Genomic DNA, 62346 nt, shown 5'->3' with positions numbered 1-62346 from the left:
AAGAAGCCACTGCTCCAAAACCGCCATAAAAAGCCAGACTACGGTTTGCAACTGCACATGGGGACAAAGATTGTACTTTTTGGAGAAATGTCCTCTGGTCTGATGAAACAAAAATAGAACTGTTTGGCCATAATGACCATCGTTACGTTTAGAGGAAAAAGGGGGTGACTTTCAAGCCGAAGAACACCATCCCAACCGTGCACGGGGGTGGCAGCATCATGCTGTGGGGGTGCTTTGCTGCAGGAGGGTCTTGTGCACTTCACAAAATAGATTTTTATGTGGATATATTGAAGCAACATCTCAAGACATCAGTATGGAAGTTAAAGCTTGGTCGCAAATGGGTCTTCCAAATGGACAATGACCCCAAGCATACTTCCAAAGTTGTGGCAAAATGGCTTAAGGACAACAAAGTCAAGGTATTGGAGTGGCCATCACAAAGCCCTGACCTCAATCCTATAGAAAATGTGTGGGCAGAACTGAAAAAGCGTGTGCGAACAAGGAGGCCTACAAACCTGACTCAGTTATACAAGCTCTGTAGGAGGAATGGGCCGAAATTCACCCAACTTATTGTGGGAAGCTTGTGGAAGGCTACCCGAAACGTTTGACCCAAGTTAAACAATTTAAAGGCAATGCTACTAAATACTAATTGAGTGTATGTAAATTTCTGACCCACTGGGAATGTGATGAAATAAATAAAAGCTGAAATAAATAATTCTCTCTACTATTATTCTGACATTATTATTATGGTTAAAAATGTTCATGTTTTACTGTGACTTGTAGTAGGCTCCTAAGTGGACCATAAGGTTAAAAACCAAACTTAAGAAAACTAAAATAAAAATAAAATAAAGAACTAAGTAACTCCGCCAGAGTGTCTCTTTTGGGTCACTTTTGCCGGTCCCAAGCCCGGATAAAGGAGGAGGGTTGAAATTGAAACGAATCCTTACTTGTGATGTGTTTAACCACAGTGGATAGAGAGTGGTCCGGCCACAGCTTCGGGGTCTTGTTTACTACACCAATGGGATAATCCCCTCTTACTGAAACGGGGCACTAACTGGCTTGAGATGAGGAGTCGTGCTTCGCCTCACGTCTCTGGTGCTATTCCTGTTGCGTGAAAGGTGCAGCAGCGGTGACATTTCTGAGTGCTACCTCACACTAACATCACACTAGAACCATGACAGACGTATGTAGCGCCAAATCATGTCAAAGACACAGCTGCAGCCACATACCTGCAGACTTTTATAATAGAGCTGGTAGTCTGGGGAAATGAAAAAATAGATTTTCCAGAAATAGGTACTCCTCAGGAGTACTAAACTCTGATCCATAATCTGTATGTAGAAGCACTGGAAGACCAGACCATTTATTTTTTCAACAATTGAACAGACCAGGAATCTGGATTAGCGTAGCAGTGCCCTTTGTTAACACACACAATATAATTAGAGTAATCTGTAGCGACTAAGAAAGAGGCTGCGTCTTACAGAGGTCAATTGGGAGAGGTTAGTTTGCACCAATTAGGTCATCCACACCAGCTCTCTTCTCCCACTTGGCAATGCCCACGTCACAACCAACGCATCCTGTCCAAGATACTGAGCCTTGTCCTCAAGCACAAAACTGTAGAGCACGATCTTCTTTCCAGTAACATTTGCACTCTTCATTTCTCCAAATCAAATTGTAATCAATGAAGTTTAGCATGGGTGGGCTATTACAGTCTGGTCATACAGAAAGGCGGCTTAACACCAGAAGAAATAGAACAAGGGGAAAACATTCAAGTCACTTGTCCACTCTTCCTATGCTAAATGGACAGCAATAGCCTAATGGAACATAACTTTTCCTGATAAAACTATAAGAGGAGATTACAAGGGAACAGCGTCTCCTGTCCAAAGGCGCTCTGAAATCACTTCCTGTGCCCTTCACATTTAGCCTACTGCTGACTTCGCAACCTGTACTGAGTGTCCCTGCCTCTCTCGCTCTCTCCTTAACACACAGGCACAATTAAGCCAGCTGCCTCACCTCAGAGGGGATTGGACTAACTTTCCATTAGCACATCACACACTGCAGAAGAAAAGGGGTTGGTTGGATTAGATCATGTCCAGATAACACAACAAGTACCAGTGTCTCCCGGTCAGGGAGAGGAACACAGAAAGCTGGACATTACCTCTGTAGGGAGGATAGGGCTACAATGTGAATGACAAAACGTGTAAGAGTGTGTGTGTTTGTGTGTGCGACCACACTTGAGAGATTCAGACATGGTCTGAGACAGAAAGAATGGGTCAACTGACTGGGTCAACACTAATTTGTGACAAAACATGAACTTGAGACCCAGTTTTGTGTGTTGCACAAAGGAATGCAAATGTATGGGATGCATGGACCTTTACAGTTTACATGGAGTGAATTGAAACTAATTTTCACCACTAGGGGGACCCTGGCACACCACATCTGGTTACTGCAGCTAAGGCCCTACTTCTCAGGCTGTAAGAACGTCTCATTGACAGTGCCAACCCTAGCAATTCAGCCAGTTCGCACAATTGCAATACGTTTTTGTCAATGGCATTTCTACCAATGCTTTGAGCATACAAATGAATAGAGGATCTCTATGGCTTTCTCAAGCCATGTGTAATGGTGATATGGAGGCAGGGCAGAGGCAGTTAAGTCCTTACCGTTTACCCTCCAGACAGGGTCACGTCCAGTCCAGTAATCTCCCTATCCAAAGCTCCTCCAGTAACCGAGCTAAGCTCAGTGGCTGCCAAGGGTATAGCTGAGATGTTAATGCTCTTTCTCTCACCAGCTTTCCTATAAAACACCTGACCAGCTCAATGGAGATCAGCAGTGGCAGTTGTGTGAGCTGAAAAGGGGTGTGTGTGTGTGTACATGCGCTCCTATGTGTGAGCCTGTGTGTGTACCTCAGCTCTGTAGGGGAGGAAGAGGGCGCTGGCCAGGTTGCCGGTGATGCCAGAGAGGACGTAAATGATGGAGATGCGGACCCAGCCAGCCAGCTTCTCCAGGTCTCTCATGATGGTCATCTGGAACACTACGGACACCAGGCAGTGGAGGAGGCTTCATAGGGAAAGGGAAGAAATTTTGAAAATGACGATAAGGCCCTATTAGTGTAAGCACTGCTTGAAAAGACCGCCTGAAATTTCAGCCTGTTTTGGTAGGATGGAGTTTTGGAATGTCTGGTGACATCACCAGGCGGTAAATGAGTTAATAGACCAATAAGAAAGAGAGTTCCAAAGCACTGTGCCAATAACAGAACATTTTCAGTTTTCCCCTCCCCACTCAGACCACTCCCAGACAGTACTTGCTAAATTCTTGCTTGAGAAACTGCCCTTTGCTAAGAAGCTATTTTTGTTTCCTTTTGACCATTTTAATTGAAAACCATCACAGTAAGGTACTTAATTGTTACCAAGAAATGATTTGATATTGAGATCAAAACGGCTGCATTGGACCTTTAACAGAGTATAACAGAGATGTTCCTGGCCAGGTCAAGTGGTCAGCAAAAACCCATGACTCTACCTATGGTGTTTGGATTTGCACTAAGTATTGATGTGACTACAGTGAGATGACCTGGGGTCTACATACTCATACTGTAAAGCACTTTAGGCTAAAAACAAGATCATGTATAAAAAGTACTATAGAAATACAGTGTATGATTACCCTGCGTGTAGGAACAAGGAGAGCCACAGCCTGTAGACCTGGTCAGGGACGTCAGGGTTGAGGAAGGGCAGGAGGCCACACACATCATCCAGACAGTGGATCTGTTAACAAAGAGAGACCACAGGATCAGATAGGGAGTTGGCTGTCATTCAACGAACCCTGTAAACAACATCCACATAGGACAGACGGACGGACAGACGGACACACACCCACCTACCTGGGAGCAGAGGGTGGCCTCCTCGTGGAAGTAACCGTGCATGAAGGAGCAGTACTCTCTCGTTGTGATCTCACACCGGCCCTTAGTTTCTATGCAGCAGGGTCGTCCCTTGATGTTACAGTCCATGTGTCTGTAGCCTGTCAGGTTCGTCTTGCGGGGGGAGGTGCAGATCTGGGATCAGATGGAGGGAGGGTGAGAAGAAGCTAGTGTTGGTTTCCACTGATCCAAGACCTGAGGTTATGATGGATCTGTAACCTCTCATCCACTGCTGTATTTTAATACCAGGGGCTTATACTGTACAGTGGGGTACAACATTCTGAATGTATACAGTGGGGGAAAAAAGTATTTAGTCAGCCACCAATTGTGCAAGTTCTCCCACTTAAAAAGATGAGAGAGGCCTGTAATTTTCATCATAGGTACACGTCAACTATGACAGACAAATTGAGAAAAAAATATCCAGAAAATCACATTGTGGGATTTTTAATGAATTTATTTGCAAATGATGGTGGAAAATAAGTATTTGGTCACCTACAAACAAGCAAGATTTCTGGCTCTCACAGACCTGTAACTTCTTCTTTAAGAGGCTCCTCTGTCCTCCACTCGTTACCTGTATTAATGGCACCTGTTTGAACTTGTTATCAGTATAAAAGACACCTGTCCACAACCTCAAACAGTCACACTCCAAAACTCCACTATGGCTAAGACCAAAGAGCTGTCAAAGGACACCAGAAACAAAATTGTAGACCTGCACCAGGCTGGGAAGACTGAATCTGCAATAGGTAAGCAGCTTGGTTTGAAGAAATCAACTGTGGGAGCAATTATTAGGAAATGGAAGACATACAAGACCACTGATAATCTCCCTCGATCTGGGGCTCCACGCAAGATCTCACCCCGTGGGGTCAAAATGATCACAAGAACGGTGAGCAAAAATCCCAGAACCACACGGGGGGACCTAGTGAATAACCTGCAGAGAGCTGGGACCAAAGTAACAAAGCCTACCATCAGTAACACACTACGCCGCCAGGGACTTAAATCCTGCAGTGCCAGACGTGTCCCCCTGCTTAAGCCAGTACATGTCCAGGCCCGTCTGAAGTTTGCTAGAGTGCATTTGGATGATCCAGAAGAGGATTGGGAGAATGTCATATGGTCAGATGAAACCAAAATAGAACTTTTTGGTAAAAACTAAACTCGTCGTGTTTGGAGGACAAAGAATGCTGAGTTGCATCCAAAGAACACCATACCTACTGTGACGCATGGGGGTGGAAACATCATGCTTTGGGGCTGTTTTTCTGCAAAGGGACCAGGACGACTGATCCGTGTAAAGGAAAGAATGAATGGGGCCATGTATCGTGAGATTTTGAGTGAAAACCTCCTTCCATCAGCAAGGGCATTGAAGATGAAACGTGGCTGGGTCTTTCAGCATGACAATGATCCCGAACACACCGCCCGGGCAACGAAGGAGTGGCTTCGTAAGAAGCATTTCAAGGTCCTGGAGTGGCCTAGTCAGTCTCCAGATCTCAACCCCATAGAAAATCTTTGGAGGGAGTTGAAAGTCTGTGTTGCCCAGTGACAGCCCCAAAACATCACTGCTCTAGAGGAGATCTGCATGGAGGTATGGGCCAAAATACCAGCAACAGTGTGTGAAAACCTTGTGAAGACTTACAGAAAACGTTTGACCTGTGTCATTGCCAACAAAGGGTATATAACAAAGTATTGAGAAACTTTTGTTATTGACCAAATACTTATTTTCCACCATAATTTGCAAATAAATTCATAAAAAATCCTACAATGTGATTTTCTGGATTTTATTTCTCATTTTGTCTGTCATAGTTGACGTGTACCTATGATGAAAATTACAGGCCTCTCTCATCTTAAGTGCGAGAACTTGCACAATTGGTGGCTGACTAAATACTTTTTTCCTCCACTGTAAATGTCATGTATAATGATGTCTGGTCACACAATACATATTAGCAGGGCTGTCAGACGAAGCATAACATTGGAAGATCCTCCTGTCACTCACCGGCCAATGTGTGATGTCATCGGGCCAGATGTGAGGCTCTGCGGAGGCAGGCTCTTCACAGGTCCTGTTTCCAGCATGCGTCAGGAAAACAGATAGCAGGAAGACACTTTATGATACCCTCAAGTTACAGTTTTACCTTAACAGGTCAGCACTCCAGTGTGAGTGTGTCTGTGTGTGTGTGTGTGTTAGCACTGTATTCAGTATAGTAGAACAGTATCAAAGACAGTACCTGGGGTCCTGGTGACACACAGAGCCTGATGACCTCAGAATGTCCACATCTTCATCCTTCCATTTCATGAAGGTGGCCAATGACTCCTACACACAGACCAGAATAAACACAGCCAGACAAAAAAGTTGATCATCTTGTTTCAAGTTTACAACCGGTAATCTCTAGGTGGCAGGAGAGCGTGTGTGAGTGTGACACACAGAGAGAGAGAGCGTAAATGGGAGTACAATAGGTGGTTGTGTGTGTGTGCACGTGCATTGGTCTACTACAGTATTTGTGTGGGCCTACAATAATACATATGCATGTCCTGCGTACGTGTGTGTTTGCGTACCGAGCAGTCGTTGCTGAGGGTCTGGACACAGCCTGAGTTGTCGTTCTGTACACAGCAGCCTGACTCTCTCTCCTGGTCCTTGGCTTTCTGGATGAGACTGACTATCTGGCTGTCCTTGCGGATACACGGGGAGAACTTGGCCCCAAGGTGGATTAGGTCCTCCTGAGAGGGGGGATAGAACACAGGAATACATTCTTAATCTGGCAACCAGACACATTTTTGATCTAGCAACCAAAAATAGTTGGGAATCCAATAAAGTTAACCTAACCGGGCAACTCAGAACCAGGGCCAAAAAAGAGTTAGGCTTACTGGCCTAGCCTTTGTTTTAGCTGGCCGTTAGACCTCTTTTCTGAACTTTAAGTAGTCAAGAGATCATATTTTGATAGTCAACCATGCAAAGGTAGTAGCTAAAGCATCACAGTCCAGAACAGACAAAGACACAGTTAGCCACCAAACCCACAGCTCCAGTTATTTGAGCTATAGCCACCCACTAGACTAGTCGTGTGGGACCCTTTACTCTGTTCATATTGTGGCCTATGTGGGATGCTGTGGTGGAGCCATCGTCTTACTTTTCACACCCACTTTTTCACTTGACACCCTACATAGAACACAAACTGTAACATGGGTTACTGACTGTCAGCCCACCACATTCTCTGAAATGAACATTCTGTATCACTGTCGAAGTGGATCTGAACCTGACAAGCGTGAAGTTTCTCAAGGCAAAATGAAGTCAGTAAGTGTAAACGAGTCAGTAAGTACTTTAGTACAGTCAGTAAGTACTTTAGTACAGTCAGTAAGTACCTTAGTACAGTCAGAAGGCACACTAGTAAGTACACTACACTACAGTAAGTGAGTAAATAACCAGTTAATAAGTACTAGTGAGTGAGTCCAGAACCTCTTTAGCGTGTCCTGTTGAAGGCTAAGTTCGCCTCCCACCTAGCACCTACCAACACCACTGCAGATGTAGACCATCAAAACTAAAAGACCCCAAATGTAAGACTGAAAAGACATACAGCATGTATGACACGTGAGATAGAAGAGCAGTGACTCACAGAGCCAGGGCCGATCCAGAAGTTCTCCTGCTGGATGAACTTGACACTCTCATAGATGCCCTTGTTCTTCAACACCTATGGAGGGAGACCAAGAAAACACAGGAGAAACAGCTCAATAGATCACTAAGGTAGCCATTGTGGATCAAAAGAGCTATGCCAGAAGCCATCACAGAAACCATTGGATCACAGAAGCCATTTTGGATCCAATTAGGCTGTGCAGTTGCCTAGGCCCTATGGGACTCCTCACCAGTTCAGAGGTAGAGTGTTGGGCGAACCCCACAGGGGCAAAGCCATAGGTAGCACAGGCCAGGATGGTGATGACCACGTGGACAAAGGTGATCCAGTAGGTGAAGTACGGTCTGAGGGAGACGACACAGCAGGGTTGTTTTACTTATCTGGATTGGATTATTTGAAAATGTTTCCTTTGTGGTTCTCACGGATGAATGAATGCCCACTAAATGTGTACTAAGTGTGGATTGTGTGTGTGTGTTTGTCTGTACGTGTTCTTATGCATGCGTTTCCCTTCCCGCCTCACCTGTGGCTGCTGAAGTCGTCCAGCTGTTTCTGCACCTGGCTGCTGATGCTGTGGCGGTAGTGGCGGTTGAGCCACTTGCCCACCACGCCCATGCCGAACTGCCGCTTGGGCTTGTCAAAGGCAAAGTGCTTGACCTGGGAGGCGATACGACGTCCCCGCTGCTGTGGCCCGGCCTTCTCAATATGCACGGTGGGGGTTTTAGACACATCCCTACTGGGGGTGAGAGACAGAGACACACAGAGACAGACACACACAGCGAGAGAGGGACACACAGGGAGAGAGAGACAGAGACACAGAGAGAGAGAGACACAGAGAGGGAGAAAGCCAACGAGACTTTATCAATCTACGTCTTTTAATCGCTCTCCCCCATCCCTCTAATGTAGGCTACTTACAGGCTCTGGTAGGGCTCATGGTGGTCTCCGTAGGAAGCCGACATAGGGGGAGACTCGAACACATCATCAGCCATGGAGTACAACTCCTCATGGGCATCCACCTGAGAGAGAGTTGACGTGGGGAGTATGTTATTGAGAGGCCCACAGAAAACAAATCTATTTTCAACTTTCTAATGTAGAAAATGCCATCCACCATTCCGCACTCATCATTCCATCTACTATCCTCCCCTACACACCATCATCCCCCTCTACCTGTCCATATATATCACTACATACTCCATCACAATACTCATCAATCTCCCGAGTGGCACAGTGGTCTAAGGCACTGCGTTGCAGTGCTAGCTGTGCCACTAGAGATCCTGGTTCGAATCCAGGCTCTGTCGTAGCTGGCCGTGACCGGGAGACCCATGGGGCGGCGCACAATTGGCCCAGCGTCGTCCAGGGTAGGGGAGGGAATGGCCAGCAGGGATGTAGCTCAGTTGGTAGAGCATGGCGTTTGCAACGCCAGGGTTGTGGGTTCGATTCCCACGGGGGGCCAGTATGAAAAAATAAAATAATGTATGCACTAACTGTAAGTCGCTCTGGATAAGAGCGTCTGCTAAATGACTAAAATGTAAATGTAAATGTAATCACATATGTCTCACTCCAACAGTACAGTATCTGGCTTTCTTAACTTCCAAGAAAATCTCAAGACAACTTCTAGTCACCCTCATCACTCCACTAACTGTAGCACCTACTATTATTCCCAACCCTCATCCCACACAGCCCTCAACACCCCATACATCTCTCCAGACTACATCCCTCCATCTCTCTCACTCCAACGGTACATTACTTTGGGGGCTGGACTGTGATTAATCTGGTAGCACATACAGACTGCTGGAAGAGAGAGGAGACCCAAAATAGCCACCTGACATTTTGTGTTAATTATCTAAATCTGTGTGAGCTAGCACGGTAGCTAGGCTGAGACTGGCTGATTTCACCTGGAACACAGAGCACAGACAGAGACATATAGAAGAGACAGACAGAGATATATACAGTGAGGGAAACAATTATTTGATCCCCTGCTGATTTTGTACATTTTCCCACTGACAAAGAAATGATCAGTCTATAATTTTAATGGTAGGTTTATTTGAACAGTGAGAGACAGAATAACAACCAAAAAATCCAGAAAAAAACGCATGTCAAAAATGTTATAAATTGATTTGCATTTTAATGAGATAAATAAGTATTTGACCCCTCTGCAAAACATGACTTAGTACTTGGTGGCAAAACCCTTGTTGGCAATCACAGAGGTCAGACGTTTCTTGTAGTTGGCCACCAGGTTTGCACACATCTCAGGAGGGATTTTGTCCCACTCCTCTTTGCAGATCTTCTCCAAGTCATTAAGGTTTTGAGGCTGACGTTTGGCAACTCGAAACTTCAGCTCCCTCCACAAATGTTCTATGGGATTAAGGTCTGAAGACTGGCTAGGCCACTCCAGGACCTTAATGTGCTTCTTCTTGAGCCACTCCTTTGTTGCCTTGGCCGTGTGTTTTGGGTCATTGTCATGCTGGAATACCCATCCACGACCCATTTTCAATGCCCTGGCTGAGGGAAGGAGGTTCTCACCCAAGATTTGACGGTACATGGCCCCGTCCATCGTCCCTTCGATGCGGTGAAGTTGTCCTGTCCCCTTAGCAGAAAAACACCCCCAAAGCATAATGTTTCCACCTCCATGTTTGACGATGGGGATGGTGTTCTTGGGGTCATAGGCAGCATTCCTCCTCCTCCAAACACGGCGAGTTGAGTTGATGCCAAAGAGCTCAATTTTGGTCTCATCTGACCACAACACTTTCACCCAGTTCTCCTCTGAATCATTCAGATGTTGGCAAACTTCAGACGGGCCTGTATATGTGCTTTCTTGAGCAGGGGGACCTTGCGGGCGCTGCAGGATTTCAGTCCTTCACGGCGTAGTGTGTTACCAATTGTTTTCTTGGTGACTATGGTCCCAGCTGCCTTGAGATCATTGACAAGATCCTCCCGTGTAGTTCTGGGCTGATTCCTCACCGTTCTCATGATCATTGCAACTCCACAAGGTGAGATCTTGCATGGAGCCCCAGGCCGAGGGAGATTGACAGGTCTTTTGTGTTTCTTCCATTTGCGAATAATCGCACCAACCGTTGTCACCTTCTCACCAAGCTGTTTGGCGATGGTCTTGTAGCCCATTCCAGCCTTGTGTAGGTCTACAATATTGTCCCTGACATCCTTGGAGAGCTCTTTGGTCTTGGCCATGGTGGAGAGTTTGGAATCTGATTGATTGATTGCTTCTGTGGACAGGTGTCTTTTATACAGGCAACAAGCTGAGATTAGGAGCACTCCCTTTAAGAGTGTGCTCCTAATCTCAGCTTGTTACCTGTATAAAAGACACCTGGGAGCCAGAAATCTGTCTGATTGAGAGGGGGTCAAATACTTATTTCCCTCATTAAAATGCAAATCAATTTATAACATTTTTGACATGCGTTTTTCTGGATTTTTTTGTTGTTATTCTGTCTCTCACTGTTCAAATAAACCTACCATTAAAATTATAGATGATCATTTCTTTGTCAGTGGGCAAACGTACAAAATCAGCAGGGGATCAAATACTTTTATCCCTCACTGTAGAAGAGACAGAGAGAAATATAGAAGAGACAGACAGAGGTATATAAACTCAGCAAAAAAAAAAACGTCCCTTTATCAGGACCCTTTCAAAGATAATTAGTAAAAATCAAAATAACTTCACAGATCTTCATTGTAAAGGGTTTAAACACTGTTTCCCATGCTTGTTCAATTAACCATAAACAATGAATGAACATGCACTTGTGGAACGGTCGTTAAGACACTAACAGCTTACAGACGGTAGGCAATTAAGGTCACAGTTATGAAAACTTAGGACACTAAAAGAGCCCTTTCTACTGACTCTGAAAAACACCAAAAGAAAGATGCCCAGGGTCCCTGCTCATCTGCATGAACGTGCCTTCGGCATGCTGCAAGGAGGCATGAGGACTGCAGATGTGGCCAGGGCAATAAATTACAAAGTCCATACTGTGAGACGCCTAAGACAGCGCTACAGGGAGACAGGACGGGCAGCTGTCGTCCTCGCAGTGGCAGACCACGTGTAACAACACCTGCACAGGATCGGTACATCCGAACATCACACCTGCGGGACAGGTACAGGATGGCAACAACAACTGCCCAAGTTACACCAGGAACGACAACAATCCCTCCATCAGTGCTCAGACAGTCCGCAATAGGCTGAGAGAGGATGGACTGAGGGCTTGTAGGCCTGTTGTACGGCAGGTCCTCACCAGACATCACCGGCAACAACGTTGCCTATGGGCACAAACACACCGTCGCTGGACCAGACAGGACTGGCAAAAAGTGCTCTTCACTGACGAGTCGCGGTTTTGTCTCACCAGGGGTGATGGTCGGATTCGCGTTTATCGTCAAAGGAATGAGCGTTACACTGAGGCCTGTACTCTGGAGCGGGAACGATTTGGAGATGGAGGGTCCGTCATGGTCTGGGGCGGTGTGTAACAGCATCATCGGACTGAGCTTGTTGTCATTGCAGGCAATCTCAATGCTGTGCGTTACAGGGAAGACATCCTCCTCCGTCATGTGGTACCCTTCCTGCAGGCTCATCCTGACATGACCCTCCAGCATGACAATGCCACCAGCCATACTGCTCGTTCTGTGCTTGATTCCCTGCAAGACAGGAATGTCAGTGTTCTGCCATGGCCAGCGAAGAGCCCGGATCTCAATCCCATTGAGCACGTCTGGGACCTGTTGGATCGGAGGGTGAGGGCTAGCCCCCCAGAAATATCTGGGAACTTGCAGATGCCTTGGTGGAAGAGTGGGGTAACATCTCACAGCAAGAACTGGCAAATCTGGTGCAGTCCATGAGGAGGAAATGCACTGCAGTACTTAATGCAGCTGGTGGCCACACCAGATACTAACTGTTACTTTTGATTTTGACCCTTTTGATCTTTGTTCAGGGACACATTATTCCATTTATGTTAGTCACATGTCTGTGGAACTTGTTCAGTTTATGTCTCAGTTGTTGAATCTTGTTATGTTCATACAAATACTTACACATGTTAAGTTTGCTGAAAATAAACGCAGTTGAGAGTGAGAGGATGTTTCTTTTTTTGCAGGACAGAGATATATAGAAGAGACAGACAGAGACATATAGAAGAGACAGACATATAGAAGATACAGACATATAGAAGAGACAGAAAGAGACATATAGAAGAGACAAAGAGAGACATATACAGTGGGGAGAACAAATATTTGATACACTGCCGATTTTGCAGGTTTTAATACTTACAAAGCATGTAGAGGTCTGTAATTTTTATCATAGGTACACTTCAACTGTGAGAGACGGAATCTAAAACAAAAATCCAGAAAATCACATTGTATGATTTTTAAGTAATTAATTTGCATTTTATTGCATGACATAAGTATTTGATCACCTACCAACCAGTAAGAATTCCGGCTCTCACAGACCTGTTAGTTTTTCTTTAAGAAGCCCTCCTGTTCTCCACTCATTACCTGTATTAACTGCACCTGTTTGAACTCGTTACCTATATAAAAGACACCTGTCCACACACTCAATCAAACAAACAGACTCCAACCTCTCCACAATGGCCAAGACCAGAGAGCTGTGTAAGAACATCAGGGATAAAATTGTAGACCTGCACAAGGCTGGGATGGGCTACAGGACAATAGGCAAGCAGCTTGGTGAGAAGGCAACAACTGTTGGCGCAATTATTAGAAAATGGAAGAAGTTCAAGATGACGGTCAATCACCCTCGGTCTGGGGCTCCATGCAAGATCTCACCTCGTGGGGCATCAATGATCATGAGGAAGGTGAGGGATCAGCCCAGAACTACACGGCAGGACCTGGTCAATGACCTGAAGAGAGCTGGGACCACAGTCTCAAAGAAAACCATTAGTAACACACTACGCCGTCATGGATTAAAATCCTGCAGCGCACGCAAGGTCCCCCTGCTCAAGCCAGCGCATGTCCAGGCCCATCTGAAGTTTGCCAATGACCATCTGGATGATCCAGAGGAGGAATGGGAGAAGGTCATGTGGTCTGATGAGACAAAAATAGAGCTTTTTGGTCTAAACTCCACTCGCCGTGTTTGGAGGAAGAAGAAGGATGAGTACAACCCCAAGAACACCATCCCAACCGTGAAGCATGGAGGTGGAAACATCATTCTTTGGGGATGCTTTTCTGCAAAGGGGACAGGACGACTGCACCGTATTGAGGGGAGGATGGATGGGGCCATGTATCGCGAGATCTTGGCCAACAACCTCCTTCCCTCAGTAAGAGCATTGAAGATGGGTCGTGGCTGGGTCTTCCAGCATGACAACGACCCGAAACACACAGCCAGGGCAACTAAGGAGTGGCTCCGTAAGAAGCATCTCAAGGTCCTGGAGTGGCCTAGCCAGTCTCCAGACCTGAAACCAATAGAAAATCTTTGGAGGGAGCTGAAAGTCCGTTTTGCCCAGCGACAGCCCCGAAACCTGAAGGATCTGGAGAAGGTCTGTATGGAGGAGTGGACCAAAATCCCTGCTGCAGTGTGTGCAAACCTGGTCAAGACCTACAGGAAACGTATGATCTCTGTAATTGCAAACAAAGGTTTCTGTACCAAATATTAAGTTCTGCTTTTCTGATGTATCAAATACTTATGTCATGCAATTTAAAAATCATACAATGTGATTTTCTGGATTTTTGTTTTAGATTCCGTCTCTCACAGTTGAAGTGTACCTATGATAAAAATTACAGACCTCTACATGCTTTGTAAGTAGGAAAACCTGCAAAACCGGCAGTGTATCAAATACTTGTTCTCCCCACTGTAGAAGAGACAGACAGAGACATATAGAAGAGACAGACAGAGACATATAGAAGAGACAGACAGAGACATATAGAAGAGACAGACAGAGACATATAGAATAGACAGACAGAGACAGAGAACTAATACAAACAAAAACATGCAGACGGAGGCAGCAAAAGAGGAGAGAGAGAAAGGAGACCGACTGAGGCACACGGAGAGATAGAAAAAACAAAAAGAGAGACTGAGAAAGCAAGAGAAGGACAGAGACATGGAGAGACATAAAAGCAAGAGAAGGACAGAGACATGGAGAGACATAAAAGCAAGAGAAGGAGATAGAGTATCATTACCTTGCTGAAGAACATGGACCCGTGAGTGTCTGCTGAGTCCACAGTGTCCTCCTCCAGCCAGCTGGGTCGGGCGAAGCTCCGCCGGGGGAAACTACGACCTGTCTGGGAGCCCACTAGACCTGAACGACCCTGAACCAGACACACAACCAGGACGTTAGTGGGACAACGTCAAAGACTAGCATGTGAGGAGAGACAACTCAAATATGACTGTGATGTACAGTACAACATACACAGATCAACATATCAGTCTTTTAAGCGCAAAATCTGTATTTATGTCAGGCACGTAGATACACGTACGCAAAACCATCAAATATTCATCTGTACAGCTGTTCCTTATAAATGCAAGTCAAAAGTGCTTAACAGCAACACACATGCACACACTCAAACGTAATCTAGTTTCCACTAACGATCCCCAGTGATGATCAGGTTGGAGGTGGCACAGATGCAACCCCATCCACACACATCCATGCACACACTTCACCTAACGTTCCCCAGTGCCCACTCACCCTGAGTAGGTTGGATGCTGCTCGTATACTCATGCGGGCAACAGACTCCCTCTTGCGTCGGGGCAGGTGGGCGTAGTTCCCGGAGCGCTGGGAGGTGAAGGAGGAAAGGGAGGTGAACCCCGGGGTGACGGGTCCCGTGTGGGGGGTACGGGGAGGACGGTCCGTCTCATCCGGGTAGCGGAACGCTCGCCCCCGCGCTAGGGGGTCCACAATCTGGGGGGAAGCGAATAAGAGGAGGATTAAATGTTGATTAAACAGAAATAAACAATAAAATAATTAACTGTCACATCATTAGCTTCATCACAAAAAAGCTACATTGTAATGCTAAAATCCTCAAATGGTGACATTTCTGCTAGCTGGAGGAAACTAAAGCAGGAAAACATTGCATTCTACAAGAGTTGACACAGAATTACATTGACAGCTCTACATAAAAGCGTTACTGATGTCACAATGACATTCACACATCAATAATCCATCTACTAGGAGTGTTCGGAGTTTGCACGTCTGTGTGTGTGTGTGTGTGTTTGCATCTGTGTGTGTAGAGGTGTCAGTCAGCGCGAGTGTGTCAGAGAGAATGTAGACGCTTGTTCTGAAGTCTTACCCGAGTCTTCATAGGAGCTGACAGAGAGCAAAATAGAAAGATGAACAACAAGATTGGGGGAGAAAGAGAGAGAGAGAGAGAGAGAGAGAGAGAAAGAGAGAGAGAGAGAGAGAGAAATAAGGGGGCATAGAGTGACAGACAAAAAGAGAGAGAAAGAGAGAGAGTCGTGGAGACGAATAAGCACCCAGGAGTGAGTGGGTGTGTCAGAGTCGGTGGAGGAGAGCGGAGTGTGTGGGGGCTAACAGACACACTGGCTGAGGCTCAGATGTAGGCTACCTCCTGCCATCATGGTGCCACACTCTGCATTATTTATGCCAGGCAGAGGGTGCACTTCCCCCTGAGTGGCACTACCGCCGCCCTTCCTCCACCTGCTCTCTATGATTTCTCCATTCTGAGTAGAGGTCCAAAGTGGAGTCTAATCTGATGTCTGACACCGAGACAAATGATGGTTGTTGATGATAGCGTCTTGTTAGGTAAAGTTGATTTGATGGTGCAACAAATACAGTGGCCCCGTCTAGAAACAATCCCGATCCCTCACTCCCTGGGCACTTCATGTAGATCAAAAAAAGATGCATATAGTAGTATCTTTACTTGCCTCTTACTTCATTGCTTATACATATAAGTGTATATATACAGTGCATTCATAAAGTATTCAGACCCGTCTACTTTTTCCACATTTTGTTACGTTACAGCCTTTTTCTAAAATGGATTCAATTAATTTTTTTCCTCGTCAATTTACACACAATACCCCATAATGACAAAGTCAAAACAGGTTTTTTGACATTTTTGCAAATGTATTAAAAATGTAAAACTGAAATATCTTATTTACATAAGTATTCAGACACATTTGCTATGAGACTCAAAATTGAGCTCAGGTGCATCCTGTTTCCATTGATCATCCTTGAGTGGTTTCCTCAACTTGATTGGAGTCCACCTGTGGTAAATTCAGTTGGATTGGACAAGATTTGGAAAGGCACACACCTGTCTATATAAGGTCCCACAGTTGACAGTGCATGTCAGAGAAATAAAACAAGCCATGAGGTCGAAGGAATTGTCCGTACAGCTCCGAGACAGGATTGTGTCGAGGCACAGATCTGGGGAAGGGTACCAAAAAATGTCTGCAACATTGAAGGTCCCTAAGAACACAGTGGCCTCCATCATTCTTAAAAATGGAAGAAGTTTGGAATCACTGTGGGGATCTATTCTCTTACAACTAGATGTGATGCCTAGCTTAGAAATAATACATTAATGATTAAACATAATAGGTTTGTGCTGTACTGATATAGATTGTTTAGCATAACAAGCTGTGATTAATGTGAGGAACCGTTAGGGGGTAGGCTGAGATAGACTTGTGACTCACACACACACACTGCCTCTTTGTTAAACTGCTCAAGGACATGTGTACTGCTACAATGAAGAAGTGCTGACTTTCTAGACAAGTTGCAGAAACAACTAATGCCCGGCAACAGGGATGCGCCAAGGGGCTGGGACCAGCCTGAGCGCCAACGATAGGTTGGGTAAGTTTAAACCACACCCAGCCTCTACTCTGACAGGCCCAGCCTGGAGCAGGAACTATCACTGTCAGAGTATTAAAGAAGAACCTTGGGTTGAAAAAGTTAGTTCTCTGTCTGCCCTGCGTGGTGTTTCAGTGAGCCCGTATATACGAACATCATATTTACCATTCAAGTGTTTGCATTAATTAAAATACTAGTATATCTTAAAAGACGTGTGTTCACCTCTTTTGTTCCTATACCAGATTCGAATTGACGCAACTTGACACCACCAAGATTCTTCCTAGAGCTGGCCGCCCGGCCAAACTGAGCAATCGGGGGGGGGGGGGCCTTGGTCAAGGAGGTGACCAAGAACCCGATGGTCACTCTGACAAAGCTCTAGAATTCCTCTGTGGAGATGAGAGAACCTTCCAGAAGGACAACCATCTCTGCAGCTCTCCACCAATCAGGCCTTTATGGTAGAGTGGCCAGACGGAAGCCACTCCTCAGTAAAAGGCACATGATAGCCCGCTTGGAGTTTGCCAAAAGGCACCTAAAAGGACTCAGACCTTGAGAAACAAGATTCTCTGGTCTGATGAAACCAAGATTGAACTCTTTGGCCTGAATGCCAAGCGTCACGTCTGGACGAAACCTGGCACCATCCCTAAGTTGAAGCATGGTGGTGGCAGCATCATGCTGTGGGGATGTTTTGCAGCGGCAGAGTCTAGGAGACTAGTCAGGATCGAGGGAAAGATGAACGAAGCAAAGTACAGAGAGCTCCTTGATGAAAACCTGCTCCAGAGTGCTCAGGACCTCAGACTGGGGCGAAGGTTCACCTTCCAACAGGACAACAACCCTAAGCACACAGCCAAGACAACGCAGGAGTGGCTTCGGGACAAGTCTCTGAATGTCCTTGAGTGGCCCAGCCAGAGCCCGGACTTGAACTCGATCGAACATCTCTGGAGAGACCTGAAAATGGCTGTGCAGCGACGCTCCCCATCCAACCTGACAGAGCTTGAGAAGATCTGCAGAGAAGAGTGGGAGAAACTCCCCAAATACAGGTTTGCCGAGCTTGTAGCTTCATACCCAAGAAGACTCGAGGCTGTAATCGCTTCCAAAGGTGCTTCAACAAAGTACTGAGTAAAGGGTCTGAATACTTATGTAAATGTAATATTTAAGTTGATTATTTTGTATAAATGTGCAAAAATGTATAAAGAAACAGTTTTTGCTTTGTCATTATGGTGTATTGTGTGTAGATTGATGAGGGAAAAACGTTATTTAATCCATTTTAGAATAAGGCTGTAACGTAACAAAATGTGGAAAAAGTCAAGGGGTCCGAATACTTTCCGAATGCACTGTACCTATCCAGTTCTGTCAGACCTAGGGGCTAGGAGTGGTCTCCATATGTATGTGTGTGTTCGGTAGCCTACCTTGGGCATCTTGTTTGCGGCGGGTGAGTCCAGGCCCTGGTCCATGCTGACGGGGAGCTCTGGCTCTCTGTACTGGGCCTTGAGCTTGCCGTAGCGCTGGCTGCAGTGGCGCAGACTCTTCTTCTGCCATAGCTGCTGCTTGGTCTCACAGTTCTCACCCACCCCGAACCAACCTGCTGCTTGGGCTGTAGCTTGGGCTGTACCCCTAGAGGACGGGGAGGGAGAGAGAGGGTATTGGAAGAGGGAGAGGGGGTGAGGGAGAGAGAGAGGGAAGGGGGAAAGAGGAGAGAAAGGAGGGAGAGAGGAAGGAAGGGGGAAACGAAAGAGAGGGAGGGAGGGAGGGAGGGAGGGAGGGAGGGAGGGAGGGAGGGAGGGAGGGAGGGAGGGAGGGAGGGAGGGAGGGAAGAATACCGAAGAGAGAGGGAGAGAGACAGCGAGGGGTAAAAGAGAGAGGGAGGGGGGAGGAGAGAATACAACTTGTTTATGTCCAACATTCCAAACAGTCATAAAAGGAAATCCCCCGCTGTATGCCACCACCACCCCCCAATTCTCAAAACCCATTGGATGAGAAAGCCAGAGGTCCCTCCCCTCTGACCTTCTTCTCCAATGGGGTTTGAGAAAGAGGCCAGGAGAGAGGATGTGAGGAGTATGCAATATTGATTCTCCCACTGTCTTTTCTCTTTCTCTTCCGTTTCTCTCTCTGCTACCATCTGTTAATCTACAGTCTCTTTCCACCACCCCAACCCCTTTTAATCTTATCATACAGTACCTTCCCTGTCTTTTCACCCTCTTCCCTCTTCCCTCTTTCTCCTCCTTTCTCACCCACTACCCCTAAAATCCTCCTATGCCCCCTATCAGATTTTCTTCTGCCCTCCATTAGTTTCTTCATCCCTTCCCTTATATCTTCCCTCTCTCTTTCCACTCCCCCCCACCCCACTTACTTGCGTATGCTCTGAGACAGGGAGGTCTGTCTGTAGAAGGCTGCCCTCCTGTCCCCAGCAGAGTGACCTCCACCCCCATCAGTACCACTGTCAGACAGAGGACTGGCCTGCTGCAGGCTCTCACTCTTCTTCAGGGATGAACGCAGGGGCTGGACAGGGGAGAGAGCAGAGGGACTACTGAGCATAATCCTAGCTCAGAGAGTCAGTATACTGTAGGCCATGAAATTAAAGGGCACTTGAAATGGATTGGCTGAATTTAAATGGAATTCACGCCATCACTGGTATACTACTGGGCTAAATCTTCACTTGGGGTGTGTGAAAAATTTGAAAATCGCGTAAATCATGCATTGTTGTCAATAGAACATTTGGAACACTCGGCATACATTATTCCCCCCCCCCCGTGGGAATCGAACCCACAACCCTGGCGTTGCAAACGCCATGCTCTACCAACTGAGCTACATCCCTGCCAGCCATTCCCTTCCCTACCCTGGGCGACGCTGGGCCAATTGTGCGCCTTCCATTTGGAACACTCGGCCTCCCGAGTGGCGCAGTGGTCTAAGGCTGTGCCACTAGAGATCCTGGTTCGAATCCAGGCTCTGTCGTAGCCAGCCGCGACCGGGAGACCCATGGGGAGGCGCACAATTGGCCCAGCATCTTCCAGGGTAGGGGAGGGAATGGCTGGCAGGGATGTAGCTCAGTTGGTAGAGCATGCCGTTTGCAACGCCAGGGTTGTGGGTTCGATTCCCACGGGGGAATAATGTATGCACTCACTAACTGTAAGTCGCTCTGGATAAGAGCGTCTGCTAAATGACTAAAATGTAAATGTCATTTGGAAGGGAATGCGTGTTAAGAGCATTATTTATTTTGTATGATTCAGCCCACAACGTTCCATTGACTTTAGTGAGGGGTTACAGCTATCTGGTTTAGCTCAGATCAATCAACTTATTCCAAAACAGAAGTGTAAGAAAGGCAAAGTAAGGAGTTTTATTTTTCTGAGACTGCAGCAAAATGCATAAATCATTTTTTCACTTTGTTAGAAAACAAAGAAGTGATACTAAGGAACCACCAAATCATCCTGAAGCTTAGTATTTTTCCATTAGACTAATGTCTTATACTTCAAAAGTGGAGACTTGGGCATTTGTTTTTGTAATGTTTTTTCATTTTGTATGGCATGTTCTTTCAAAACCCCATTCACGTCTTTAACGGCGACTTGGCTAACGACTTGTCGAGTCACTGTGGCGTTAATTGAGTATTGTGAGAGCCATATGTGCTGCCTGTGTGTGAACCAGCAGGGGGTGTGCTTAGCTAGCCAGCCAGCCACCAGAGGCTCTTTGTTGGGGAAACCCCTGTGTAGTGACAGTGCTCACACACATACACACACGTAGATGCACACACACACACACAAATTAATGAGCACACGCACACACTTGTGTTCTCACACATGCACTCTCCCTCACACACACACACACACTCTCTGCGGGCATACCCCTAACACTGATGACTTTTGACAAGTAACGGTGCAGGGAGTGCTTAATGCTTGATGGAGCAGATCATTTGGGGCAAAATAACCACTTAATCTGAAGGAGTCCCCCAGGGTGTGCCAGACCAGCCAGACAGTGAAGACAAGAGAAATGAGTTAAACAGGAAAATGGATACATGGACCCAAAAACTGGCTAATGTGACTACATTAGATTAGATTAGCTTTCAAATGACCGATGACGAGTCTTATACGGAAAACATTTCTGGATTTTGGGGCAATTTTGTCCAAATTAGAAAAAACAACCTGCCCCTATTTATAAAACCCAAAATGTAAAGACAGGAATGTTAACAGGGCCTATCTCAGCTTTGCTATAAAGTAGCTAGTCGTGACTGACCGTGCAACACTAGCATGAGTGGACTGGGGGGGGGGGCTGGTTGGGATATGGATGCCCGTAGACACCAGCAGATGTCCCAAATGCCATACTTCCCCCCAATGAAATGACATACTGTATATGAAGGAAAGGGAGACAGCATGCTCCTCTATAGTAAAAAGGTTTTCAGTTGGGGGCTGAAACTCTGGCTATACTACCAGCTGTAAAAGTTTGCATGCCAATTCTTCCCTTTCCTATTGAAATGGCCTTCATCAGAGCCTCAACTGCCATTTTCCAAGTAGAGACCATGTTAGCATAACAGGGGTCAAAATGGAAAAAGCAGGTCAAAGGTGTACCTGCTTGACCGTTTCAGCTCTCTCTTCTTCCTCTGGGGCAGGGATGGCTATGACCAGACTGGGCGGCTTCTTGCTCTTCAACCGGCTGTCTGATTGGCTGCTGTTAGGAGAAGGCTCCTCCCCTTCCTGTGACTGCATCCTAGCTGAGTTCTGAGGGCAAACGAGAGTAAAATTGATTAATGGCATGATTGAGAAATAACCTTCTTCAAAGACAAAAACTTGCATTTCTTATTTATTTCTTCAAAAATAGATGTGAAACCAGCTGTGATCCCTTCTTTCCATTCCTTACAACTCTCAGATCCCCTCTATTTCTCAATAGCCGACAACTTCCACTTTCATTCTCAACTTACGCAAATGTGGTTCCATTTACAAACAAAAGCCAAACACTGACAGGCACTTTGAACCATTCAGGAACTAATTGAAGTAGCTACTTTAACACAAACATATTAGCCAAATGACAAATTACTAGAACTCCTATCTGCAACAAGGAAGGACACATTGCCCTGCTGAAAGAACCTTTCACGTGTATAGGGAAGGGAAACCACTGGATTTGAATACCACCCTTTTTGCTGAAGCTTCGTTTTCCATGTCAAAGCCTATCAGCTAAACCATAACAAACACAAAGCAGCCTGCCACAGCATACCCGACTGCAGCGCATTCTGACCCCAGCGGTCCCAACACCATAAAATCCAATGCCTGGACATCTCCATCTAACTTTCCTCAGAACTCTCTACATATATAGGCTAAACAATATATACTGTATGTGCGCATTGGGCATGCTACTGTGTCTTAAATACACACGCTATATGTAGACTGGGTCAGTGGGTCAAGCTGGCAAGAAATCCTATTTGATAACTCCGTCACAACAGAGGCATAACCCTAGTCTCATTCCCCAGGGTAGTGTTCATTAGACACCAAATAAAAGAAAACGGACTGAAACAGGGAGGGATTACCAGGTTTTGGCCAATAAGAAACGCTCATTCTTGTTTTCAAACGTTTTCCTTTGCATGCCCTAATGAACAAGACCCAGCAATGTGAGAGGATAGGAGCCTGGCACACTAGCCTCACTCTTGGGTAACAGTCGCTGACCGGCACTACGTAAACAATATCCATATCACTGGGGCCCAGTAGGTGCCTTTTCCGCCACATACAGTACATAACAATATCTATTGAAGGAAAACATTGACTGCCTTTCCAATCAAACATGTATTTGAAAAACAGCAGGTGTTTTTTCCATGTTAGTTTGATGCGATCCTGGTCAAGACCCCGAAAATCTGTTACATTAGCAACCCTGTGTATTAGCAACACTTCTATGCAATTTAGTAACAGCACACAAACACTTGTCTGTCTACTAGTACCATCATTCTTATTTGACATGCAATTAGTTAAAGGTTCTTGTGGGCCGCTACACTGAATGAGTTAACAATAGGTTTTCTGTAGGGACTGTGACCTCGTCTGTAGGACGCCAGCCAGTCATTGATAGAAGCATCATGGTATGAGCTTGAATGAATGCATGGTGTCAGGTTAAGTTGACACTGAGGTGACTTAGACAATAGCTTGTTACTTGGCAGTGCTAGTGGGGGTGTAGGCTCCAACATGTCATTCATAGAAAGTTGCACCCGCTGGGACACATTTTTAGAGAGAGAGAGAGATCACTAGCCTTCAAATTCTATCTATCTATCTATACATACACACACCCCTATGTATTTATTTGGTTAGTGAAGCTAAAACTTTTAATTTGGCTCTATACTCCAGCATTTTGGATTTGAGATTAAATGTTTTAAATGAGGCGACAGTACAGAATGTAACCTTTTATTTGAGGGTATTTTCATACATATCTGTTTTACCGTTTAGAAATTAAAGCACTTCATGCATCTAGATCTGATATTAGTATTTTGACAAATTCACTTATAGTGTATTAAATGTTAGTATTTGATCCCATATTCCTAGAACGCAATGACTTGTGACTACAAACATGTTGGATGCATTTGCTATTTGTTTTGGTTGTGTTTCAGATAATGTTTTGCCCAATAGAAATGAATGGAAAATAATGTATTGTGTCATTTTGGAGTCACTTTTATTGTAAATAAGAATAAATAAAAATGTGTGAATAATGATGAGTGAGAAAGTTAGAGGCATAAATATCATACCCCCACCCCCCCAAAATGCTAACCTCCCATGTTATTGGTAATGGTGAAAGGTTAGCATGTCTTGGGGGTATGATCTTTGTGCATGTAACTTTCTCTCTCATCATTATTCATTCATGATTATTTTACACTGTTTGGCCTGAAAAAACACTTAGAGCCCAAGCATTTTCTATGCAGAAAAATCCATGTAAAGACCCTCCAGCAAAGCAACCGTCTTAAATTTAGTCCTGCCATGATTAATGGAGTGACTGACTGCAGAGCCATGTGCGCAGGAAGACCATCATGAAGTGTTTGACTAATTATCTTTGAAAGGGTCCTGATAAAGGGACGTTTCTTTTTTTGCTGAGTTTATATACCTCTGTCTGTCTCTTCTATATTTCTCTCTGTCTCTTCTACAGTGAGGGAAAAAAGTATTTGATCCCCTGCTGATTTTGTACGTTTTCCCACTGACAAAGAAATGATCAGTCTATAATTTTAATGGTAGGTTTATTTGAACAGTGAGAGACAGAATAACAACAACAAAAATCCAGAAAAACGCATGTCAAAAATGTTATAAATTTATTTGCATTTTAATAAGGGAAATAAGTATTTGACCCCCTCTCAATCAGAAAGATTTCTGGCTCCCAGGTGTCTTTTATACAGGTAACGAGCTGAGATTAGGAGCACACTCTTAAAGGGAGTGCTCCTAAACTCAGTTTGTTACCTGTATAAAAAGACACCTGTCCACAGAAGCAATCAGATTCCAAACTCTCCACCATGGCCAAGACCAAAGAGCTCTCCAAGGATGTCAGGGACAAGATTGTAGACCTACACAAGGCTGGAATGGGCTACAAGACCATCGCCAAGCAGCTTGGTGAGAAGGTGACAACAGTTGGTGCGATTATTCGCAAATGGAAGAAACACAAAATAACTGTCAATCTCCCTCGGCCTGGGGCTCCATGCAAGATCTCACCTCGTGGAGTTGCAATGATCATGAGAACGGTGAGGAATCAGCCCAGAACTACACGGGAGGATCTTGTCAATGATCTCAAGGCAGCTGGGACCATAGTCACCAAGAAAACAATTGATAACACACTACGCTGTGAAGGACTGAAATCCTGCAGCGCCTGCAAGGTCCCCCTGCTCAAGAAAGCACATATACAGGCCCGTCTGAAGTTTGCCAATGAACATCTGAATGATTCAGAGGAGAGCTGGGTGAAAGTGTTGTGGTCAGATGAGACCAAAATCGAGCTCTTTGGCATCAACTCAACTCGCCGTGTTTGGAGGAGGAGGAATGCTGCCTATGATCCCAAGAACACCATCCCACCGTCAAACATGGAGGTGGAAACATTATGCTTTGGGGGTGTTTTTCTGCTAAGGGGACAGGACAACTTCACCGCATCAAAGGGACGATGGACGGGGCCATGTACCGTCAAATCTTGGGTGAGAACCTCCTTCCCTCAGCCAGGGCATTGAAAATGGGTCGTGGATGGGTATTCCAGCATGACAATGACCCAAAACACACGGCCAAGGCTACAAAGGAGTGGCTCAAGAATAAGCACATTAAGGTCCTGGAGTGGCCTAGCCAGTCTCCAGACCTTAAGGCCATAGAAAATGTGGTGGGACCTGAAGGTTTGAGTTGTCAAACGTCAGCCTCGAAACCTTAATGACTTCGAGAAGATCTGCAAAGAGGAGTTTTTTTCTGGATTTTTTTGTTGTTATTCTGTCTCTCACTGTTCAAATAAACCTACCATTAAAATTATAGACTGATCATGTCTTTGTTAGTGGGCAAACATACAAAATCAGCAGGGGATCAAATACTTTTTTACCTCACTGTATCTCTGAAAGCCATCCTGGGTCCCTCATCTTTAATGAGATGTTACTTAAGGACCACAACAGAAATAAGTCGTCAACTTTTGTGTTTACCCTCGATGATTCTTAATCAAGTGCATAATTTTGTATGTGTACCTTTAAATGATCAAATAAACTAAACTTAACTAAAAAGACATTCAGTATCAGTACATAAGCCTACCTTTCTTATATGCTCAAGGCCACAACCATCATCATGAGCATCCCTTCCTGTCCCAGGCTTCAAGTCTCCATTAGAAATCATCATCGGCCTCTGGACCCACTCAGAGCTCAATTAGTCCTCACTCTTCAAGCTTTTTGCATTGTGTCATTGTATATTTCCATAGGCAAGAAAAAGGCAAGACTGCAATATTCCTATAGCGGTATTCTCCCTGGCCATACATGTCCATTATGTAGTCTAGTCAAGGTCTTGAAGCCTTTGAGTTGCTATACATCAATAGAAAGGGCCTTGGTGTCAGCGGCAGGAACGGCAGCGGCAGGGAAATTTGACACCAGTCAAGTCAATGGCAATCAAGTCTGTGACTGTGGGAGCAGAATAGTACGGAGACTGGTTGGGGGGGTGGGAGAACTATTATGTGTTCCTATGGGACCGGATCAGGCCCACACCCTCTCACATAATGAAATATCCAAGGCTTTCACTAATGGAGGGGTTCTAACAGTGTGGTGCCGGGCTTCAGTGGCAGACAGTTACTAACCGCACAGTCTGTCAATGTGGAGAATGCTTTTATAGTTTCCATCGGGAGACAGTCAGGGAGTGAGTCAGGGTGTTGTTGTTTTGATAGAGCGGAGAGTGAGATCGGTCTCATTGTTGACATTGTTTCATTGGTAGTCTCATTCTAAGTGCATGGGCCTACGGAAATAACATTCCGCTGGTCTATAATCTGCATACTTCATTGCCTAGCTTTATGTATATCTTCCTGATATGAATCCTATACCTTCATCCATATCTTAAGAATTATTAGTCAATCAATATGATAAGATCCAAAGCTAACTCCATCCATAACAGATAATGTTGTGTGGAGATGACAGATTACCAGAGCCAGAATAGCCAACAATCTAAGGGTTTCCCAGATTGCTCACTGAGATGATCCTGTTGATGAGAATTAGGATTTTGCTACATCTACTAGGCCTATATCTATGTGACTGGTAGCATGAGCAACAGTCAACACCTATTCCAACAGATCTTGGATAGGATAACAATAGGTCAATGACCTGCAATGTGGGTTGGGTTTTCTATAAAGTGTGTCATAATAGTTTTTTCACTCCACAGCCAAATAAAAAATATAAGGAGATTACCGAGCAACATAGAGGTGATTTTCAGGCAATACTGGAACATTGCGCATCATCATCATCTTCAGTCCACTGGGGAAACAACAGCACTAGGACTATAAGGGATTTCCTCTCAGGGGGGAACTTTTGTGTTGTTGCACATTCAGATTTACCCAATCATTAGAGAGTGAGTGAAAAACATAATAGTAGCTACTAGCTGGTGGCATAAGGGTATGTTTTCTTGATCATTATTGAACATTTGTAATAATTAATAACTGTAAGTGGGAGTCCAGAGGGACTCAGCATACAGTGAGGGAAAAAAGTATTTGATCCCCTGCTGATTTTGTACGTTTGCCTACTGACAAAGAAATTATCAGTCCATAATTTTAATGGTAGATTTATTTGAACAGTGAGAGACAGAATAACAACAAACAAATCCAGAAAAACGCATGTAAACATTTTTATAAATTGATTTGCATTTTAATGAGGGAAATAAGTATTTGACCCCCTCTCAATCAGAAAGATTTCTGGCTCCCAGGTGTCTTTTATACAGGTAACGAGCTGAGATTAGGAGCACACTTAAAGGGAGTGCTCCTAATCTCAGCTTGTTACCTGTATAAAAGACACCTGTCCACAGAAGCAATCAATCAATCAGATTCCAAACTCTCCACCATGGCCAAGACCAAAGAGCTCTCCAAGGATGTCAGGGACAAGATTGTAGACCTACACAAGGCTGGAATGGGCTACAAGACCATCGCCAAGCAGCTTGGTGAGAAGGTGACAACAGTTGGTGCGATTATTCTCAAATGGAAGAAACACAAAATAACTGTCAATCTCCCTCGGCCTGGGCATCCATGCAAGATCTCACCTCGTGGAGTTGCAATAATCATGAGAACGGTGAGGAATCAGCCCAGAACTACACGGGAGGATCTTGTCAATGATCTCAAGGCAGCTGGGACCATAGTCACCAAGAAAACAATTGGTAACACACTACGCCGTGAAGGACTGAAATCCTGCAGCGCCCGCAAGGTCCCCCTGCTCAAGAAAGCACATATACATGCCCATCTGAAGTTTGCCAATGAACATCTGAATGATTCAGAGGAGAACTGGGTGAAAGTGTTGTGGTCAGATGAGACCAAAATCGAGCTCTTTGGCATCAACTCAACTCGCCGTGTTTGTTCTGACTTTTTCTAAAATCATAGTCGCACACCTCATGTAGCCTAGCCCATAGGCCTATATGTTTTGATAAGGTTTGTATCACAACTAAAGTGGCCAATTAACTTCTTAAAATTAAGCACATTAATCCTAACAAGCATACATAAGCACCCTGCGAGTTTCATGTTTGGGGAAGATAATTTAACATAAAAATGCACCTTTATAATGAAAGCACTACATGCATAAATCGCATTTGTAGTCACTTTTGATAATGGTGTTTTCCGCTAATGGAACATTTGCGCTTATAGCCTACTGCCGTGTGCGCATTGCTGAGCTTATAATGTGAAGAAATAGACTAATAATTAATCAACATTTTAAGCTAAACGTTCTGATCTGTTGCATCAGCCTCATTGCGTTAAAAAAAAATGTTGATGCTAGTGGTTGTATTAATTTGGGATCTATCGCATCCCACAACTGTCCCAGACTATGTTTGGAATATCTATTTCTCGCACAGAATAGGTCAACTTTTGTACTATGAGGGATAGTAGATTGACATAGGCTAGTGCTTTTCCTGTTCATTAGGCCTACTCATCTTGTTTGCTGACGAAAAGTAAATGTGGACATTTCTTCCAATCTTCAATATGCACCTCGGAATTGGATAAGTTGCGGTTGCGTCTCCAATGGGTCTGTCTTGACTTGTAGCCTGTGAGAAAGTCCCGATCACGTGATGGAGAGCCATGTGAGTGAGAGGTGCTTCAGAGCACATAGCGTTCAGGGAGAAGGGAATTATTATGGGATGCCACTGGGAAATTTTGAGGCATTATCAAGTGCTTTTCAAATTGTGAATGAGAGACTGATGAACTGTGTACAGCCTGTGCAAAAAACAAAGCATGCCTTTCAAGCGAGCTCATGCTCAACTTTTTTCAAATCACCATTAAAGTCGCATCATGCAGCCTTAAAATGTATAAAAAATCTAAACATATAGCCCAACATTTGTAGAAAAACTAAAGTTACATTAATAACTCTAAATTAAGCATACAGGAGTACCCATTTCTTTGTTAACCGCTTAACACAGAATAGCCGCATGTGCGCACTCCCTCAAATCATTTGGAGAAAATATCCTTTCTATTTTATTCAGCTTTGTTCAATTATATTCCTTATACTATAAAATAATGCCACGGAATTCTAAGCAAATCTTGTCTGCTAATGAACTAGCGTAGCCCACAGCCATATGGCATAGCCAGATCAGGACAACTCAAGAGTATGCTATTCTGTTCTTCTGAAACAGACTACACTTTCTTCATATCATGTTTCTTTAGACCTGTCTAAAATAAATAATGGATTTATTGTGAAGGGGTAGGCTATATTACATGGACTCACTAGACTAAAATGTAGATGTTCCAAAGGTCTGCATCAGTGGCTTGTAGGCTATGTGTGGAAGCCAGGAGATGTTAAATGTGTTTATGTTAATTACGGTCAATTAACGTGAGACCGGCATATATTTGCTTGACAATCACCGGCAGACGAAATTTCATAACCGCCACAGCCATAGTTGTAACCAAAATACAGTGTCACAGTCGTCTTGAAAGAGAAAATGTGACAACACAGCTGATGACATACACTGAGTGTACAAAACATTAAGAACACCTTCCTAACATTTATTTGCACCCCCTTTTGCTCTCAGAACAGCCTCAATTCTTCAGGCATGGACTGTCAAAAGCGTTCCACATGGATGTTGGCCCATGTTGACTTCAATGCTTCCCACAGTTGGGTGGTGGACAATTCTTGATACACACCGGAAACTGTTGAGCGTGAAAAACCCAGCAGCGTTGTATTTCTTGACACACACAGGTGCGCCTGGCTACATTCACCATACTCCATTCAAAGGCACTTAAATATTTTGTCTTTCCCATTCACCCTTTGAATGGTACACATACACAATCCATGTCTCAATTGTCTCAAGGCTTAAAAAGAATAGTTTAACCTGTCTCCTCCCCTTCATCTACACTGATTGAAGTGACAATAATGGATCATAGCTTTCACCTGGTCAGTCTATGTCATGGAAAGAGCAGGTGTTCTTAATGTTTTGTACACTCTAATTCCAAGTCCCAGCCCAGTCACACATCCCAGTAGTGAGTCACAAACGTGTAGTGACATACCCAGGGTGACAACCATTGTGCTCCTAACACGACTACTGTATCACTAGCTCCCACACTCCCAGTCTCTCTCCACCCCTCTCTCTATGTACTTCAAGCCACTCAAGAAATCTAAGCTATCTGTCCACTTCTTTACATTGGGGCCAGTGTTGAGAGTAGTGGGGCTCTTGAAGATGACATGATTGAGATCAGGGTCATCTTCATTAGGACACACACCGGGAAACATTTTGCAACGGAAAACTAAAATGATAGTTTCTTATGGGACAAGAACCAGGTAGTCCCTCCCTGTTTCTGTCTGGTTTCTTTTGTTTGGTGCCTAATGAACATGACCCTGGCCTTAAGTCATTAGCAGATTAGCGTCAATCAGTGGAGGCTGCTGAGGGGAGACAGGCTCATAATAATGTCTGGAACGGCGCAAATGGAATGGCATCAAACCATGTGTTTGATGTACTTGATACCATTCCACCCATTCAGCTCCAGCTATTACCACGAGCCCGTCCTCCCCAATTAAGGTGCCACCAACCTCCTGTGGCGTCAATGCTTCATTTCCATCCTTGGTGTTTGGTGCCACCGTGTGTTCCTGTACGAGTGTGTGTGTGTGTCCTCCTGCGAAAAAATTAGTGTCTGTCACCAAGCCCCTATAGTCCACAGAGTGCTGCTGCTGCGTGTTATCGTGACGCCAAGCACCCCTTTACCCCTACCTACATGTTCAAATTACTCCGACTAACCTGTACCCCCGCACATTGACTCGGTACCAGTACCCCCTGTATATAGCCTCGTTATTGTTATTTTATTGTGTTACTTTGTTGTTGTTTTGTGTAAATATTTTATGAAATCTATTTTCTTAAAACTGCATTGTTGGTTAAGGGCTCGTAAGTAAGCATTTCACGGTAAGGTCATGTTGTATTCAGCGCATGTGATAAATAAAATTTGATTTTGATTTGAGCTGCCACCTCACACCGTAGCGCTGGACACAGGCAGACAGGAATGTGCTCTTTCAGAAATGTCTAGGTTTGGTTGCCACCGGTGATAGCTAGTTACAATTAGAAGTGGTAATGGCCTAGAGCCCAGTTCCCAAACATAGACAAAGGCAAGGGCAGTCGGTGTCATGTTTCACTTACTGTCATAGCTAAATGTTGAACAGTTTGGCCCAAGTACAGTACATCCTGGATGAGTTTAGCTACATGGCTACATGCTTAAGCGCGTCAGGTGCCATTTAACCTTCCTTTGTGTTCTACGCTAAGACTTTCTAAGACTAGATACCTATGCAGAAGTTTCACTTTTTGCTGTGAAATAAATGACAACATCCACTGAAGAATATACTGGAGCTTCAATGGCATCTTGTGCAGAGCTGTACAGTACAGATGCTCAGCATTCTCAGCTGTACAATATACATCATTGTTCTCCATCACTGCTTCAATATGAACACTAACTCCTCACACATAACATACACATTTCAAAAGAGTAGGAAACACAGCTATTTCAAACAAATAACAGAAATGAAGCCAGTTAAATGCTGTACCAGCACATATTTTCTCACTTGACATAATTGTCACACATTTGGAACTGTGGAACAACGTTCACACTTACTGCTCGACTCGCCACCAGAAATGGGTGTTGCCTGACAATCGGTCTCTGTTACCGCCGACCACTCGCAGCAGGACGAAAGAGGAACAGTCCTTCCGATGATTGCCTCATCACCACATCCTGTGACCAGCAACATCCTCCATCTTCTCTACCACCCTGTTTAGTTCAACCTGAAAGAGCATTTGAACCACAAGTCAGAACATTGTAGATAAATACCCACCAAGAACTTTGAGAGACTTGCGAGAGACTCGAGATCATGACAAATGTCAGACTTCAATAGATTTCAAAAGGACTTGTGTGAATTGTGCAATATGTCAATAGCATTGATGGTGTAATTGGCAATTGCATGTGCATGGATGAACGAGCAAGAACAGTCATCTCTTCATACCCACATGTACATATTACCTCAACTACCTCAACTAGCCGGTGCCCCCGCACATTGACTCTGCAACGGTACCCCCCTGTATATATAGCCTCCCTACTGTTGCTTTATTTTACTTCTGCTCTTTTTTTCTCAACACTTTTTTAGTTTTTTTTGTTTTATTTTTTTTGTTAAAAATAAATGCACTGTTGGTTAAGGGCTGTAAGTAAGCATTTCACTGTAATGATTGCACCTGTTGTATTCGGCTCATGTGACCAATAAAATTTGATTTTATTTTATTTGAACTAATCGAATGGTGTAGGAAAGTGACTTCAGAATGCATCAATACATCAGTGTAGCAACTGAAAACACCCCCTCACTCGTCTACCTAACCACAATGTGTGTGGTAATTACATTGCTCAAAGGGCTAGTTCTTTTCTTGTGACCAAACAGTTGAAGAAATTGAATAACTTTTGTTGAAAAATACAGTAGTAGGCTAGGTCATCTGATCTCAAAGCTATGAGACCCTCTGTCATTTTGAGCAATTGAAAGCTTCTCAGAGAAACTAGAGAATTATTGTGAGAGATTCATCACAATATTCTTGGATAGTGTTCTACTGTAGCTGGAGGGGAATGTGCATTCCATAACTGAAACCGAATCTGCACTTCCTAGAGCATGCATGCAGGTCCAAACTTGCATGGCAAGAAGCTTACTACAAATACCAAAATACCCCTACCGAGACCCCTAGCTGCCTTCAAGGGCTGTGAATATTTTGCATACACAGAGACACTGAGCTCAACAGGGCTACCTTTCAAACTGGATCCAACATGGACAGTGCTGATATTTCCCAGTTGCACAGCATGTCATGTTTTTTGGCTTGTCGTGGGTGCAACTGCATTAGAGCGCAGTACAGCACAAGGAGGAAGCCAGTCAGTTAGACAGCCAGCCTCCAGACTGTGGAATGTGTCACTGGCTCACTCTCAGTGGATGAGAGCGATCTGAAGAAGACACAGCGGGATACTACGAGTCTGTGACACACATTCCGCCAATATTCGCAGACATTTCAGTCAGATCCCTTCCTGGATCAGCGCGCACGAATTAGAAAATGGATTAAGCTTTGAACTTCCGATGCTCTGATGTTTATGAGAATCACATTTAATATGTCAAAGTCCAACTACCACAGCAGCCTTGCTTCCCTTCAGGTTTAGGCCCTTTTCCTGTGTCATGTCGAAGCAAAGGTTGATGCGTCAGACAGTATGGAAGTTGAATTGGCATGACCATGACGTAGCAGGAAAAAATCCCAATGAGCCCACAGATACTACTGGGATGAGGCATGTCGCTAGGAGAGACTCAAGGCCCTGCTTTCTGGCAGGCATGTTGTGGCACAACAGCTGAGAACTGGAGCAGAAACCTAGGAGGGGCCGGGGGGGGGATTGCAAGCATGACTCCATAGAATCCAAGGGGGAGGAAAGACAGAATGAACGACTGTAGGCCTGAATGGTCATTTTCCATGCTTCCATCCAACCATTTAATGCAGATGAATTACCTGATGCATGAAAAAAAAAGTCACGACCGGGCAGATGGAAACAGGATTTTTTTTTTTTTACTGAAATATCACATTTACATAAGTATTCAGACCCTTTACTCAGTACTTTGTTGAAGTACCTTTGGCAACAATTACAGCCTCGAGTCTTGTTGTGTATGACGCTACAAGCTTGGCACACCTGTATTTGGGGAGTTTCTCCCATTCTTCTCTGCAGATCCTCTCAAGCTCTGTCAGGTTGGATGAGGAGCGTCGCTCCACAACACCGGCGCCAGGTAGACTGGCTGGGGGGACCATTGGGCCAATAACCGAAAGGTTGCTGGATCGAATCCCCGAGCTGACAAGGTAAACATCTGTGGTTCTGCCCCTGAGCAAGGCAGTTAACCCACTGTTCCCCGGGGGCCGATGACGTGGATGTCGATTAAGGCAGCCCCCTGCACCACTCTGATTCAGAGGGGTTGGGTTAAATGCGTAAGACACATTTCAGTTGAATGCATTCAGTTGTACAACTGACTAGGTATCTTCCTTTCCTTTTCAAAATGTTTGCTAATCTGGAAAACCAACCTTGTTTCTGATTCCCAGTGCAGTCAACCATGACCATTTGACTTTTTCTGTTTTCCTACTAGCATTTGCATAGATTACATTTCACTCCACTACACCTTGTTAGCTTGACAGCAGGTGCATTTGTGGTGTAACAGAACTTACAGTCAAAGACTACTGATGCAGGTGTTGTGGGTCAGTGGTTGCTTATCAACATTCTATTCTTTGTTCCCTCTGAAATGCACTACAGTATGCATAGTTCAAAGGAAGAGATCTGTAAAACTCCATTGTTTAAAACATGAATGAATAAAAGAGCGCTAATGATACAGACATTTCAAAGATAGCCTGCCCTACTGAGGAATGGATTGTATATTGTAGGCCTATCTTGAACTACTTATCTGCAGATTTCTACCAGTTTCTCAGCCCTGCAACAATGGTTGCATAATTTTATAGACTGCATTAAAACGATATTTGAGCATTTTCATAAAGATATAATATTCATCACACATTACTTTCTCACTATTTAACCCTATAAGAAATGTTAACTCATGTACATTAATCTTCCAGTTCAGTCAGTGACTGTGGCAAACATCTATCAAAAGGCATGTAATTCCTTGCACCATAAACTAATATCATAACTTTGTCAACAAGATAAGTAAAATATGTAGCAACTATTTAACAATGTTGAACTACATAACGTTACTTAGTTACTCGTTGCCAAGTCCAGTAGTAGCCTACATTACTAGGCTACATGTACATGAACTAAAGCTTAGTGACATTTCATGTATCCATAATAAAAACATTTTTTAAACAGGTCAACAAAATTATACAAAAAAAATGTTTCCTTACCGAATTTCAATAAAACCGATACTGTATCCTGTCCTGTCAACAAACCAAACCCTCCCACATTTTCTGGAAAAGTGGGAGACCAGCGGGAGCTGTAACGTGAGGCCAGTTAGCGGGCGTTTGACGGAAGTTGAACGAAGGTTGTGTGAAGATGGAATTGACACATTTTCCTTCGGTGAATTATTTTTCCCGGGCAGCGCAACAATGGAATATGAATACGCATGTTTTCACCTTTTAACTGCGCGACAGCCACGATATCGTTTGCGGTCCTTTGATGATTTCAATTCCAATGTTGAAATAGTTAAATGACTTTATAATTCATTTTAAATGTGACTTCCTCACGCCTACACTTTTCCTATTGTTTCGCTGTCTGAAACTCATTTAAGAGGACTGGTAAAAACCACACATTGTGCTCACTCTCGATCATAAACACATTTTGAAAAAACTATTAAATATTGGAAAAGAAAATAGGCTACTCACCTTTAAGGAAAAATATATGTTACTTTCATCAATGTAACTCAAAACAAGATACAATTTATGTTCCTAAAATTCATACAATGTGGCACCAACGTGTTACTTTCCTTCTCTCTCCAAATATCCTGATTGTGTTTCTTCGGCGAAGGTGGGCGGAGTTAATACTAGACAGGCCTAACCTATCTGATAAATGACAGACACACATAAAGTCAAGAATGGTTTAGTAATAATATTAATATAGTCCAGTTATGCCCGCCGTTGATGGGCTTGTAATAGTTTTATATATTTTGGTTATGTTTGCATGCTTGTTGTTTGTGAAAGGGCATAAATATAACTTCATAATGTTGCTCTTTGAGTCCCGAAGCTTGACACCCTTAAATGACGCAATAAGGGAGACATGATACTTTCCAAGCAAAAATAATCCCTCCCAAAAATGCTAAAGAAAACTAACATGAAAGTAACCTGTCTTGCTATAGTTATATATGGAAAGGAAAAGTGAGAGCACATTTGACATTTCCACCCATGCATGAGTTAACACTATTCCAGATGAATAATCTCATCAAGAGAAACAATGTCCAAAGGTTTTAAATAGAATGCATTGATTTATTGTAAAAGTACAGATAAATTTTTCTAAAAGGTAATATTTTCTGAATCAGATTCATTGCAGTGTTATAAACTAATGTGCTAATATAATCCGTCCCTTCATAATCTTATGAATGATTACACTCAATCATTTATCCTCCATCCATTTGTAGAATTGGTTCTCCTAAATCTATATGCCACTGAAATAAAATGTAAAAATGTTATGAAAAAAACATGGCTCTGATTTATGAAAAAAGTATATCTGATTTCATAACACCATCTAGTGGTTACTTCTGGCAGTCTATGGAATAGTTGAAGGAAACCATTAACATCTTGATAGTTTTTAATATTTCCAGTTTTTTACTAAAATCATTAAGCATGACAAATGATTCACTTTCAGTTAAAATTCAATTAACAAAATGTTTAAAAACAACATATTCAGTCTGAATGGATTTTTAATACTATCACAAAAATTAGTTAAACAACAATTCGGTAAGTACATTGAAATAATAATCATACATCCTTAAATTGCTACGAAAATCCACAAAACAAATTGATAAAGCATATTCTTCAATCAAAAATATACACATCAACCAAGTGTGATAATACTAACATGTTAGCTCCATTAAAGTAAAACAAATTCCGCAGGCACATAATTCTCCCACAAAGAGTAATTACTGTTTCATTCCATTTGAAACTATCAATCATGTATCAATCTGCAACATACTGTAAAAGCCAACAGCAGTACAATCAACAGTTAGTAATCGAGTATAAAAATACTTATTTCATTGTGTTGAAGAATGTACTTGTTCCGAATGCCACATCAGGGTTATAGTCAATAGGCACCAAACGGAAGAAAACTGTCTGAAACAGAGGGGGACCTACCCGGACTTGTCCAATAAGAACCGCTTGTTTTCTTTCCTTTGCAAGACGTTTTACCACGGTGTGCCCTAATGAATATGACCTTGTTCATCAAGCTAGTTTGATTTTCATGTAATTTCTTGGTAATTAAGCCCCACATGGGTAGAAAAGATCCTCATGCATTTATACTAGTGGTTTGTATTAAGTGCAAGAATTGAAAGGCCCCTTTCCTCAAATCACTAGTATCAGAATCACACTCTGGTATAGCTTACTCATCAACTCATTATTCACTAATCACAGTCACTACCCCACAACCACAAACTCTCTCACACCTAGACAGACAGACATGCACACCTTGGTTCATTGCAAACCACAACTGACCCGTCACCCACTACTACAGACACCCATCCACAGTACATTAGCATCAAATACTGTGACATGCATGATCAGAAATCATCCAGATTAAAATGGGATTTAACATATCTCAACAAATCGAGAGATTTGCAATGTACATGATCCAAAGAGCTTGATTAGATCACAAGGATCAGTCATCAAAACCCCTTCATCTTTAGGCCACCTCGCATGCTAACTACAGTTTTGCTTCCTCTCCTTCTTACCTCTCTTTCTTATGTTCTCTCAGACCTTCGATTCTTGGATTCAATCCATTAACTTGGCATGGGGTATATAAAACTCAAATTAAATACCTATGAGTCTAGTTAGCTAGTTGAATAAGTCCAGTAGAATGATTGATTCATTAGCAGCACATCAGTAGAGGTGGGGTAAGGAGGCTGCTCTCCAATGGGTTCCTCTTTAAAAATGTTCACCACCTGTGGTTGATTAAACAAAGAAGGGGCGGGTGGAATGAGCCCTTCCGATTGGTGGATGGGCGGCCTTGATGGGGTCCCACAGCTGGATTAGTGTTGTTAGTGTGCTTCCTGTCCCCTGTAGTGGAGGGGTCAGGTGAGAGTCAGGGGTCAAAGGTGAAGTCTCAGGGGTCATCTCACAGCTTGGCCTGCAGGGGTTTCAGGTACTTGTGGTAGGATTCGTGGACCTAGAGGAGAGAGAGGTGAGGGAAGGAGGGTCAGTTTGAATACTCTGCAGGTAGTCTCTTCCACCCACCGGCTCCCTCTCTCTTTGTCGGTAGCAATTAGCCTGGGGACAAGGTTACTCTGCAAAATACTTACTACTACAGCAAATCATTCATTAGATAGCCATCTTTATGTAGGCAAACTACGCAATGAACACAGAGACAATTTGGCGTTTCATTATCTGAAACAGATGCTTGAAAATGGTTCACAAATGGCCTATTCATGTTCTTAATAAAAAAATTAAAAAAGCATAAAATTAACTGTAAATTAATTCTCTTCATCTCAGTCTCTCTTTTTTTAAGGCCCTCTGACCTCTGTCTTGTTGAGAGGCGAGCGGCGGGCCCACTCGAACATGTGCTCATAGACGTTGCCATCGTAGCGTCCCAGGACGGAGTTGAGCATTTCGTCGCGGTAGTCGAAGGCGTCCACCAGGGCCACTGCATTGGGCCTCAGCTGGGCCAGAAGCTCCTTCAGACGCTGGGACACCTGGGAGAGCTGGGGCCCACTCAGGAGACCAGTCTGGAGTAAGGAAGGAATTATTGTCAGGTCGTTATTGTTAAAGAGAATGTGTTCTCAATAGACAATAATAGGTTCAAATGTAATGACAAAACGAGGTAAAGCCTTTATATGTAGGATCAAATCAAACAAATCGGAAAGTTATAAAAGGAAGATTATCTTCTTACTCTAAGTGATACAAGTACAAGAGTGTAAAACCATGTCTTGCTTTAAACATCATACATGACGTTATAAAAATGAATATAGACTTAATATGGGACCCATTTATGGTCGCATTGAAATTCACATATTAACATAGTACTAGAGTATGTATGTAGTCCTGTTTTCCCCCCTGGGAGATAGTCTGGGATTGACAGTTGCCATGGTGGTGGTTACCTGGAGGAAGTCTCCGCTGTGCTGTTGGATGCCCTGGAGGGCGTAGAGCAGGGCCAGGGTGCTGAGGACAGAGTGCACCCCCGTGTCTCCTATCTCCCCCAGCTTAGCTGCAAACAGCTTCACCACCACATAGTGACAGTGGGCCTGGAGATGGAGAGGGGAGGAGGAGAAGAGATAGATGAGAGTTAAATAGGAGGAATGAGATAGGAAAAAGAGGGAGGAAAGGAGTAGAATTTAGTTTGTTGTTCAAATTTAGCATTTCACATCAACAATGTATTTATTTTTTTCCTTACTGTGGGTGGCTCCCTCCCAAAAAACAACACATTCCATATCCCAGGTTGGTAAGGTGACTTACATCAGAGGCTCTGACCAGGTCTATAGCGCTGTTGTTCCAGGCATCCTCCTGACTGACCCTCTTCTGTAGCTCCTGCTGAATACTCTTAGCTGCCAACTCAACCAGCCTAAAGACACACAGAGCGGCATTGACATAGGACACCGTTAAACAGAAACTGATGCATGACTGTCCATAGAGTACAAGTACATTTAGCTGTGTGCTGGTTTGCTGGACTGGTGGAACGTTTTAGCGCAACCCATTGCATTGCCTGGCACCAACTAATACATTGCTCTGATTGAAAGTCTCTGCCATATAATGTACAGGCCTTTGATATTTAGTGAAGACCAAATATCTAAATGCAATCTATTACTATTACATTTTGGTGAGTTTGTAGGCCCACTTACTTGGCAGCTCGTAGTTTGTAAGCCTCCACAAGGCTGGCCAGGTCATTGATGTTGACTACAGTGGGTCGGGAGGACACAGTCTGGGGCTGCAGCCTACGCTCTGACTCGTTCAGGTAGGACACGATGCCACTCAGCTGGTGGCCTGCCGACGCCTGCCGGTAGCTCTTTATCAAGAACCTGGGGAGAGGGGGATGCAAACAAGTGAGGAAGACAGTGGATAGGGTCAAAGGTCACACACAGACAAGAACACAAAGTAGAGCTGGGCGATAGGGCCAACATATTATATCACAATATCTTTCTCACGGTAATTGACGGTATTTTGTGTTTTGGAATAATAAAAACTTCTAAATATGCTTCATGAGTAATGCATGACCCTAGGGTGGCAACAAATACATTCTACGTGGTTTTAATGGGGCTTTCTCTCTTCTGATTGTTTTATATAATGAAACCAAAAATAATTTTCAGCCTTTTCATCAATTTCCTTCACTCATTTGTTATCATTTTCACACGGTAAAATATCAGTTTTGTCTTTGACCATGTATTTTCAATGGATTCCATGGCAGTTCTTACTTTAGCCACAAGGGGCATTGTGCCAATTTCTAAGGCGCTTTTGGCACCGTCACTGCCTCACAGGCACTAGCCTATTCATGGCACAAAATTACATGTGCGCACCCAAAGCTCTTCCTAGAAAATGATCAGTTCTCAACTGTAAGCATGCTCTTACTGGCGGTAAGAACGGATGATTGCAATCATTTTTCAAGTTTCATCACTCAGTTATTACATTTATATTACATTTAACCAAACATTGATATACAATTATGTAAGGTACAAATCCAAACCAGTCCGTGCATCATTACAGGTATATAGTAAAATGCGGTTGAACACCCAGCTCTAAGGACACAAAAACTCATACACACCTATTGATTTGGTCCTAGTCACTCCCATTCAATTACTTTCCATTGTACACCTCACACTTGGCAGTGCTTAACTGAACACACTCCCAAAAACCAGTAGACAGTTAGATCGATGCTTTGTTGATAATTACTACCTTTGATGTGCAGGGCACAATATCACACAATAGCTTTTTAATACTAGACCTACACTACCAGTCAAAAGTTTGGACACACCTACTCATTCAAGGGTTTTTCTTTATTTTTACATTGTAGAATAATAGTGAAGACATCAAAACTGTGAAATAACACATATTGAATCATGTAGTAAACAAAAGTGTTAAACAAATCAAAATATATTTTATATTTGAGATTCTTCAAATAGCCACCCTTTGCCTAGATGGCAGCTTTGCACACTCTTGGCATTCTCTCAACCAGCTTCATGAGGTAGTCACCTGGAATGCATTTCAATTAACAGGTGTGCCTTCTTAAAAGTTAATTTGTGGAATTTCATTCCTTTTTAATGCGTTTGAGCCAATCAGTTGTGTTGTGACAAGGTATGGGGGTATACATAAGATAGCACTGTTTGGTAAAATACCAAGTCCATATTATGGCAAGAACAGCTTAAATAAGCAAAGAGAAATGACAGTCCATCAAGGTCAGTCAATACGGAACATTTCAAGAACTTTGAAAGTTTCTTCAAGTTCAGTCGCAAAAACCATCAAGCGCTATGATAAAACCACCACAGGAAAGGAAGACCAGAGCATATGAGCGGAGTGGAGCGGTGAGAATCTCAGCTCCTCGCTCACGGAGCTGTTCACCCCTCCGCTCCTCCCGCTCAAAGCCACATCAGGCCAGTCCGCTCATTATCGCTCAACGCAGTTTGCATCGCGCTCCACTCAAATCGCCCCCCGCTCACTCAAAAAAATGAACAAAATCTGCATGTATTTCACTTTTAGCTTAAACCACAGCCTTACTTTATCTCCCCGAATTTGTTGCGTACAGACTCATCTCGGATTATCCATTCTGTCTTGAAACGGGGATCTAACACTGACGCTAAAATGAGATGTTAATCAGTATAGTATATTCCATAGCGAATTGACACGTTGTTTGCCAATGTTTCTGCAAAAGCAGCGATGCCCATTGGAAGTGCAGCGTGAGTGTAATCGGTGAGCAGGGATTTGATTTCTGTGACAGCAGGGAGGATCATCCCCAGGTTCCCCAGTTCCTTCTGCATTTTGTCTGTGAGATCTGCTAGTGGTGTCAGCACACTGACAAGGTGCGTCAGCTGCCGTACTTGATTCAGGGTGATGTTAGCAACATTAGACTTGAGTTTGTTTTGCCATAACGGGTCTTTTTTGGAACAACCGGATGAACGACTGAATCATCCGCAGCTGGCTGCTCCATCGAATGGCGCAGGCATTTGTGGGGCGGACACCTAATTGGTCGGTTTCCTCTGTGCTCTTGCGTACACTTTTCACCAGGTGCCCGACTTTCACTAACAGCCTATTAATGTTGTCGTGCTCGTTAAAAGGCGTTTTTGATCGCCAGCTGAAGCATGTGAATGGGGCATCTCAGATGTAAATTTGACAAAGTAAAGTACTTATTTATCATAGTTTCTTGGGGGGGTGTAGCCCGGTTGAGCTGCGCTGGCGAAGTGTTGCATCCCTTCGCGTTCTCCTTTACTCAGCGGTTCATAGTCCATGAAAATCATTTCAAAAAATGCTACATCCAGCTCTCTTTTTCTCTCCCTTGTTATGGTTGGGCCTTTGCGTGCAGTGAATAAACTTTTGAATTCCCTTTCTCTTGTTGCTGCTGCTGCTCCTCTCGCTCTATAAAATACAAATTCATGGACGACACACATTAAATTAAACAGATGGATTCTGGGTCAGGCTTGAGCATGCTTCAGACTCGTGGTGTGAGCGAGCGAAATTGGAGCGGGACATAGGGCGGCAGGTAGCTTAGTGGGTAAGAGCGTTGTGCCAGTAACCGAAAGGTCGCTGGTTCTAATCCCCGAGCCGACTAGGTGAAAAATCTGTCGATGTGCCCTTAAGCAAGGCACTTAACCCTAAAATGCTCCTGTAAGTCGCTCTGGATAAGAGCGTCTGCTAAATGACTAAAATGTAAATGTATAGGGCGACGCTCCGTCCTTTTAAAAATGCCGCTCTGCGCTCTGTTCAAAATCCGTCCGCTCACGCTCCACGCTCGCTCCCGCTCCACTCCGCTCATATGCTCTGAGGAAGACCCAGAGTTACCTCTGCTGCAGAGGACAAGTTCATTAGAGTTACCAGCCTCAGAAATTGCAGCTCAAATAAATGCTTCACAGAGTTCAAGTCACAGACACATCTCAACATCAACTATTCTGAGGAGACTGTGTGAATCAGGCCATGGTCGAATTGCTGCAAAGAAACCACTACTAAAGGACACCAATAAGAAGAAGAGACTTGCTTGGGCCAAGAAACACGAGCAATGGAAATGTGTCCTTTGGTCTGGAGTCCAAATTGGAGATTTTTGGTTCCAACCGCCGTGTCTTTGTGAGACGCGGTGTGGGTGAACGGATTATCTCAGCATGTGTATTTCCCACCGTAAAGCATGGAGTTGTTATGATGTGGGTGTGCTTTGCTGGTGACACTGTCTGTGATTTATTTAGAATTCAAGGCACACTTAACCAGCATGGCTACCACAGCATTCTGCAGCGATACGCCATCCCATCTGGTTTGGGCTTTGTGGGACTATCATTTGTTTTTCAACAGCACAATGACCCAACACACCTAAGGGCTATTATACCAAGAAGGAGAGTGATGGAGTGCTGCATCAGATGACCTGGCCTCCACAATCCAATTGAGATGGTTTGGGATGAGTCGGACGGCAGAGTGAAGGAAAAGCAGCCAACAAGTGCTCAGCATATGTGGGAACTCCTTCAAGACTGTTGGAAAAGCATTCTAGGTGAAGCTGGTTGAGAGAATGCCAAGAGTGTGCAAAGCTGTCATCAAGGCAAAGGGTGGCTATTTGTAGAATTTTATTCTACAATGTAGAAAATAGTAAAAATAAAGAAAAATCCTGGAATGAGTAGGTGTGTCCAAACTTTTGACTGGTATTGTATTTGCCCTGATTTGCAAGTATTGGAATACATTGTAATGTGTGTTTGTGTGAGCTGTATAATGTGACTAATTGATGTTTTTGATTCAGCGAGGAAAGAATGTGTCATTTCAGGGTGTGTGTCTATGTGTTTGTGTCACATCTGTGTCTTATATTTGTGTGTGTGTGTGTGTGTGTGTGTTTGCGCCTGCATGTGTGTACCTACCTGGCGGTCTGCAGCATCATGACGGTGTTCTCTCCCTCGTAGGTGCACGTGGCCACAAAGTTAACATAGATATCTGGGAGGGCGCTGCAGCGGGAGTAGCCGTGCCCGCCACACGCCATGCGACACACCTCGATGCCCGCGCTGGCCGTCCATGTGGTGAAGGCCTTCAGGCCCGCGGACAGGGCATGGAGCTGGGCACAGGTCAGAGGATGGGCACAGGGTACAGTTATATTGACACAGGATGGTAGAGGATGGGCACAGGGTAAGTTTAAGCTAGAGATATCTGTTTTTTTCATTGGATGTGTCTCAATCCACCGCATCCGCCAGTGTCGCACTTCCGCATCTGCAGTGAAAGGTGGCAGAGCTAGAGCGGTGTTTTTTAACATTGTTTTTTTTAGGGGGTAGATCAGCTTTAATATTGCAGATAGATTGTAACTTCCATCAATGTAATTGTCTGCATCACTTCCAATCCCCCATATGTTTTTTCTTTCTTTTTTTTCCCCTCGCATATGTGTAAGGGGCTGCCAATTTACACACACACACACAGTGGGGGAAAAAAGTATTTAGTCAGCCACCAATTGTGCAAGTTCTCCCACTTAAAAAGATGAGAGAGGCCTGTAATTTTCATCATAGGTACACGTCAACTATGACAGACAAAATGAGAAAAATAATTCCAGAAAATCACATTGTAGAATTTTTAATGAATTTATTTGCAAATTATGGTGGAAAATAAGTATTTGGTCAATAACAAACGTTTCTCAATACTTTGTTATATACCCTTTGTTGGCAATGACACAGGTCAAACGTTTTCTGTAAGTCTTCACAAGGTTTTCACACACTGTTGCTGGTATTTTGGCCCATTCCACCATGCAGATCTCCTCTAGAGCAGTGATGTTTTGGGGCTGTCGCTGGGCAACACGGACTTTCAACTCCCTCCAAAGATTTTCTATGGGGTTGAGATCTGGAGACTGGCTAGGCCACTCCAGGACCTTGAAATGCTTCTTACGAAGCCACTCCTTCGTTGCCCGGGCGGTGTGTTTGGGATCATTGTAATGCTGAAAGACCCAGCCACGTTTCATCTTCAATGCCCTTGCTGATGGAAGGAGGTTTTCACTCAAAATCTCACGATACATGGCCCCATTCATTCTTTCCTTTACACGGATCAGTCGTCCTGGTCCCTTTGCAGAAAAACTGCCCCAAAGCATTATGTTTCCACCCCCATGCTTCACAGTAGGTATGGTGTTCTTTGGATGCAACTCAGCATTCTTTGTCCTCCAAACACGACGAGTTGAGTTTTTACCAAAAAGTTATATTTTGGTTTCATCTGACCATATGACATTCTCCCAATCCTCTTCTGGATCATCCAAATGCACTCTAGCAAACTTCAGACGGGCCTGGACATGTACTGGCTTAAGCAGAGGGACACGTCTGGCACTGCAGGATTTGAGTCCCTGGCGGCGTAGTGTGTTACTGATGGTAGGCTTTGTTACTTTGGTCCCAGCTCTCTGCAGGTCATTCACTAGGTCCCCCTGTGTGGTTCTGGGATTTTTGCTCACCGTTCTTGTGATCATTTTGACCCCACGGGGTGAGATCTTGCGTGGAGCCCCAGATCGAGGGAGATTATCAGTGGTCTTGTATGTCTTCCATTTCCTAATAATTGCTCCCACAGTTGATTTCTTCAAACCAAGCTGCTTACCTATTGCAGATTCAGTCTTCCCAGCCTGGTGCAGGTCTACAATTTTGTTTCTGGTGTCCTTTGACAGCTCTTGGCCATAGTGGAGTTTGGAGTGTGACTGTTTGAGGTTGTGGACAGGTGTCTTTTATACTGATAACAAGTTCAAACAGGTGCCATTAATACAGGTAACGAGTGGAGGACAGAGGAGCCTCTTAAAGAAGAAGTTACAGGTCTGTGAGAGCCAGAAATCTTGCTTGTTTGTAGGTGACCAAATACTTATTTTCCACCATAATTTGCAAATAAATTCATAAAAAATCCTACAATGTGATTTTCTGGATTTATTTCTTCTCAATTTGTCTGTCATAGTTGACGTGTACCTATGATGAAAATTACAGGCCTCTCTCATCTTTTTAAGTGGGAGAACTTGCACAATTGGTGGCTGACTAAATACTTTTTTCCCCCCACTGTAGCTATACCATGATATTTGCAATGTTACTAAATAACCCTCCAATTGTTCCCCACTAAAACCCCTCCCCATCCCAAGTTGGGCCGTCATCCCAGTGATCAGCATACCACCCCTGTCCCCCCGGATCCCTATGCCCCCGAGGGGCCAGGACCCATCCATCGAAAACATCACATAGTGCCACCCACAAAACAGAAGCAGGTCAACCGCCAAAAGCATTTCCAATGCTCTCACCTCAATATATTTATCTAGCTATTAAAAAAATATCGATTCAAATATCTTGCATATCTTATTTTCCATCATTATCAATTAATGTGCGTAATAATGTCGGCATTCATGCGTAGGATTTTAACCTATAACCCGAATTGCCATTGTATTACATTACATTTTTAACAAGCAACTACCACTTCTGCAAACAACCACTTCGATTCAACCCCCATCGGGGGCTCTGGCTTTGTAGGACCAACCCTGCCAGGCAGGTTCAGAATCTTGAGGGGGCGGTGCTGCTCTAGTAGGTCTCTGACCACATTTATTTCTCTGTTTAGGCTGCATATAGGCAATTCACAGCTGGTCCATAAAACAGATGGGAACTTCTCTTTGGTGTATGGGTCGCTCAGGTGGGTGTCCAATATATAGGGTTGGGGATCGTTCCATTATGATAGGACAATAAAAAAATAGATTAGATGTATACTATATTTAAAAATGTATATCCCTCATCTACACAAAATTGAAAGCTCCCTCTCACAACCCCTGCTCATAGACACCCGTTGGTTCTGGGATATGCAACCATTTCCCCTCTCACTCACTTAACGCCAGACTTTTCCAAACACAAAAACGCACTCCACATGGCTGATTGCGGAGGATAGGGGCCGAGTATGCGCCTGCATCCCACACCTGCAGCAAGGGGAAAGGACGCCAGGGAGAACACAGGACCAACCACAACAACCGTCCGCCAAAACAACAATTGCCTGCCAAAAATGCAATGTTCTAATTAGTTGTATTTGAAGATGTATTATTCTGCTTCTTATCTTTTCTTGTTATATCGTCTTATCCTTTTATAAAATACTATACATGTTCTTTAATATTACAATCCCTATCATGGCCAGTATTGGGTGTTCCATTATTCGACTCCTATATTAGAACTTTCAGAATAGCCATAGAGTAATCTTTGTGTCTCAGAACATTTGGTTGTCAATATACAGTTTATCGACAACGAGTGCAACACGTTTCCCTTTTAATCTATTTTCCTTAAAGATTGGATACAGAACTTTGTGCCTTTCTGCAATCTCCCTCGGAAACTGATCATTCATGCCTATTTTCGTGCCAGCAAGTCTTTTACCTAGGCTTTAAACCATTGCTTTATCCTTAAAAAAAGCAAATTTGGCAACGATTGGATGCTCGTATTTCTGTCCTCTGTCCGAAACGGTGTACACGTTCGAGTTGGATTTTATCGACAGCCTCGAGTGGAATCTGCAGCGCTGTAAGAAAGAAGTCCTTCACAATATTCTCAGTTACGTCTCCCTCTTTTTCCTGAATACCCGTAAGTACTAGATTTTCTCTCATTGATCTAGTTTGGATGTCTAGTAAGGCTTCTCTCAGAAGGTTGTTCTCCTTTTTAAGTTCCCTAAAGTCCGTTTCCATCTTAGCTAGAGCGGTGTTTGTCAGACCATGAGACATCACGAAAATCGGTCTTCTCACAAAAACGTCTGTAGTGTCCGAACCACTCTATGGAAAGGGGAGACTCTCACGAACACGTTCTCCGTTTTGCTCTACAACCCCTACAAGTGTCAGGAGACACGTCTGAAGTCGGTACCGTCGATATGTGAACTTCTGTTCGGTAGCGTCCGAACCGTTTGGGCTACAAACTCGTCTTAAGGTAACCAGTAACGGTTTTAACCAAAAAAAGGGGTTAAATATGTGTAAAAATAAAAAAGATTTAGGACAGACACTTCGAAACCTTGTTTCTTTTTTTACTTTCCTTTTTGCCATTTATGAATGTTATTCAATGTGTTTCTATGGGCTTCAGTAGTAAAGACCAAATTCAATATTTTATCAAATAAATTGTTTAAAATTCCAAATAAAATAGCTAAATGATCCATAGTATGACCATCTTAAAACAATTCCATATGTCAGCTTAGCACCTCCCTCCTCCCCCAATGTCTTAGACTAAATAATTAACACAGACGAAGCCTGTTGTCAAAACACCTCTATTAGACTTCTGCCGCTTAAATTGGATGAAACATTTCAAGACTATTTTCAGTGAGTGCAGTGTTTTCCCCTTTTTCCTGGTCAGGTCACGTGGTTAGGAAAAACTCTGGGCCATAGCCAGCCTTCTTGCGTCATGTACCATGTACTATATCAAGAGGAGGTATTTACTTAGCCTGGGTACCAGTCTGTTTAGCTATCATTCCACTCCTTGTCACTCCTTGTTTAGCATGACACGGAGTACAAGGCGTGGAATGTTAGCAAAACAGGTTCTGGATTTCAGGCTAGTATTTACTGTATGTACCTCTGGTAGTTCACTGAAGTCTCCCTGGCTGATGTCTCCAGTGATGCGGTGGTAGACCTGGTTCATGTACTGACCCACAAACTTGTAGGCATAGGCTGTTGCCAGCAGGGGGAACAGCTTGTACTGCTGGGTCTGGTAGTCCATGATCTGGGGCTCTGGCTCTCTGGAGGAACAACACAATAAGAATATAGACTTAGATATAAGGTTAATGGTTCGCTTGCTATCATGTGTTAGTCTTTGAAGAACATTGAGATACAGATATTATATGAGTAACGCTTCCTAATATCTACCCAAACTCTATATAACGTCTTTCTACATCAGCTCTCAGAACAATTAGAATATTAGTAGTAGAGTATAGATTTAGTTAATGGTAAAGGTTATAGTACTTTGCTTCCTATTCTTGTTTGTGTCTGAGTGTGTTACTTGTGTATGGATGTGTGTAAGTATACGTAAGAGTATTTTTGTATTCCTTTGACTATTTATGTATGTTTTAGTAAATGTGTATATCCAGGCTCATGTTCATTAGGCACCAAACGGATGAAAACTCACCTAAACATAAACACAGGAAAGTAGCACCTGTACAATAAGAATCACTCATTTTCGATTTCTGTCTCAAAACGTTTTGCTACAGTGTGACCTAATCGACACCACCCTGGTGTGTCCAGAGCTACGACTTACCCTGGGCGTATCTCAGACTGGTGCCGTACGGAGCTGTAGCGGATGGCAATGGTGCAGGACTTGGCGAGGGCCTGGGCCGCTTCCCCTACGATCATGGACCTGATGAACACCATGGTGCCGTAGGTCAGCTTGGCACTGGGAGGCTTCACGTATGTACCGTCTGCCTCCACCTGGTGGGGAGAATATATACTGTTTGTGGCAGTGCTTGAAGCATAAGCTACAGCTAGCTAGCACTGCATAAAATGTGGTGAGTAGTTGACTCAAAGAAAGAGAAAAGACAATAGCTGAACAGCTTTGAACAAACATTATTTTTTTTTTAAATGAAGGTGGAGAGAGAGAGAGTGAGCTAGCTATTTGTCATTGTATTTTTTTCACTTAGCTAGCGAATGCAGCTAGCTAGTTTAGCCTACTCAAACACCCGGCTCAAACAGAAACGGATTCTACCCCTGCTAATTTTGTACGTTTGCCCACTGACAAAGAAATGATCAGTCTATAATTTTAATGGTAGGTTTATTTGAACAGTGAGAGACAGAATAACAACAACAAAATCCTGAAAAACGCATGTCAAAAATGTTATAAGTTGATTTGCATTTTAATGAGGGAAATAAGTATTTGACCCCCTCTAAATCAGAAAGATTTCTGGCTCCCAGGTGTATTTATACAGGTAACGAGCTGAGATTAGGAGCACACTCTTAAAGGGAGTGCTCCTAATCTCAGCTTGTTACCTGTATAAAAGACACCTGTCCACAGAAGCAATCAATCAATCAGATTCCAAACTCTCCACCATGGCCAAGACCAAAGAGCTCTCCAACGATGTCAGGGACAAGATTGTAGACCTACACAAGGCTGGAATGGGCTACAAGACCATCGCCAAGCAGCTTGGTGAGAAGGTGACAACAGTTGGTGCGATTATTCGCAAATGGAAGAAACACAAAAGAACTGTCAATCTCCCTCGGCCTGGGGCTCCATGCAAGATCTCTCGTGGAATTGCAATGATCATGAGAACGGTGAGGAATCAGCCCAGAACTACACGGGAGGATCTTGTCAATGATGTCAAGGCAGCTGGGACCATAGTCACCAAGAAAACAATTGGTAACACACTATACCGTGAAGGACTGAAATCCTGCAGCGCCCGCAAGGTCCCCCTGCTCAAGAAAGCACATATACAGGGCCGTCTGAAGTTTGCCAATGAACATCTGAATGATTCAGAGGAGAACTGGGTGAAAGTGTTGTGGTCAGATGAGACCAAAATCGAGCTCTTTGGCATCAACTCAAGTTGCCAAACGTCAGCCTCGAAACCTTAATGACTTGGAGAAGATCTGCAAAGAGGAGTTGGACAAAATCCCTCCTGAGATGTGTGCAAACCTGGTGGCCAACTACAAGAAACGTTTGACCTCTGATTGCCAACAAGGGTTTTGCCACCAAGTACTAAGTCATGTTTTGCAGAGGGGTCAAATACTTATTTCCCTCATTAAAATGCAAATCAATTTATAACATATTTGACATGCGTTTTTCTGGATTTTTTTGTTGTTATTCTGTCTCTCACTGTTCAAATAAACCTACCATTAAAATTATAGACTGATCATGTCTTTGTCAGTGGGCAAACATACAAAATCAGCAGGGGATCAAATACTTTTTTCCCTCACTGTATGTTCGCTAGCTGGCTCTGGCTATCCAACACTGGAACTCTTCCAAGTCAAGTTAATTTATTGCCACTGGGGCCTGCCGGTGTAACTGTTAAACTGCTTGCTGACTGCACACTGTACTTACTGCATGATTGTAGTGGGTTTACTAAAGCGTTAGTTCTAGTAGCTATGTAGACGAATATGTGAGAAGGAATACAATAAGCAAAGTGATCATGCTTTTTGTATGTGGCTGCTATGAAAGTGAACTGTTTGTGTGTGATCAGTGGTGTATTCATTCCACCGATTCTGTTGAAAAATGTTTCTTAAACGGAAGCAAAAGGAACGGGGATAAACATACCTGAATTTGTCCAATAGAAACTCTCGTTTGCCACTAATGATTACACCTTAGATCAGCTAGATGCAGGCAACAGTGTGCAAGGCGGTATTGAATGTGTCACTGTCTGTCACCTTGATTACAAAATTATCTCTCGACATGTGTGCACCTACGTTGTAAACTTTCATTCATAGGCTAGGTTGTAGCAACCTCATGATGGGTATAGGGAAAGGTGGAGTATCATGTAGTAGCCTAAACCTATTGATGTTACATTGAGCTGGGTGAATGGAATATGAATGACAGTCATCCAATATGCTGTAATAGAAATAAGGCTCATAAAAGAAAATCGTCCTCCCTCATCTTAAACGGCACCGACCACCACTGGTCTGTGGTATACAGTTCTAGGACAATCAGTTAGTAAGTATACACTGTAAGGTCAAACAATCAAGTAGCTCAACTCAAAGAAGTTAAGTGTGTAATGGAAAGTATTGCATACAATATACCTTAACATCTCAGCTTTGAAACAGCATTAGAATCAATCATAACCAAGAGAATAAAAGAACAGTGTCTCCTTGAAATGTGCTTAACTGCCCAGTCACTCACCTTTGCATATTTCATCAGCATGTTGTCGCGAGGAATTCGTACGTTCTCCAATTTCAGGTAACCATTGTCAACCTCATCAAAGCCAAACTTGGGTCCTATGTCCCCTACCACCACACCTGAGAGAGAAAGAGAATGAGTTCACTAGACAGTAGGCTACCACCAAAGTCTAGAGACACAGACAGACACTGGAAAACAGACACAAACACACTATTTTTGACGCACGCACAGCAGTGTGTACAGTACCTGGCAGTGGTATGTGGGTGTTCATACTGCGGAGAGGTACGATGAACGCGTGCAGGCCATGACACTTCCCCTGGGTGTGGAGCTGGGCCAGAACTATGGCGTGGTTAGACGTCTTACCCACTGGAGAGAGAGAGAGGAGAAGAGAGCAAGATGGACAGGGAAAGCGAGTCCGTTACACTTCTATGGATTCATAACATTAGCTACAGTGGGGAAAAAAAGTATTTAGTCAGCCACCAATTGTGCAAGTTCTCCCACTTAAAAAGATGAGAGGCCTGTAATTTTCATCATAGGTACACGTCAACTATGACAGACAAATTGAGAAGAAAAAAATCCAGAAAATCACATTGTAGGATTTTTTATGAATTTATTTGCAAATTATGGTGGAAAATAAGTATTTGGTCACCTACAAACAAGCAAGATTTCTGGCTCTCACAGACCTGTAACTTCTTCTTTAAGAGGCTCCTCTGTCCTCCACTCATTACCTGTATTAATGGCACCTGTTTGAACTTGTTATCAGTATAAAAGACACCTGTCCACAACCTCAAACAGTCACACTCCAAACTCCACTATGGCCAAAACCAAAGAGCTGTCAAAGGACACCAGAAACAAAATTGTAGACCTGCACCAGGCTGGGAAGACTGAATCTGCAATAGGTAAGCAGCTTGGTTTGAAGAAATCAACTGTGGGAGCAATTATTAGGAAATGGAAGACATACAAGACACTGATAATCTCCCTCGATCTGGGGCTCCACGCAAGATCTCACCCCGTGGGGTCAAAATTATCACAAGAACGGTGAGCAAAAATCCCAGAACCACACGGGGGGACCTAGTGAATGACCTGCAGAGAGCTGGGACCAAAGTAACAAAGCCTACCATCAGTAACACACTACGCCGCCAGGGACTCAAATCCTGCAGTGCCAGACGTGTCCCCCTGCTTAAGCCAGTACATGTCCAGGCCCGTCTGAAGTTTGCTAGAGTGCATTTGGATGATCCAGAAGAGGATTGGGAGAATGTCATATGGTCAGATGAAACCAAAATATAACTTTTTGGTAAAAACTCAACTCGTCGTGTTTGGAGGACAAAGAATGCTGAGTTGCATCCAAAGAACACCATACCTACTGTGAAGCATGGGGGTGGAAACATCATGCTTTGGGGCTGTTTTTCTGCAAAGGGACCAGGACGACTGATCCGTGTAAAGGAAAGAATGAATGGGGCCATGTATCGTGAGATTTTGAGTGAAAACCTCCTTCCATCAGCAAGGGCATTGAAGATGAAACGTGGCTGGGTCTTTCAGCATGACAATGATCCCAAACACACCGCCCGGGCAACGAAGGAGTGGCTTCGTAAGAAGCATTTCAAGGTCCTGGAGTGGCCTAGCCAGTCTCCAGATCTCAACCCCATAGAAAATCTTTGGAGGGGAGTTGAAAGTCTGTGTTGCCCAGCGACAGCCCCAAAACATCACTGCTCTAGAGGAGATCTGCATGGAGGAATGGGCCAAAATACCAGCAACAGTGTGTGAAAACCTTGTGAAGACTTACAGAAAACGTTTGACCTGTGTCATTGCCAACAAAGGGTATATAACAAAGTATTGAGAAACTTTTGTTATTGACCAAATACTTATTTTCCACCATAATTTGCAAATAAATTCATTAAAAATCCTACAATGTGATTTTCTGGAAAAAAATCTCATTTTGTCTGTCATAGTTGACGTGTACCTATGATGAAAATTACAGGCCTCTCTCATCTTTTTAAGTGGGAGAACTTGCACAATTGGTGGCTGACTAAATACTTTTTTTCCCCCACTGTATGTCAGTTCTCACTATTCATCTAATTCTATTGAAAGTCATTTAAGTCTCTAGTCCACACTACAATGAGAATCAGCAGTAAATGGTCTGATCTTGTTCAGCAATGTTGTGGGATGTGTTTTCTTCAGAAGCAAAGTCCACAGACTTAACTGGGGATTGGTTTGATTGTATGTGTATGGACCATGCCCTGAAGCTAGAGTGTGTGCGTGTACCCACATCCACCAGGCCACCACTTGATGGAGGTGATGGTCGGGCTGTTCATGACAAACTCCTGGGTGGCCGGGTCATACGTTGCCGTGGTTTCAAGCCCCCTGAGGTGGGTGCCTAGACAACGAGAAAGAAACCAAGGCCCCCAAACACATAAAACCAAAGAAAGAGAGTTACCACTAAGTTATGGCAGGAGTACATTGATGTTTTCAAATATTATGCAGTGCAAAACTGACACAAGACTAGCCATCAATCTCAAATAATAATGCAACTTCAAACTTAGCTTTTTCTTACAGCAGTAAACAGACTTTGTTGGGTCTAGTGGGTATACTTTGTAGCCTACTTTGCTTATGTCATTTTAGTTTTATAACCAGTTTTTTTTAAAGTTATTATATTCTATAGTGGAAAAACTCTTGTAGGTGTTTGACAGACCAAAACCAAAGAATCAAAACCAAAAGAAAATAATATATTTCTTACAATCCGCATAACTAATATGTGTACGGTTTAGAGCTGTCAAAGTTAACCCCTGACATTTTTTATGCTGTTAATTTTGCTACTGTTTTAGTTATCAGGTCAAAAGATTTAAGCAAATAATCCCAGTTCTAGTAGCAGCAGCTTATGACTAGTTCATGAAGAACATGGATCAGTAGCCTAGGCTAGATCTAATAGCTGTATTATATTTTACATCAACTCAGACCTGGCTGAGCTGTTGTTAGTTAGTCTTCTGTGGAGCCTCTGTAGCTCAGCTGGTAGAGCACGGCGCTTGTAACGCTAAGGTAGTGGGTTCGATCCCCGGGAGCACCCATACACAAAAAAAAATGTATGCACGCATGACTGTAAGTCGCTTTGGATAAAAGCGTCTGCTAAATGGCATATTATTATTATTATTATTATTATTGTTGGACAGGTTTAAATGCTCTTTCTATCCATAGAGCCAGTTCTCCCCCCCACTAACTCGATTCATTATTTTAATCGTTTGACAGCCCTTTTACAGTTATACAGTGAAGATACATGTGACGAAGGACGTAGGTTGTCTATCTTTAAACTCAATGTACTTCCAAACACAGTAAGGGGGACAAAAGGGACAGGCGGTGGAGGGTACCCGTTTTGGAAAGGAAGTCACTTAGGGTGCTTTACAAGTGGGCATGCACGTTCACCGTGGCTGGCAACAAGACTGTGTGAGATCCAGCGGCAGAGCACATTCCAAAGGGAAGCCATGCGAAGCTGTACGGCCCACAACACGCACTCTCCAAGCCAGCCAGTATTAGTGGTTTAAGTTGTTAGAGTAAAAGGCCAGAGTGAAAAGCCCTTTTTTTATATATATCATTTAAAAAAGGCCCAGTGCAGTCACAAATATGATTCCTGTGTTTTATATATATGTCCACACTATGAGGTTGGAATAATACTGTGAAATTGTGAAAATTATGATAATGCCCTTTTAGTGAGCTGTTTGAAAAGACCGCCTAAAATGTCAGCCTGTTTTGGTGGGATGGAGTTTTGGAATGCCCGGTGACATCATCAGGCAGTAAATTAGTTCCAAACCTCTCTGTCAATAACAGCTAGTTTTGAGTATTCCCCTCCATACTCAGACCACTCCCAGACAGTGCTAGCAAAATTCTTGCTTGAGAAATTGCTCTTTGCTAAGAAGCTATTTTTGTTTCTTTTTGACCATTTTAATTGAAAACAATCACAGTAAGGTACTTAATTGTTACCCAGAAACAATTTGATATTGAGATAAAAACGGCTGCATTGGACCTTTAACAACGCAAACGTTTTGTCTGGGGAAACGTTTTTACGCACAATTCCCTAACGAGTATGTGAGAGTTTTCTGGTGGCTAGACTCAAAATGTCAAAGAGGGTGGGCATGCATCTCTTGTCCACTCCACAGAGCATGGGGGTGACCGGAGGCTGGTGATCAGGTACGGTTTGTTCAGCATTTTACCGTGGCCCATCTCTGTCTGTGCGTAGGTGCCGATGATCTCCAGGTTCCAGGCGGGTATGAAGAATGTTTCCACCTGCTCAGGACTGGCCTGGTTCAGCAGGGTGGGCAGGAACATTCCCAGGTGGAGGTCCAGCGGCTCTGACCGCCCACGGTGCACACAGCTGGGGCAGCGGCAAGGGGGGAGGGGCAAGAGGAGGGGGTAGGGGATAGGAGGGTAGTTTGAAGGGGGAAGAGGGTAAAGGAAGGATGGGGGGGGCATGCAAAATAAGGTATAGCCAAGGAAAAAATAACATTTTTAGGCATAGAATAGACCATATAATAGGACATGACAATGGAGCCATGGTTGGAAAAGATGGGAGATTGGAAGTGTTAGTAAATCATATTTTGGGGGTAGAGGATGGATGAATAGATGGATGAATAGATGGATGAAGGGATGGAGGGGAAAGTGCAAGAATTAATAAAAAATAAAATAAAATAAACTGAGCTAGTCATGCAAATTGACTGCGGAGAACGGATTAGAATCATCTGCATTTAGACCTGGCTTGAATCAAGAAAATATTGATTAATTTAATTCATTCATACAAAATAACCTTCTCAGGCATGACTGTTGCAACCTTTCATTTATTTGCCTGAAATGTTAATTTCCAAAAGCAGTGTAACCTGTACTCTCATTTCACTGAAAACCCATTTTAAATTCCAATTGAATTGTGAGGCAAACTCTGGGCCATGTTCATTAGGCACCCAACGGAAGAAAACTGACAAGAAGGGACTAACTGGACTTGGTCCATTAAGAAATGGCCAATTTAGTTTTCCATTGTAAAATGTTTTTTCATTACATGCCCTAATGAACACAACCCTGAGGCAGTAAAATGTCAAATGCATGTCAACCAATAAGTCAACATTATATTCTATGCTAATGCCACCAACTAGTGCAGTGCAACTTGCAGTTTTAAAGCAGACTCTTTAGTCCATGGGTAGGCAACCCTGTTCCTGGAGGGCCACAGGTACTGCAGGATTTTGTTCCAACTATGCACCACACCTGACCAATTGAGCTAATTGACCAGTTCAGTGATTTCCTAAATTCAACACACCTGGTCTTCCAGGTAGGTTAAATCAAAAACATGAAGTGCCTGAAAAACTTCAGGATCAGGGTTGCCTACCCCTGCTTTAGTTTATAAGGAAGGGTGAAGCAGCTGTAACGGCATTTAAGGTTAAGACAATAGGCAGTTTTCCATTGACCAAGGATTATTAGACAAAAGCAATGTCGGCAAAAAACATCTGTGCGATACGTGTAACGGAAACTGCAGGTAGCCTAGCGGTTAAGCGTGTTGGGCCAATAACCGAAAGGTCGCTGGTTCGAATTCCCGAGACATCAAGGTGAAAAAAATCTGCCACTGTGCCTTTGAGCACGGCATTTTTGCTCCAGGGTCGCTGTAAATAATGGCTGATCCATGGCCGTGACCCCACTCGCTGAGGGTGTCCGAGGGAGTAAAAAATTATCTTAAAAATAATAATTTCCAATTCACACATACGTACACACTTTTAAATGTGCGAAATAGGACAAATGTAAGCACCCACCTAACTATTACTAATAGATATAGGAGACATTTTCTAAAGATCGGCAAAGTTCGACAGGGGTGGATATTTATTTTGTCGAACTTTCTTCATTGCGACAAATGATGGAACCAGTGTTTTTCGAATAAATGCTGATTGCCACATACATTTGAAGGTACTCGGGCATGTGACGTCGTCACGTAACTATCCAAATAATATTTATTTGCAGGACAAGGATTATCCTGACTTTCAAGAGTGCCTGAATTACTTACACCTTGCTTTTCTGGTTGGCTGGCAAGTTTCACCATCCAATTATTTCCGATCTACAGGAGTGCAAGTTTCACCATGGCTCGGACAGTGGAAATACATTGGCACATGCGAATTATTAGAATATGGCAAATATTAGTAAATTATTGCATTCTATCCATGCTGGTTTTAGCGGGCTTCCTGAGACATGAAACAGATAGGTGGGAGGGCATAAGCGCTGTTGCCAATTAATTAATGCGCAACTTGCCTTAATGGGTAATGGAAACACTTCGACCACTACATTTTCATTCGACACTTTAGGTTTTTCCAAAAAAGTACTTTTTAGGTGCGAGGTCATTACATCCAGCTGTTTTTATTGACACAAGCTAATTAAATAGAAACGTACCACAGCAGGCAATTGTATCTATTTTCTATGCAAACTTTTAAAATGTTGACACAAAAATCACTTGACAAGTTAATGGAAACCTAGCTAGTGAGTTGCTAAGAAGAAGTGAACCAGAACAGAACTCTGAAAAAGGAGGCCTTGGATCCCCACAGAAAATTCTGAACAGCCAGTCCTGGACTCTCCCTAGAGTACAACATTGTCATGGAAATGCCACGGTTACGTGATCGTGGATAATGTCCACTTCGCAGCGTCATAGAAGTGAAACATTGGCAACAAGAGACATCTGGCTTGGCCAAAATTGTCTTACATCGCACAGATTTTTCTGCTTACATATTAACAATGGGATATTCAGGGATCCGAAAATCAACCCACACTGCATGTTTTTTGGCAGGACACCATGAGTCTTCCCTAGGAGTTGAGACTTCGACAGACAAGAACAATAGTTAGGCCTATATTCATTAATCCAAGTCATTAATTCACGAACAGGCAAACAATTAGACCTACAACCATCCACATAGGAATTTTAACTCACTCAAATGCATAATTCAGAATGTTAGTTCATTTGATTAAAAAGTCAAAATTCTACAGTGTTAGGGTTAATCATTTGTAAGGAGAAAATCAAGACTTAATAGCGATCAGAATTAGCTGACAAAAGCTTGGAAACGACTCATTAGGCTAATAGGCCACTACTAGCAGAAGGAGAGGAAATAAAGGGGGTTGAGGAGGAATGGACTGAAACTAAAAACTAGATGTGAGTCATTTGGGTTCTTCAGGACATAATGTTTTTGTATTGTTTCTAAGCGCAATGTTAACGATTTTTTTGTCCTATTGTTTATTTTGTCACCTTTTCCAAGGTATTGGGCAGGTTATGAGGACTCGGAAAACAGACAGGCAATCATGACATTTTGAATCCAGCATATTAGATTTGGCTATTCAGTTTAGCTAATATCTATTGCGTTATGCCTACTGTTTGGGCACATTTTGTCTACACAAACAACTACAGTGATCTGTCAAACACCTACAAGGAATCACTTTCAATCAAAATGTCCACCCCATGATTTGAAAACAATATTAAAAAAGAAAATCCTACATCAAGGATCGACAACTGTCCATCCCTAAGACTCCCTATGATCCTTCCATAATTCGAACATATAACTTACTTAGCTAGCTAGTTTTAAAAAATTGCACAAGCATTTATGTTGTATAAATTGTGCTATTACGTTATCGTTATTATAAATTATCTGTATGGGACTGACCGTGCCCCATCTCTGTCTGGCCGTAGGTGCCCAGGGCCTTGAAAGACTCAGCCAGGGGGACCCACTTCTTGAACTGCTCCTTGTTACACTGGGTGTACAGGGTGGGGAGGAACATGACGAAGTGCAGCCCCAGAGCCTCGTGATGGTGGCCCCGAAACACGCTGAGAGAGGGGGACAGACACACAGGTTGACGGATGGACAGACTGGACGGGACCACTCAGCAGGTTCGTGGTCATACTCGGTTTAAAAAAGGGGAGGTTCTACCTAAACTTGTCCAATAAGAATGTGTATTTTAGGTTTAGGGTTTACATTAGTGTCAACATGACATCCAGGCTCTGTCGTAGCCGGCAGCGACCGGGAGACCCATGGGGCGGCGCACAATTGGCCCAGCGTTGTCCAGGGTAGGGGAGGGAATGGCCGGCAGGGATGTAGCTCAGTTGGTAGAGCATGGCGTTTGCAACGCCAGGATTGTGGGTTCGATTCCCACGGGGGCCAGTATGAAAATAATATATATATTATGTATGCACTCACTAACTGTAAGTCGCTCTGGATAAGAGCGTCTGCTAAATGACTAAAATGTAAAACATTTAATTGTGGAGGCCAGGTCATCTGATGCAGCACTCCATCACTCTCCTTCTTGGTAAAATAGCCCTTACACAGCCTGGAGGTGTGTTGGGTCATTGTGCTGTTGAAAAACAAAATGATAGTCCCACGAAGCTCAAACCAGATGGGATGGCATATAGCTGCAGAATGCTGTGGTAGCCATGCTGGTTAAGTGTGCCTTGAATTCTAAATAAATCACTGACAGTGTCACCAGCAAAGCACACCCACATCATAACAACTCCATGCTTTACGGTGGGAAATATACATGCTGAGATCATCCGTTCACCCACACCGCGTCTCACAAAGACACAGCGGTTGGAACCAAAAATCTCCAATTTGGACTCCAGACCAAAGGACACATTTCCATTGCTCGTGTTTCTTGGCCCAAGCAAGTCTCTTCTTCTTATTGGTGTCCTTTAGTAGTGGTTTCTTTGCAGCAATTCGACCATGAAGGCCTGATTCACACAGTCTCCTCTGAACAGTTGATGTTGAGATGTGTCTGTTACTTGAACTGTGAAGCATTTATTTGGGCTGCAATTTCTGAGGCTGGTAACTCTAGTGAACTTATCCTCTGCAGCAGAGGTAACTCTGGGTCTTCCATTCCTGTGGCGGTCCTCATGAGAGCCAGTTTCATCATAGCACTTGATGGTTTTTGCGACTGCACTTGAAGAAACTTTCAAAGTTCTTGAAATTTTCCGGATTGACTGACCTTCATGTCTTAAAGTAATGATGGACTGTCGTTTCTCTTTGCTTATTTGAGCTGTTCTTGCTATAATATGGACTTGGTCTTTTAGCAAATAGGGCTATCTTCTGTATACCACCCCTACCTTGTCACAACACAACTGATTGGCTCAAACGCATTAAGAAGGAAAGAAATTCCACAAATTAACTTTTAACAAGGCACACCTGTTCATCATTGTCATATTGAGAAATAGATGTTATCAGAAGAGACTTACATAGGCTTATAAAGAGAAAATATAGGCTCCTGGCTGAGGCCTTTAATATGTAACTAACATCTGACTTTTATAGTTAGGCTATTTAAGGCTAAACATATTTGACAAGGCAAATTGGCAGTTTGAACAAGTGAAAAGGTAGGACATAGTGTAGCCTGTGACACAGTTTTAATCTTTTTGTGACCTTTGCTCTGCCTAGAGAGATCGTGCTGTCCTGCAGCAGTACTCCATGACTCACACACTAAGGATGGGGTTTTGAAATAATTTCATTATTCGAATAGTATCATGAACTTGTCGGATATCCGGATATTCTAAATACATGTGTTTTTTTTTTAAGTTTGGTTTTTAAGCTGAGCACTGCTGCGCGAGGGAGAGAGGCTGGCGCTCTATTGCTGCAGCTGCGGAGGGGCTTTGTGTGTGATCAGAATGGAGCAGACAGAGGAAGATGGCTGATAAAAATATTGCCTAGTCAGACCGTTACTCTTTTCCAGCTGGGTGATAGGCTTTATTATACAATAAAAGATCAACCAGATAAGATTTGCTCATTATAGCCTACTACTTCTCATTTCGCTCACTTTTAATTCCATTATTTTATTACATCTTGCATTGCATTAGTGAGTTCTCTCTCCACTTGCTACAGATCGAGCCTCTTTGCCACTTTGATTGGCCAACATAAAACAACAAGCTACACACGTGAAGGCTACCAATATTTTTATATGTCACACGTCATTAAAACTACACTGAAAAGTTTTTAAAATTAAATTAGTAATTTGAAATGTCATGGTGTATCCTTGTATGTAACAATGTCACATATTAAAATTTCATTTAGAAAAAAAGAATTGTTTTAAAATTTCCAGGCGGTTCGACCCCAAGTGGTAAAAGCAGGCAACAACACCTCTGCCACGCTGACCCTCAACACAGGGCCCCCCCAGGGGTATGTGCTTAACCCCCTCCTGTACTCCCTGTTCATCCCCGACTATGTGGCCACGCACGACTAAAACTCCATCATTAAGTTTGCTGACAACACGACTGTGGTCGGCCTGATCACCAACGGCGATGAGACAGCCTGCAGGGAGGAGGTCAGAGACCTGGCAGTGTGGGGCCAGGACAACAACCTCACCCTCAACATCAGCAAGAGCAAGGAGCTGATCTTGGACTTCAGG

The 62346-nt window shown here is 43.5% G+C and overlaps 2 protein-coding genes across 4 annotated transcripts; both read right to left on the bottom strand.

The window, feature by feature from the left end:
- Window positions 1–2857: 2857 nt before the first annotated feature.
- On the bottom strand, window positions 2858–35855 carry LOC121534019 (inactive rhomboid protein 2). Of its 3 annotated transcripts, none has more exons than XM_045219877.1 (17): window positions 35735–35855; window positions 31968–32134; window positions 21803–21952; window positions 19597–19745; window positions 18656–18860; window positions 15135–15347; window positions 14629–14757; window positions 8425–8525; window positions 8033–8245; window positions 7745–7856; window positions 7498–7572; window positions 6446–6607; window positions 6118–6203; window positions 5889–5952; window positions 3869–4039; window positions 3652–3752; window positions 2858–3051 (listed from the first exon to the last, which is right to left on the bottom strand). In XM_045219877.1, the coding sequence occupies exons 3-17, from the start codon at window positions 21938–21940 to the stop codon at window positions 2874–2876; spliced, it is 2097 nt and encodes a 698-aa protein (XP_045075812.1). In that variant the 5' UTR covers window positions 21941–21952; window positions 31968–32134; window positions 35735–35855; the 3' UTR covers window positions 2858–2873. The 3 variants fall into 3 exon arrangements, with proteins under 3 accessions (XP_045075812.1, XP_045075814.1, XP_045075813.1); XM_045219879.1 differs by having other exon boundaries at window positions 8033–8242; XM_045219878.1 differs by lacking the exon at window positions 35735–35855 and adding an exon at window positions 35258–35413.
- Window positions 35856–36310: 455 nt separating this feature from the next.
- Window positions 36311–56326, bottom strand: LOC121534021 (peroxisomal acyl-coenzyme A oxidase 1-like; the record flags this gene model as incomplete). The annotated part of the gene is given in 12 exon segments (XM_045219880.1): window positions 36311–38222; window positions 38572–38778; window positions 39151–39294; window positions 39506–39611; window positions 39889–40065; window positions 44083–44273; window positions 48730–48892; window positions 49408–49577; window positions 51970–52085; window positions 52213–52332; window positions 54233–54340; window positions 56166–56326. Coding segments are annotated over 12 exon segments (1714 nt in total), but the record flags the coding sequence as incomplete, so codon positions are not given.
- Window positions 56327–62346: the final 6020 nt, after the last annotated feature.

Source organism: Coregonus clupeaformis, unplaced genomic scaffold (genome assembly GCF_020615455.1).
Source record: "Coregonus clupeaformis isolate EN_2021a unplaced genomic scaffold, ASM2061545v1 scaf2852, whole genome shotgun sequence".
NCBI lineage: Eukaryota > Metazoa > Chordata > Actinopteri > Salmoniformes > Salmonidae > Coregonus > Coregonus clupeaformis.
The sequence above is the reverse complement of the archived record's forward strand: the minus strand, read 5'-3'. Positions and strand labels throughout refer to the sequence as shown.

Coding starts and splice junctions, on each gene's coding strand:
- LOC121534019 (XM_045219877.1), bottom strand. CDS start 21,940: ATGCAGTCACAGGAAGGGGAGGAGCCTTCTCCTAACAGCAGCCAATCA. Junction 19,746..21,802: donor GAGCTGAAACGGTCAAGCAG/GTACACCTTTGA, acceptor TCCCCTGTCCAG/CCCCTGCGTTCATCCCTGAA. Junction 3,753..3,868: donor AGGCCACCCTCTGCTCCCAG/GTAGGTGGGTGT, acceptor CTTTGTTAACAG/ATCCACTGTCTGGATGATGT.